This window comes from Squalius cephalus, assembly GCF_949319135.1.
Source record: "Squalius cephalus genome assembly, chromosome: 13".
Classification (NCBI taxonomy): Eukaryota; Metazoa; Chordata; class Actinopteri; order Cypriniformes; family Leuciscidae; genus Squalius; species Squalius cephalus.
This window is the reverse complement of record NC_137134.1, coordinates 32062947-32135035: the sequence shown is the minus strand read 5'-3', so window position 1 is coordinate 32135035 and position 72089 is coordinate 32062947. Positions and strand designations below refer to the sequence as shown.

The 72089-nt window shown below is 39.2% G+C and overlaps 2 protein-coding genes and 1 long non-coding RNA gene across 4 annotated transcripts in view; all 3 read left to right on the top strand.

Moving 5' to 3' along the window:
* LOC307169976 (galactose-specific lectin nattectin-like) overlaps positions 1 to 16157 on the top strand; it is a 20040-nt gene extending 3883 nt beyond the window's left edge. The window contains exons 6-7 of one of the 2 annotated variants that reach the window (XM_079890882.1): positions 994 to 1105; positions 1237 to 1465. In XM_079890882.1, the coding sequence (XP_079747008.1) occupies positions 994 to 1105; positions 1237 to 1304 (180 nt within the window). In that variant the 3' untranslated portion in view covers positions 1305 to 1465. Of the gene's footprint in view, positions 1 to 993; positions 1106 to 1236; positions 1466 to 16092 lie in introns of those variants that run through there. The other variant, XR_013823255.1, reaches the window with a different exon arrangement.
* Positions 16158 to 42895: 26738 nt separating this feature from the next.
* On the top strand, positions 42896 to 43554 carry LOC307169986. The gene is made up of 3 exons (XR_013823261.1): positions 42896 to 42961; positions 43139 to 43250; positions 43439 to 43554. It is a non-coding gene; the product is annotated as an uncharacterized lncRNA (long non-coding RNA).
* Positions 43555 to 61460: 17906 nt separating this feature from the next.
* LOC307169981 (ladderlectin-like) lies at positions 61461 to 64329 on the top strand (the record flags this gene model as incomplete). Its single annotated transcript, XM_079890889.1, has 4 exons — positions 61461 to 61469; positions 63657 to 63782; positions 63960 to 64074; positions 64262 to 64329. Coding segments are annotated over 4 exons (318 nt in total), but the record flags the coding sequence as incomplete, so codon positions are not given.
* Positions 64330 to 72089: the final 7760 nt, after the last annotated feature.

Below are 72089 nucleotides of genomic sequence, written 5' to 3'. Positions count from 1 at the left end.
TATACAGGGTATCTTGTACCATGTTTTTGTATCTTTTCTGTACGTCTTTAACACTCCGCTCAACGATCGGATTAATTCTGTTAACTGTCGTTGCAATCTTTTTCCAAATTAAACATTTCTTCTTGTTACTACATTCTCCACTAAATTTCCCAGTAAAATGTCCTTGTAACTGTTATACTCCTCCAACAAACACATATTTTCGCTGGGGTAAACTGCACCTAGCAGTTGAATGCGTTTACTCGATCCGCCATGTTTTTTGTTTTGAAAAGTGTCTTATTTTACCCAGAATGCATTGCAGTGTAGTCCTACTTAAGATAGTCAGAGTCTTAAGTGCTTTGTGCAACGGTCTGATTTAGATGTCTATCTGAAGTCTGACTATCTACTATATCTAAGCCATAGTCAAAGTCTATCTTTGTGAAACCGGCCCCAGACGTTTCCATCATGCAGGCAAAAAGACCGACGCGAGTCACGCGACACAAGTGTTTAAAGGTGACTCACATCGCACCCCTGTATGTTGCTTTGCATAAAATTTAAACAATATAAAGCACAATAATGAATTTAAAGATAAAATAAAATGTACACAAACCTGTATTTTACAGAAGACATAGGCCTACACCATTTTGACAGTGCTGTGCTCTCTCCTGAAGTGACCTGTGGCAAAAGCCTACGATAAATAACACACTCCCTGGTTTGTTACGTCTGAAGCTCTGGGTAACACAATGAAAGTACCAACATACTGAAAAAATGACCCCCCAAAAAATTACCCAAAAGGCTCATCCCAGGATTTGGGTAGAAAAAAGAAACCCAACATTTTTTTAATTTTTTTTTAGAGTGTAAAGAGACCTATTTGTCTAAACTAAAATTTCTGCTTTAAACAGTAAAGGCAAAGTTTCTAATGAAGATAGTTTGACTTCAAATCTGAACTTAACTGGCTTCTTCCTGAAGTCTGACAACAGTAGTGCACTCTTTGTATTCACTCTCTTCACTCTTTAGGAAGGACGTTGGTTGTGGAGTGATGGAACTCTTTTTGTGTATACCCACTGGTGTACTAAAGAACCTAACAATTTATATCGTGCCGAGAACTGTTTGGAGATCAACTTTTCCTGTAAGAATGCAGTCTGTTTAATGACTCAATTTGGATTTCACAAAGTGCCTTAAGTTAAATATTCCATTTTATTTTGATTCTAACACCACTATAATGATCAGAATAACTTATTATATTATTCCACCTTACAGCTAAACGTTGCTGGAACGACAGTCGCTGTTCAAGCTCATTCTCCTATATTTGTGTTAAGGGCCTGTGAGACCGTCATGCTGCTCCACAGTTACTTTGATTGAACAACATTTACAACATTTTTCCGATATTATCTTTTCAAAAATGTTATTCTGAAATCAAATCTCTTCTTAACTTTAATCTCTTTTCAATATATTCTCTGAAACACTCCTCAAATTAATAAAAACATTGAAAAAGCAAATTGTGCATTGTGGACAATCAAGTTCTTGTAAAAATAAAAGTATATTGTGTTGCAAGGTTTGAAGATATGGTTATTAGAATGGCATTAAATGATCTCATCATCAAGGGAGGGGTTTAAGCATGCTGGAGTTGCACACATGCTTCATCATTGGCAAAGAAGACATCTGCATGTTTGTTTCCTGGATTATAAGCAAATATAGAACTCATCCAGGGCACTATTTGTTTTCTGTCTTATAAAATATCGCATTATTTCGGTGTGACAAACCTCTGCAAACAAATCAGAGATTGAGTGAACTGTTTGAACGAATCAACTGATTCAAAAGAATATCAGACCATTTTCTAAACCTGTTTAATTAGATCAATAGTGATTCATTCACTATATTCTGGCATTGCTAGTTCTGATTCTAAACAGCTGATAAAAAAAACACAAAGGACATTATTCTCGTGTCAAAAGTAATCTCCAACATCAGAGAAGGATTTATCAGCAATATTTTACTGGGGCAGAGTGTGTATTTTCAAAAAGGGTCCAGCGACGCCCCCAGATCGATATGGTATCGCAAAATTTTTAAACGATGAAAATCATTTTAATTCAGTGATCTGCATCAAAATGGTATTTTCAAGGCAGCAAATTGGTTTTGGTTTAGGCCTATTTTTATTTGATTCAACTAGTTTTAATAACATACTTCATTTTATTTGTACATGGTCATCAATTAATCTTACACTTGCACAATTATTTCTCCAATTTATTATCTTCGAAATGTTGGTGATTTCAGTGAGGAAAACATATGAGTTAGTACATGCAAGTTAATCAGTGAATTGATTCTTGGATCCAAAAACATATTCGTTCATGAACCAAATAATTGGCGTCAGCATGCCAACATTAGGCTTGTTTGAGATCAAAATCTGTGCAGAACCGATCACCGGTGATCACCGTGAGATGTATGCCAGTTAGAAATGTGTCCGAGTGCGGTCCGCCTTGCTCTGATGTCATGCTGACGTGTGTCAAAAAACTCTTGCGAAGGCGAGGCGGACGTGTCGGATTCTGCAGTTGCTCTCCCCTCCACCGACTGCGCTGATCAAAAGCATGATGGGAAATGACTTGCTGGTGACACATCTTAATGCTCATTGGTTTAAACAACCTTGATGTATTGTTCTCTTTTAAAATGTTTGATTTTAAAACTCTGATCTCATGTTTTATATGTGGTATAAATGAGGTGTGAAAATTCCCAAACTCTATGACAGTGCGATCTCTGGGTTATTTAATTGTTGTAATATTTATAAAAACATATAAAAAAAACATGTCTGTAATTAAAGTAAAAATGATTGATAAACACGTCTTTCGAATGGAACTAAATAACACTAATTTGGGTGTCTTGTTCATCATATTTATTTCGTATAAAAACAACAGAACTTAAATTACATCCAGTTTATCATCAACACGGCACATCAGCGTGAATCCCGCGATATCCATCTTTGATCTCACAGGTGTCTGATCCATTACGAGAAGAGAAAACTGTTCCTGCATTTCCATGTCCACACTATCCATCCTAAACAGTATGTGAGATTAAAATAAGTGTGTCCCAAAGCATAGTATGTTGAAAAGAGTACGCCAGAAGTCCCCGGATGGTCTACTATTTCTGGTCGATTTTCGAAGTGTGGATCTGTGCTCACTATGGGTGCTTCTCATTTCTTATTTGTGCATCCTTGTTACCTTTCCTCGCGTCTCAGCTCCACCCCCTGTAGGGTGCGAGGAAAGGCTGCAAGGAAAGAAAATGAGGACAGAGGAATCGAATGAAAGTATACTTGATCACTCGAGCGTCATTTAATCGTCATCAGCTGCACTCAAAGGATCTGCCCTTATGTTGTTGAAGTTTGGTTATTTAGGAAATTCATAATAAATAATGAAAAAGCTTGTGAGTATTCACTCTAATTGCTAGTTCAGGTTTGGCTGAAGGCTACAGTTTGTCCGGTCAGAACAATGATGTCTCACTCAAGTTATATTCCAAATCGTTGTTTTATTAAAGGTACATAGATGTGTAACCCTTTTCACCATAGGCTCGTGATGAGGCAAGTACGTTATACAGCAACATATAAAGTATTAAACCCTCTTAATCCTAATGCTTGGTAAAATGATGAAAGAGACATCCCATTGTATGACAAACCTGTCTAGGAACACTGATTCTCACTATCTCTCTGCTTATCAATGAGTACCTGAAGGAATAATCTTGGGTTTAAAACATATAGGATATTACCACAGAAAACACTGAGCTACACAAATACATGGCATGTGATGGAACAAACAACAAGAACGCCATAGCTCAGTTTCCTCCTTTTGTATTATGCAAAAATCACATAACATTTGAACAACAAACATGAAAAATAAAAACCCAGGGTAATAAAGTCAATGGTCTGTGATAACCTGAGTGCACTCTTTTGTTTGTTTTGTTCTTTTAGCAGGCCTGCATTAGTTTGTTGGCGCGCTTAATGTTGGAGCTCATAGAGTGAAGAAAGCAACAATACCTCCTGGCGTGTAGTGAAAGGCTCAGATACCGCATCTGTAACTCTCTCTCTCTTGTCAGGCGAACTCCGTTTGCAAGCATGGCCATGGGAAGTAGCACATGCACATGCAGCACATGCAGCACCCCCATTGGAAAATGCAGACATTACAGCACTCTCTGACAGATGCAAAAAAAAAGAGAGAGAATACAGGAAAGCATCCCGACACCGACCAGCTCTTCGCCAGAGCCTAGTAGGCCTGCTAGTTTTGCCTCAGAGACCGCCAAGAACTGTGGTAACAACCCTCACGAGCCCGCCGCTCCTACATGCAATGCTGCTAGCACTGCTGGTGGATTTAGCATGCTAGCTGCATTTGAGGAGCCTTTCCAGCCATCTAACTTTGTTTTTCCTTGTAGACATTTTGGAACAGAAACTTTCAATCGTGCATTCACACCAGCTTGGTTTAACAAATGGAAGTGGCTGCATTACGTGACTGAGACCAATCGAGTTTTGTGTTTTGCTTGTCTGAAAGCAATAGAAAAAAAACGTATCAATGCAGACAGTTTTAGGGTAGACAACCCATTTGTGTCAGGCGGCTTTGGAAACTGGCGTAAAGCCACTGCAAAATTCAAGGAACATGAACGATCAAAGTTACACATGGATTCAGTTCAAAGAGACGCTGCTTTGGGTAATGTGCCTATCAATGCCCTCCTGTCTGATGCTCTTGCCGAACAGCAGGGGACCGCTCGACATGTTTTGGAAGTACTGTTTAGATCCATCTGATTCCTGGGCAGCAAGGGGATGCCATTCAGGGGTGACACCACACGAGATGGAATCCTTTACGAACTGATGTTGGAACGCACCTGTGATCTCCCTAAAGAGTGGGTGATGAGAAGAGACAACTTGATGTCCAACACCATACAAAGTGAAATTATCCAACAGTTTGCCAATGCTATTCAGAGGGATATTGTCGCCCGTTCATCGGAATCCAGATTTTATGGATTAACAGCTGATGGGACTACTGACGTGAGCACAACAGAGCAGTTCTCGTGTAATTTGCAATTTGTTGACGGCAGCCTGGAGTCTCACTGTTTATTTTGGGGATTTTATAATGCACAGGACAGCACTGGACAAACTCTTTTCTCCTGCATCAAGGATGTGTTTTTGAGACTGAACATTCCAATCGAACGCCTTGTAGCATACTGCTTTGATGGAGCCAGTAATATGTCCGGGTGCTTTTCAGGAGTGCAGGCTCGCCTCAAAGAATTGTGCCCTCAGTCAATGTATGTACACTGTAACAACCACACGCTGGACTTGGTGCTCCAAGAAGTTGCTTGTGAAGTGAGCCTTGTGGCCGACACTTTGAACTTTGTATGGGGTGTTGCTACTGTAATTGGAGAATCGCCAAAGCGCAAAAAGCTTTTTGAGTCGCTTTTCAGTTGCGATGAGGTTGCCGTTAACATCTTAGGCCTTTGCCCGACGAGATGGTGCGTCCGCGCCACAGCCATCAAACGCGGCTGTTTCTCTTACAGTACTCTTCTGGCTACACTCAATTTGCTGAAAGATGACAAGAAGATTCTCAGAGGGGACAGCAGATCAAAGATTGGGGGACTGTGGAACCAAGCCCGAAAAGGGAGAACATTTTTCGGTCTTCTCTGTTGCCAAGCACTGTTCGAACCCTGCGAGGCAGTGGCCCGGGGCCTGCAGAGCTCCAAAGCAAGTGCCCTTTGTGCACTTGAATGCGCAAATGTGCTCAAAGATCGCATAGCGGCACTTCGTGATGATGACATTGTGGAGGAGATGGTCCACAAGGTTGAAGCATGTGCCTCAGAGATGGACCTGAACATGCCAGACACCACCGCAAGAGTGAGCAGAACCCCGGGCCGCTTTCACCAAACCACGGAACCAGAGGCAGTGGCGCACAACGCAGCAACAGTGATTTGGCGACATCAAATCACTGTGCCACTCTACCAGTCATTTGAGTCTCTTGTCATTAAACTAAATGGCCCATCCCCTATCATTGTAGCCACCGTGTATCGTCCACCTAAGCCCAATTCAGAATTCATCAATGAATTTTCTGCTTTTCTTACACTTATTTTACCTCTCTCCCCTAATGTTATTCTCCTTGGTGATTTTAATATCCATATTCATAATGGCAATAAGTACCTCACAAAAGACTTTATATCATGCCTTGATAGTTTTGATTTGCAGCAGTTTATTAATTTCCCCACCCATTTAAAAGGCCATACCTTGGATCTACTTTGCTGCTCTGGTGTCACTCCTTTTAACTGTACTGCACCATCTCTGACCATAAACTTATCTCATTTAATGCTAAGGCGACACTGTTCAAAACGAAACTGTCACGTACAATCTCCTTCCGCAACATCAAGTCCATTGACCCAGCAGCTCTAGACTCTGGTATTGCCAATCTTCCCAATATCGACATCACATCCACCCCTGATGAACTGCTCAGTCACTACGATTGTGGCTTACACCATCTCCTTGATACCCTGGCCCCATTAAAAACACGGACTGTTTCCTTTTCCCAATCTGCACCCTGGTTTACTTCTGAACATCGTCAACTGAAAGCTAGAGGTCGCCAACTGGAACGCCTCTATAGAAAAACTGGTTTGACCATCCATAAACAAATGTTTTATACCCATTTACTTTCCTATAAAGATTCTCTTTCCACTGCAAAGTCCAACTATTATACAGATTTAATCAGATCAGGCTCTGGTAACTCTCAAGCACTTTTCTCACTGGTGTATAAAACACTACGTCCACCTGATTCTCTTCCACTTAATTTTTACTCCACTGACTCCTGTAATTCTATTATGACATTTTTTACTACTAAAATTGATCGTATACATCAACAGTTACCCCCTCAGATCTCAACCCTCAATTTATCCTCTGATTTTCGAATATCTTCTTGTCATCTTTTCTCTGACTTTACCCTCCCCTCTGCTGCTGAAATAACCAACCTTGTTCGTAAATCTAAACCATCAACCTGCCAACTTGATCCTCTCCCGATTACACTGGTTAAAGCTTGCATTCACTCCCTGACCCCTCTTATAACTGCAATTATCCATTCCACTCTTACCACTGGTATTGTTCCGTCACCCCTTAAATCATCTGCAATAACCCCCATTCTCAAGAAACCTGGAGCTGACCCCAGCAACTTCAACAATTTCCGCCCAATTTCCAACCTCCCTTTCCTTTCAAAAATCCTTGAAAAAACAGTTGCCTCTCAGATTCATGACCACCTCACCCACAATACTCTCTATGAACAGTTCCATGAAACAGCTCTTGTTAAAATAACCAATGACCTCCTCACGGCTGGGGACGCTGGATCTCTAACAATTCTCATCCTCCTGGACCTGAGTGCGGCTTTTGACATTTCCCACACCATCCTCATCGACCGACTAGCTTCCCTGGGATTATCTGATACACCCCTGTACTGGTTTAAATCATATCTTTCTGGCCGTACTCAGTTTGTACAACGTAAAACATTCAGATCCCACTCCACCCCCCTTTCCTCTGGTGTTCCCCAAGGATCTGTCCTTGGACCCCTTTTGTTCATTATCTACCTTCTCCCTCTTGGCCATATTTTTCGTAAACATAACATCCAGTTCCATTGCTATGCAGATGACACCCAGCTCTACCTATCCACTAAACCCACCACATCCCTCCCTCCCACCTCTCTATCCAACTGTCTTCAGGAAATCAGATCCTGGTTCTCCCTAAACTTTCTCAAGCTCAACAGTGACACAACTGAACTCCTCCTTATTGGCACTAAATCCATCCTCTCTAAAATAAATGACTTCTCCATCTCCATCGACAATTCATCTGTGTTCCCCTCCCCTCAGGTCAAGAGTCTGGGTGTCATCCTAGATAGCACTCTGTCATTCCAGTCCCACATTAATAACATCACTCGGTCAGCATATTTTCATTTACGTAACATCTCTCGCTTACCCCCATCTCTCTCCCCCAACAGTGCTGAAATTCTGGTTCATACCCTGGTCACCTCCCGCCTAGACTATTGCAACTCTCTTCTCTATGGTCTACCTGACAAATCCATCCATAAACTACAACTAGTCCAAAACTCTGCTGCCCGTATCATTACCAGAACCCCCTCCATCAGTCACATAACACCTGTCCTGCAGCAACTTCATTGGCTCCACTTCAAATACCGCATAATTTATAAGATCCTCCTCCTTACATTTAAAGCTATTAACAATCTTGCCCCCGAGTATCTCACTGAGCTCCTCCATATCAAGATACCCACCCGTTCTCTCAGGTCCTCTTCCTCCATTCAGCTCATCCTCCCACATGCTCGTCTGGTTACCATGGGGTTTAGAGCTTTCAGTTATTCAGCCCCACAACTCTGGAACTCTCTGCCCCACTACATTCAACACTCTACGTCCATAACCATTTTCAAAACTCACTTAAAAACTAATCTTTTCAGACAGACTTACTCTCTTTAATTTTTAATTTGCTTTGACTGTAATGACCCCACCCTTTCTCTTGTTCTTTTATTATTAATAGTATTATCATGTTATTTTATTGTCTGTTTTCTGTAAGGTGACCTTGAGTGTTGAGAAAGGCACCTATAAATAAAATGCATTATTATTATTATTATTATCAGTTTTACCAGGCTGTTGACTTGGTGTCAGCGGAGCTGAAGAGATGGTTTGATCAAGAGAGTATGACACTAGCAGTGAGCCGAGAGAGGGCAGTAATAGTGGCAGCAGGAGGAGGAACTGTTGATTTGGAGCCCCTTGAGCTTCCCTAGGAGCTGGACACAGACCGCCTTAATCTCCAGCTCAAAATGCTTTGCGATGTCACCAGAGAATCTCAATGTAGCACAGTGAGAGATGTAGCATCATGCCTATCTAAGCTCCATCCTCAAACGAGAGCTCTGTTTACTGAGGCTGAAAAACTCATAAAATTGTAAAAAATTTACCTATATCAGTGGCCTCATCTGAGCGATCATTCTCCAACTTGCGCCAATTAAAAACATGGTTACGGTCCACCATGACACAGAAGAGACTCACACACTTGTCCCTGATGAATGTCCACACATACATTTTGAATGCTTTGGACATCCATTCCCTCATGAGAGACTTTATCTACTCAGTTCCTGAGCACCAATCCACATTTGGAGTAATTTAACAGGAGCACCCTGCTCAAGGTAAAACATTTGGTTTATTATGAGCTGCCGCTGAGCAGGTTAACATAACATAACATAACATACGCATTAATTTCACACTGATAATTTTGCTGCAAAAAATGTTTTTGGATGTATTATTGTGTGCTGTGCAAATTGGGCTTTTGAAACAGTGAAAATGTGCCTATATTTGGATGTTCGTGTCTGCTGTGCGCTGTCAGCCTGTGGACCGTTTTGATTATTCGTCGGCTATTTTTATGTTCTTATCAGTAATATGTTCTTATTACTGTATTCTGTGAGTGTGTGTCTGTGCCATGACAGAGCCAGAAGTTTAAATAATGTAGGCTAATGTATATGTGCTGTTAAAAATATTTGCTTTTGTGGATATGTTCTTGTCCGCTATGCGTGACAACCTTTTGGACCTGTTTAACTATGTCTTGGCTATTTGTACGTGTCTGCTGTGTGCAACGGAGTCTGGTTACAAGATTGGTATAAATATGTTTGATTCTTATTAGTGTGTGTTTACTTTGTTATTAGACTTTGTTATTAGACATTATTAAGAGGTGTCCACCTGACACGCAAAAAATGCACCTCCCACTACAGCACCCCCAACTTAAAACCTCTTCCCACGGCCCTGTTTGCAAGCGGCACAACGAGGGTTAAACAGCTTCATCCATTCAGTCAAACAGTCCCCAATGAAGAAAACATCTGCGTCAGCCAGCGAATCTCTTCTCGATATCGTCTCCTCTCGTCCAGCAGGCAAAACGATGTGTCTACAGTCACTCCAGCGACCGTGTACCGCAAAACCACGAGCTAATTTAGCCGGAGAGGCTAACAGGTCTAAGCTCACGTCACAGTCCAAAAACACACACCTCCGGTGGTATTTCACTTTCCCTCAGTCACAAACTCCTACGCAGAGAGCACGGTTTATGATGAAACAAATTATAGTCCAACTTAAAGCGTTAAGGCCACAAACTCTGTGTTAATAGCAGACTAGCCCCCCATGCTCAGTCTCGTGCTCAGTTTTACTTTTCCTTCTCACTTCCCGTTTCCGTTCTCGTCCTCTTCTCTCGCGGGATTTCACATAGTTCAACAGGATACTTTATTAATCACTAAATCTCTAACATTAACAGATTGATTAGTGAGCTTTTCCTATGTGATGAACCATCCTTAAAACATTTTGAAGAAAACACAACTTAACTGTTAAATTACCAGGGCACATCTGAACAGCGCAGAGATAATTAAATGATAAATCTTATTGCATATGCATTGAACACTTTATCAACCCAACAAAATACAATAACCCACATATTTCAGAAATAAGACAAAATAAGTGACTGATAGTGACTCATATTGGCTGATATTGATCAGGTCATTACATATGGTTCTGTGAATACAAAATACAGATATGAATATGGATATAAACATATAAAACACAAACAATATGAATAAAGCTTATTTGGTAAATTACTGACAAATAAAGGTAAAATATAACACAATACAATCTCTATGATGAAATACTTGAATAAGTGGGGATGGGTGTGTGTGCTAACACTGTACACGAGCTGTGCACGTGAGCATGGCTGCCTGTGCGGTCAAACCGAGATGTAGGCCTAATGTAAACAACTATGAGCGCAAGCGCGACCTGAGATCCAACGTGCATTGGTGATTATAAGGAATAAATATAACTAATACTGACAACGAATGACATACCTGTAAATATACATGGAATGGCAGTAATGTCACAACAGCAGAATATAATTAAGTAAACAACATTAAATGTAAACATGGATACAGGCAGATTAGCGTTCGTTGAGACTATTCAGTAATTATGTAATTACGTGTGATGCACAATCGATAAAACTTATCCGATTTGGGCTAATACACTATATTCCACTCTACAAACTATATACAATATTCAGCCGATCCCGTTTCCCGTTACCATCCGTCAACTTTCTTCTCCGTCACTTCGCGAACTCCGGTGGAAAGTTTGGAATAGTCCATTTCTCACTGAATGACAGGGGTGACTGGGAAAGTCCATGTGCCAAAGGGGAACACTTTCTTCAAATAATAATAAGGTAAGATACCCTGTTGAAATATGTGAGATGTGTGGTTTATATAAACTGCAAAGTTAAAGTATAAATTAAAATTATTGTGACCGATGTGAAGGGGGAGGATAATTTATACAAGCGTCACATTTAGTCGATAAAACACATCCGCAAAGGATACTCTTGTGTATCCTCGCTCATAACTCCTCAGGAGGCCTCCTCACTCCTCAATCCTCACTCCTCAATCTTCACTCCTCGTTCCTCACTCCTTGATCCTCGTTCCTCACTCCTCACTCCTCATTCCTCATTCCTCGATCATCACTCCTCATTCCTAACTCCTCGTTCCTCACTCCTCAATCCTCACTCCTCGATCTTCACTCCTCGTTACTCACCCCTCGATCCTCCCTCCTCGATCCTCCCTCCTCGATCCTCACTCCTCGTTACTCACTCCTTGATCCTCACTCCTCGATTCTCACTCCTCGTTACTCACTCCTCGATCCTCACTCCTCGATCCTCACTCCTCGTTACTCACTCCTTGATCCTCACTCCTCGATCCTCACTCCTCGATCCTCACTCCTCGTTACTCACTCCTTGATCCTCACTCCTCGATTCTCACTCCTCGTTACTCACTCCTTGATCCTCACTCCTCGATCCTCAATCCTTGATCCTCACTCCTCACTCCTTGATCCTCGATCCTCACTCCTCACTCCTTGATCCTCGATCCTCGATCCTCGATCCTCACTCCTTGATCCTCACTCCTCACTCCTTAATCCTCGATCCTCACTCCTCGATCCACACACCTCGATCCTCACTCCTTGATTCTCACTCCTCGATCCTCACTCCTCACTCCTTAATCCTCGATCCTCACTCCTCGATCCACACACCTCGATCCTCACTCCTTGATCCTCACTCCTCGTTTTGGTTCAATTGATTCAAAGCTTTGAAAAGTTTAATTTATCCCATCACTAATGGCAGGAGGAACACAATGCAACCAGGTAGGGCCTAGTCATTGTATCTGTTAAGTGGCCTATCGAGGGGTTTTCATCCTTCTAATGCCTAATACAAGGAAGGTCTAATCCTACAAGCAAGTTATTTGTGACTTAAATACAAATAACTTAGAAAGGGAAATTAATTCATGCACTTTAACAAAACAGTATTACTGTCTCTTCATTGACAGCTACGCAACTACCACTTTGACACTTCAAAAAGTTCATAAAGAGATCGTAAAGCTAATCCATTAGTAAATATGCCTATATAATATACTGCAGTTTAAAGCAGTCACTGGCCAGTAAAAAAAAAAAAAGAAAAAAAAAATGTTAGCACTTTACTTAAAGTGAAAATAAGATTTTCATATCATGGTATGAATAAATATAGTTATTTAGAATAGTTATTAAAGGGGCATTCCACCCATTTGAACATTGTTTTTTATTTAAAGTGGGTCATATATGTAGTCCAAATGTAAAAAAAAAATTGAATTTGGTGCCTTCGTGACCGAGGAAAGACAAAAAATAACTCCAGGACGCATTTGTATGAAAGACAACAACTCCCACAATGCACCACATTGCACAGCTCCGCAAGCCACTCCCACTAATCCAGAAAGCGCATATCTGCCTATAAGAGAAATCACTCTTCCGTCTACAAGGCTAGCTACCACCAGAGCTTGAAATTCATTTCACATTCACACAAAATGTCTAGTTAGTTGACGAACTCATTAGTGCATTACTCCTCGTTTGTATTTCTTTCGAAAAGGTGAATTATTGCATGGTACCTGGATGTTCAGTCAGAACATATGCGGTGCGAAACTAGGATAGTTCTCAACACAAACGTCCGTGTCCTCGTCTGATTCAGAGATTTCATCGTTGAAATTCTTTGCCGCAGACGGACTCTATCTCTGTGTTCGTAGTTGCATCTTACAGTCTATGAGTTGCATAGTGAGATCACCGGCGCCACCAGTCCGCCCTAACTCGAGCCAGTCCGGGCTCCTCGTCCGCGGCAGGCAGGTCTTCTGCCTCGGCTGCTCTTCGCTATAATGCGGCTTGTAAAGGTAGCCACAAACACCTGATTCAAGCATCAGACTTCCGAAATCCTCTTCTTCTATATCATATTGAGCACTCTCCTCCGCTATTGTCATAACTTTACATCTGTCTCCACAGCGCCTGTTAGCTTAGCTTCAAACAAGATGGAGGATATTGCTTTCAGTTTCAGAGAGTTTCAGTTTCAGATCCCACCCCCTGATCTGTAATAGGTCTGTAGCGTGAGCGGGTCCCGCCCCCTGGGAAAGAAGAGGAACGAGTGTTTGTAGTCTCAACAGAAATCCCCCCCTCTTACACTTCCTCCTACAATGACGCAAAATGACGATTTTTGTGTCATTGTAGGAGGAAGTGTAAGAGGTAAATAACGGATTTCTCCCGTCTCAGGGGAAAATGAGAGAGTGTTGCACGACCATTCAATAGTATGACTGGGTTTCTAACAATGCAAAGCTTAATGCAAATGGGTGGAGTGTCCCTTTAAGATATCTATCTATCTAGGCCATTTATCTAGGCCATCTATCTATCGTTGTTATGTAACTTGTGGTTTTATGACATATAGAAAGGATTTCCTCAAAGTGACGCCCCTAAACATGATGTGAAACAAAAGGAACTGTGATTGGTGGCATTACATGTCGGTCAAACGTCCTCTTGGACAAATGACCCATTTACTCAAAAACTCCTGATAAATGGGTCATTTTCACTGTCACTGTCACTGTTGTGTGTGGTGTACGAAGTATTGGAGTCTATGTATTCAGTTACCTCATTATATTGTGTTAGATATGTAGTCTCACATACACAAAATCCTGTGTTTTTTTTACTTACATGTTTTAAAGTAAACCATGCGCTTTAAAAGCTTGGCTTATTTCAGTGCTATATTGTTTGAGTAAAATTTACAAACAAAGAGTGAGTGAAATGTACTTAAAACAGAGTATTGCAAAGTAAATGAGTAAGTAGAAATTACTCCACAAACTGTCCAAGTTAAATTTACTTATGCTCTTTGTTATTTTGACCTAACTTAGTTAATTCCATACATGTGACATTTACTTAAATTTTTTTTTTTTTTTTTCAGTGAAGAACTAGACCTTGAACACTGGTACACTCGCACACAAACAGGAACTCAAGACACGCACATTTGAACATTTGACATCTCTTAATTGTTACTATAAATCTATAACTAAAATGCCAGAAATGATAAAGTTTGATCTTTGCCCAGGACACCCGGATGTTATTGCCTGATATTATGTGTATAAATATGACCCATCTTCATTCAATAGATATGAGAATGTTCTGGTGTTACACAGGCTCTGGCTCTTCACAAAATCTTCCTCTGGGATTCTGACGGCAACAATTTAACAACCAAAGTGAGTTCTGAATAAATGTTCTTCCTGAAGTATTTTTGTGCTTTGTGTTTAAATGCGTTGAGAATTGCAGTGTGCAGCATATGAGTGCATGCAGACATTTAACTTTTCCTGCTTATTCATTTCAGGTTCATCATGGCAATGCTGAAAAGTTGTCTGCTTCTTTTCATCATCTTCTCCATGGGGAATACAGAAGGTAACCAAGACATTTATTTAGTAAAAACCCAAACATTTGGAAATGTACAATATTCCATTGACTAATATTTGCATGATTAATAAGGGGTTTACAGTGTATAAAGTACACATACTTTCAGCACATAATCACAAAAACATAAAATAAGCTACATAAATAAAAATGTAAACATTCTTTGCAGTGAATGTTACAAGAAATGTTAATGGACTGGATGCAGTTGATTTAGCCAGTAGATGCCCCGCTGGGTGGATAAAATTTGGACTCCGATGTTACAAGTACATTTCTCATCCGACTAACTGGATCACAGCAGAGGTAATGTGTTACAACAAGATGATTTGGTCGCATTTTATACTAGGTGTCTTTAACTACATCTAAAAGACAGGTGTAAAGACATGTATGTACACAATAAGTGCAATGTCAAATGATTCATTTGAACTGATAAAAATGATTCTGTGGTGAAGTAAATGCTACAGAAAAAAAAAAGAAAAAAAAAAAAAGTAATTTCTACATGAAAAAGTTAGTTCAGGCAAAAAAAATTTAAACAAAGTAAATTACACTGAACAAAAGTATAAATGCAACACTTTTGTTTTTGCCCCCCATTTTCCATGTGCTGAACTCAAAGATCTAAGATTTTGTATGTACACAAAAGGCCTATTTCTCTCAAATATTGTTCACAAATCTGTGTTAGTGAGCACTTCTCCTTTGCTGAGATAATCCATCCACCTCATAGGTGTGGCATATCAAGATGCTGATAAGACAGAACGATTATTGCACAGGTGTGCCTAATAAAAGGCCACTCTAAATTGTGCACCCTAACCCTAACCCTTCTACTGTACTGGGGGAAAAACTGGTACTGAGCAAATAATCAAGAGCAGACTTTGTTTGCAAATGTTGTCAGTTTTGCTTTATGCTAAATATATATATATATATATATATATATATATATATATATATATATATATATATATATATATATATATATATATATTGTTTTGACAATAAAAAAAATCTGTCTCTTTAGAGAAACTGTCAAAGTCTTGGTGCAAATCTCGCATCTTTGCATAATACACTGGAAAATGATTTCCTGCTGAGTCTGTTGCCTCTTTCCACATATTCTTGGGTTGGTGCTCATGATGCTGTACAAGTAAGTTCAATTGTGTGTCCTAAAGAGACCTATTCGTTTGTCTAAACTAAAAATTCTGCTTTAAACAGTAAAGTCAAAGTTTCTAATGAAGATGGTTTGACTTCAAATCTGAATTAATCCGCTTCTTCCTGAAGTCTGACAACAGTAGTGCACTCTTTGTATTCACTCTCTTCACTCTTTAGGATGGACACTGGTTGTGGAGTGATGGAACTGTGTTTTTGTATACCCACTGGTGCACTGGAGAACCTAACAATTACCTGCTTCCCGAGAACTGTTTGCAGATTACCTGTAAGATTACCTGTATTTTCAGTTATAATTTACAATCCCATTTCACATCATACAGTAACATAAAATGACTAATTTGCATTTCACAAAGTGCCTTCAGTTGAACGATCTATTTTATTTTGATTCTAACACCACTATGATGATCAGAATAACTGATTTCATTATTCCACCTTACAGCTAACCGTTGCTGGAACGATATGCCCTGCTCAAGCTCAGTGCCCTATATTTGTGTTAAGGGCCTGTGAGACCTTCATGCTTCTCCACAGTTACTTTGATTGAACTACATTTACTAAATGTTTCCGATATTATCTTTTCAAAAATGTTATTCTAAAATTAAATATCTTCTAAACTTTAATCTCTTTTCAATATCTTCTCTGAAACACTCCTCAAATTAATAAAAGCATTGAAAAAGCAAATTGTGCATTGTGGACATTCAAATTCATGTATGTAAAAATATAAGTATATTGTTTAGCAAGATATGGTTATTAGTATGGCATTATAATGTCATCATCAGGGGCGGGGTTTAAGGGCAGGGTAGGCAGGTTTTTTCGAAAAAAAAAAAACTTTTTCCCAAATTTGTTTAAACTGTCTTTATATACCAAAACATAATTAAAATGTAAGTACTCTGAAAAAGAGAGTATAAAAATCGAGTGTCTGTGTAGTCTTCGCAGGACTGCAATAAACACAGCTAGGGGAGACCGGGGATGGTTGTAACAATTTTGACCTTTCTGTCTATATCTTTTAGTACTTTGAAGTCAGTGTGTTCAAAATGGATCCAAACTAGTTACAAGTGTCTGCTATAAAATGACATAGCTATTATCTTTGCAACACAAACAGAAAATGCATGGTTTAGTTTCAAACACGAGGAGTGAAATGTTACAATTCACCCCATAGTCTGGGTTAGTTGTAACATACCCTGGGGTGAGATGTAACATTATGATATCCACCGGGGTGATATGTAACATAATGAAATAAGGATTTTGACAAAAAAAATATTTTGAAAGGTTTTATTCAACACTGTGTGTGTGTGTGTGTGTGTGTGTGTGTGTGTGTGTGTGTGTGTGTGTGTGTGTGTGTGTGTGTGTGAACATTCTTGAACATTGTATAATAAATTGAACTTGAACACTTGATCATTGTGTTTGTGTAAGCACGTTTGTTACTGTTTGAGTATTGGCCATAATAACATTTAAATTAAGTGTGTGTGTGTGTGTGTGTGTGTGTGTGTGTGTGTGTGTGTGTGTGTGTGTGTGTGTGTGTGTGTGTGTGTGTGTCTGTGTGTGTAATGTGTTAGTCACCATCAGAATCACAGTGGTGACAGATGTATGGCACTCCTGGAGTGCAGGCTTCGTGGGCCCACAGAGCACAGGTCAAACACTGAACCCAACCTTCTTTTTGCTTTGAGTTTTTGAAGTGTTCCATGCACACAATACAGAAATTTTCTTCAGCATCTGAGGAATCTGTGTCCTGTGGCTTAATGTTATGCAATTTCTGTTTTTTCTTTCCCTGTGTTATCTTAGACAGCCTAGGTTATTGAATTGACTTATCGTGTTTGTTGCCCTTGTTACCCTTTTTGGGCAAGCTTATTTTCCGTTTCACTTTTTCAGATCTTGCTCTCTGCTCTTCTTCCAAGGCCATCTTGACAGGTGTATCAGTGAGTATTGCTGTATGTCTCCTCTTTCTTCCTGTTGCTGGGATTTTTCTTGGTACAGCTTTTGGTAAGGGTCGCACGTCACCTGGGCTAAAGCTTGATGAGGCAATAGAGAAGTGGCCTAGAGGAGTGGCCAGAAGGGCAGGTGGAGGTGTGGACTGGTTGAAAATTTCAGGAGCTGAAGGAGCAGTCAGGTGGAAAACTGGAGGAGTTGCCTTGTGGGCAACTGGAGGAGTGGTCAGATGAGCAACTGGAAAAGTGGCCTGGTAGGCAGGTGAAGGAGCAGTCAGGTGGAAAATTTGAGGAGTGGTCAGGTGGGCAGCTGGAGGAGTGGTCAGGTGGGCAGCTGGAGGAGTGGTCAGATGGGCAGCTGGAGGAGTGGTCAGATGGGCAGCTGGAGGAGTGGTCAGATGGGCAGCTGGAGGAGTGGTCAGATGGGCAGCTGGAGGAGTGGTCAGATGGGCAGCTGGAGGAGTGGTCAGATGGGCAGCTGGAGGAGTGGTCAGGTGGGCAGCTGGAGGAGTGGTCAGATGGGCAGCTGGAGGAGTGGTCAGGTGGGCAGCTGGAGGAGTGGTCAGATGGGCAGCTGGAGGAGTGGTCAGGTGGGCAGCTGGAGGAGTGGTCAGATGAGCAACTGGAAAAGTGGCCTGGTAGGCAGGTGAAGGAGCAGTCAGGTGGAAAATGTGTTGGTTGGAGTTTATGACTACAGTGTGGGGGGAATGTTAGCATCACAATTCCATTGTTCTTGCAGAAGTCAATGGCTGTAATTGACAAGTGTGAGCAATGGTTATCCAGATATGGCAAATATGGAACTCATCCAGGGCCCTTTTGTCACAAACTGCTCTGAGACACAAAGGCTGAGGATCCAAAAGCAGTTTATTTAAGTAATCCAGAATCGTAATCAAACACAGGCAATGGGTCAAGCACAGGCAGGCAGTCTGTCTATACAAACAAACACAACAAGGCAGGGAACACGGGCAAAAGAGTAATCCACGGAACAGGCAAGAAATCCAAAACCAAGAGACATGAAACCAGGGAGAATGCTCGGAATTGCAGTATAACACTGACCCTTGTATGGTTTTTGACATAGTAGTAGGCATAGAAGTTTTCTGCCATTTAAAATAAAGAATGGCAGGAAACTCCATATAAATTTGGTACTGGACACTGCCGAATGAAACTTTCTGCGCATGCATCAGACAAGTCTGAACAAGTTCGACTCGCGCATGTGTGAGGCGGGGAATTTACATTCCTGTGTTTGCGCAGAGAGAACTTAATGGTTTTCTTTTAGAACGGTGTCGTGTCAGCGACCCCTAAGTTTATAACTAATGATCGTTGCGACGGAAGTGAATCAATCAAACTAACTTTACCTGGACAATAACTTTATTCTAGAGCTGCTATAAAGCCAAAACAATCTCTGTTACTTTAATTTCCTATTATCATTGTAAAGCTGCTTTGAAACAATCTATACTGTTAAAAGCGCTATATAAATGAAGGTGACTTGACTTGACTTTGATCAGTGAACAGAAGCTGAACTGATCCTGGGGCCCGGTCTTCATACGAAAATTACTCAGTTATCTGGTTTTCACTGTTGACATGATCCAGGATTGTTGGGTTCTTCAAAGCTCATCCTGGAGTTGCTGTCATATAGCAACATGTCCGTAAACTCAAACCTGCTCTGGAGCAGCTTAATTATTTCATGGAAACAGGATTAGATTTCATGAGGTGATACTTAAAGGTGAACTAAGTAACTTTTTTACCTTAAAGGTGCAGTGTGTATTTTTTAGCGGCATCTAGTGGTGAGGTTTGCGAATTGCAAAATGACAGTCACTAACCGCTTATCCCTGCCTTTGCAAACTCGAAGGAGAAGCTACGGTGGCCGACGTAGGATAAAAGATGTCGTCATCAATAAATGAAGTGCTACATGACACAGTCGCATACGACTGTAATACATTACTCTACTGTAATCCACAATGTGTTACATCTTGGTAGGGTTTGCTCATCTGGCTTAATAAACTGAACATCCCAAAAACTATCACATCTAGTGCAAGTATGATCACCAACAGACAACATGGAAAATGTAAGCCAAGAGTGTGTAACTTTGTCACTGTTTCTGTAACACAGTCCATTATAAACCACATCAGGTGAGGATCAAGGGTCTTAATATGCTTTAAAAGCCTTTTTCCCTCATAAGACACTTCCATCGGTGAAAAGCCACACCGATGTTGACCCGTGATTTTTGCCTAACGTTATGTTTCTCCCTTATTTTTCTGGCTTCATCATACTTTCTCTTCTTCGAAGCAGATTTACCCTCCGTCGGCTCTTGTCCTAAACAATAACTGTGGTCGTTCATTTTCCCGAAATTCTGCTGCGTCTTTCTCTGCTGCTTCTCATTCAAGTTAGTGACGAAACGCGCTCTGTAGGTAGAAACCTTCGGCTACAGTAGAAACATGACGTCACGATATGTCGACCTTCATAGAAGGGGGTGCCCGCGGTTATGTAGATATAAATGACTCATTCTAAGGTAATAAAAACATAACGGTTCATTAAGTAAGGTCTTTATACACCACTGAAAACATAGTTATGGATCTTATATTGCATTTCTGTCAATAGATCCTCAGAAATATCACACATTGCACCTTCAACCGAACAGCTTCGGAGTCATTGGAATAGTTATATGACTTTTTTCGGGTTGAATGGTGGTCGTCTCGCACACCCCAAGTGCCTGTGAGCCGAAAAACCACCCTTGCAACTTTGGGCCGGCGGGCCGACGGCCTCAGCGTCAGGAAGTATCGCGTGATATCAGGTCTCGCGATGTAACGAATTGCTTTACGGCACTGCACACATACACTATTGCTGCGTTCCAGTCCAAAATTGTCATGCCCTTCACTCGCCTAACTTCCCTCCGTCTCGTTCACTCGGATGTACGTGCTTACGATGCACGAGTGCCCACTACTGGCGGAAACTGCAATGGGCTGAATTGGAACGTCCTAAGCCCTTGATCACTTGGAATCAGCTGTGGAGTTGATTTATTATTTACATTTTTTTCCCTTTAAGAATTTGTTTAATGCAGCATCCAAATGTATATAGATGTGTGTGGGTTGTTTTAAATAAAAATAAAAATACAATTAATATATCATTGAGTTGTTTGTTGTGGTGGTGATTAGACGAGATTTGTGGTGAAGTCACAATCGTACTGCATTGTGGGACATATAGGTGCCTGAAGTGTACATATGAAGTAGACTCGGTCAAAATCGAGGGAACGAGGGTCTGTCGATATAAACTTCCCTCGTCCACTTCACGAAGTGGAACGCACTTCAAAATGGCGGCAGGGATTCCCCCGAGGGGAAGTGTTTAGGGAAGTTTGCAAGTGCGTGTCTAAAAGTGGACTGGAACGCAGCACCACTAAACATTTATATGCTAGCCTTCTGTGTATCATACATACCTCAGTGGACATGGCTCTGTGCGTTCGCCGGGTTCTTTGAAAACATATGCACACGACGAGTGGGTGAAGATGGGAGAGGGGAGAGTCGCCAACGAGCTGCTTTAAATTTGGAAGTAGGCCTATCTTGAGAACTTGATTCATGGATTTAGACTGACTTATTGGATCTAGATTTAGAGTATTACTGATGCCATCACCACCGCGAGTCAAAATAATCGGTAACACTTTACAAGTAGGTTCATTAGTTAAATTAGTGAATATATTAGCTATTAGCGTACCTGAACTAACCATAAGCAATACATTTCTTACAGTATTTATTAATCTTTGTTAATGTCAGTCTATAAAAATACAGCTGTTCATTATTTGTTCATGTTGCTTCACAGTGCATTGACTAATGTTAACAAATACAACTTTTGATTTTAATATTGTATTAGTAAATGTGGAAATTAACATGAAAAAAGATTAATAAATGCGGTAGAAGTGCAGTTCATTATTAGTTCATGTTAACTAATGAGTTCATTGGTTAACATGTAGTTAACTAATGAATCTTATTGTAAAGTGTTACCAAAATAATCAGGATGGTTATTTGTGCGATGTTACATGCTAAAACAAACCAGGTGAGACGGTCGTGATGACATGCAACTTTATTCTCTTAACTTCTCTTTCCCTCACTAGGGGGCAGTAAATTACCATAACACCACAAATATAAATCATCAAATCATCAAACAAAAAAATCGATTATTATTTGGAAGCATACAAATGTCTCTTATAATTACTCTGTTAGAGTCACATTATCTTTCCATAACTTTGAATTACATTTTTAATGTATGCCTTTGATTGCACATGATATTTGATATCACATGATAGCAAAAATATGTTATAGAAGCAGTAATTTTCACTTATAATACAACAATGATTTACAATTGTATGGTTTTCTCAGTAAAAGTGCACATTAACTAAAATCATCAATGTTTTGACTGATAAGGACAAATAGATTTGGTTGATCATAAAACATTCACCAGAGATTTATAAAAAGGCTGGATAGGTTGCTGTTTGTAGAAATGAGTAATAACTATTTATAAACATGCACAATTTTATTCAATAAAACATTGATTAATTTGTCAAGGGATTATGTTCATGTAACCCATTCATTCATTCATTCATTCATTCATTCATTCATTCATTCACAAAAAGGACAACTATAAAGAATAAACTTTACAAATACACAGTTTTTGTCTCACTGTAACATGTCCGTCAACAATATAATAATGACTAAAGCTGCAAGATATAAACCAAACAAAATAATACATTAATATTGTCATTTAAAAAATGTATTCATCATTGGCTCACTTATGTTAAAGAACTTTAAATACATTAATTATTATAAAAAAAATATTTTCGATAGGCTAACTATTTTCACCAAATGAATGTGTAAAATCGACAGCTATAATTTTAATCATCACATACAGCATCACACCACTTATTGCCATCAAGTTTCAAGTTTCAGTTTAAAGGAATGACGTATATGAATGTTTAAGACTGATTGGCCAATGTAGTTGTCAACAAGAAGCTCTTTTCACCAATGAAAAACCTTTCGGCATGCCCACCACTTCAAGTGGCTGATGAGTGTAGCTGCAGGTCAGAGAACTTCAACAGTTCTCCCAAATTTCAATGTCAATACTACTACCACTTAGCCTGACTTCATCATACTCATATTCTAGGCAGAATGTGAGTCTGATATTGCTCCATAGAGCTTTGATTATGAGGCGTGTCTTAACCGAACCAGGAAAAAAAAAAAAATACCTGCACTCATTTGGATAGACCTACAACCAATCAGAGCAACGCAGTAAGTGACGTATGTAGAGCGAAGCATAGTTGTCAACAGAGCTCAGCTGCACACAGACAGGAAGTAGTAGTAAAGAAATGAGTAAAGTAATAATAAAGCACTCCAATAAGTGCGACCAAAGGAGAAACACCAATGACCACAGGGTTTTCATTGCGTCCCATCTTCTTAGCGACCATCGGAGTCAGCTGATAAATTAAACTTTTGCCGAATCCCGTAGGAAGGACGGCAAACACATCTTTCCGATCGACAAATGCCTTGATTGCGGTTCTCTGTTCGTCTTTTAAAATTAATGCGCTGTCGATTTCTTTTATACAGACGTGATAGCGTAATCTAAACATCTCAATTCTTCTGCTGCAGTCGTCTTTGTTGAAAACCAATTCAACCCAAGCGCTCTTTGGTGAAGTGGGTGATTACGTAACCGCAGATCATCTGTCCATCATCGATTAAAGCCTGCCCTGCCCAATTTGATTGGCTCGGCCTTCTGGGAGCCGAGCATAATTACTCCTCAACGGATCGAGTCCAGAGCGAACTTCCCGACCAAAAAATGTTGTGGGCGGGGTTCGGGCTGGCACCCAGGCTAACTACCACTATAATCATTTTACAAAGGGTTGAAAATGTAGTGTAGTAAATGCTAATAAGGTTAAGTAAGAAAGAAGTCTTCAGATGAATGTTTGTCACAGTCTGCTATATATAGAAAGATCTACACTGCCCTAAAAATGGATGTCCTGCAAAGAGAAAAAAACATTTCTGAAAAACGGCACCTGGATGTTTCCATAAGCAAAATGTTCAGACCAGATGGAAATTATAAAAATATTGAGAGAGTGTGTTTTGTAACTATGTGTTGGTTATTGTTGTGACAGAAGAAGATTTATGCAGTAATCCAGGTAGAAGTATAAATAAAACTGGCATATATGGAACTTCCCTGTTTGGAGATAAACAAATAAGTTATAGCATTTCTTCCTAGACTAAATTACTAAATTAATCCAGTCTAAGAAAGAGTGTATAATGTGGTCTCATTTAAGCAATGGCACACAGCACTGTGAGGAAAAAAACTAAACAAGCGACTGTGGTTTACAGAACAAAAAACTCTCCGGAATTGGACAACAGCCCCAACACATACACACACACAAGTACCCTGTACAGATTTCAAAGAGTTTCTTTACATAGACTTTCCTTTCTTTGCAGTAAAGCAGACCACAGATGTTCTCAGGTTCATCACATGTCTTGAGTGATACTATTTCAGACCCCTGATCTGTGAAATAAAATGTCTCACTCATTTGTTTTTTGCACTTTGTGCTTTTGCCGTCTGGTTGGTAAGTTGAAAACATGATTTTAACTTCACTTATATCAGAGAGATCTAGTAGTTGTAACTAATTGTATTACATTATAATTCTACTACTGCTTTCCTAAAATCATCAGAAGATACTTTATTTCCTATTAAATTTACTTTAAACAGATCTGCAGCTATTGTGCTTTTTTTTTGTGCCATTTTATATAATTTGACTGCCTTTTCTATTTCAAAAGCTTAATTAACTTCAATGTTTAAACTTTTTACAAAGCCGCAAGTGCATTTCCAAAGTTCCAAAATTTTCAAAATATGTTTTAGTTTAAGCTTGGTTAAACCAACTTGTTTTGGCACACTGAATATCTTACGGTAATGTAAAATGTTTGTTTCCCAGTGCTTTGTGGTACCATGAAGACGGTATCCATAATAGAGGGAAATTCTGTCACTTTACACACTAATCTTACTGAAATACAGAAAGGTGATCTTATAAAATGGATGTTTGGAGATCAAAAGTCTCTGATAGCTGAAATCAACACAGAGGCTGGAATATTCAATACATCTGTTGTTCCTAATGGGAGATTCAGAAACAGACTGAAGCTGGATCATCAGACTGGATCTCTGACCATCACAAACACCAGAACTGAAGACTCTGGACTTTATCTGATAACCATCAGTGGCAAAATAGTGAAAGAATACAGATACAATGTTACTGTCTATGGTGAGTAGAGAAGCGTAATTCACTGTGTACTATAGGGGAGAGCGGGACACAAACTAATGCGGGACTAGTTGTAACACTCATGGTTTAAAACTTCCCACACATGCCAGCATGATGAAACTTGATGTATTTACTAGTTGCCATATCAACACTATATAGAGAAAATGTTGCACCAAAATTAAAAAATCTTTGGAAGATATCACTGAACATTTATTTAACCATAGCAAAAGTTAATTTCTTAAGTTTAATTTTCGCCAATGTTTTTTGTGTTAATTTCAAATTAGACAAATCTGAGACTATTTTAATCTTGCATCTTCGCTAACTAGCAGAAGAACCCGGTTTAAATCCCAGTTGTGCAGGTGGGGCATGTTGTCACACTAAACCTGCCCTGCTATTAACTATGCTATTCCATTCAGTTACCAATGCAATTAGCACAATTAACTTCTAAATTCTGATCACAGAGATCAATTTAAATTATAAGTCTCGTTTTGAGGCAAATTGGGTTGTAGCTCGTTTTCTAAGGATTGGAAAACTGTGTTATTTGTGTTTTAACAACATTTAGATGAACTTCGAGAACTTCGAATCTGTGAATATATTGACAACTTCACTGAACTCCTTAAGCACTGACCGCATTTCTTTATATTGAAACGCAATGAAACACTATTGTATTTATATTGTATCTATGAAATATTAACCTACGGAGCTCTGAAACACTGCCAGCGGGACATTAAACAGGAAGTGTTTGTCCGAACTAATAACAGGTTTTGCAAGAGAATGCAAAAGCTTTGAAAAATATTTTTTCCTCCCATCTCATTATTATTATTTTTTTCATCACCATATCCCTTTAGGGACTCCCTAAAAACTCAAACTAATGCAGTTCTCTTGTTAATATTTGAACCATAATGATGTTGATTTCATGATTCTGATTGGGCAATGGGCATTCTAAAGGCTGGAATACACTAAACAACCTTTGTCTAAATGTTTGCCCTCATTTGCAGTCTGCAGGAGTCAACATTAGTTGTAGAAAATATTTTGTAAAACCACCTGAGGCATGCATAAATTAACCTCCCACTGTCACGTTTTGTCACTCCCACTGTGCTTGACCTCAGTGAGATTACAATATCTGCCCTTATGTAATAAATTCCTATTCTGTAAATGTAAATATACTATTGAAGAAAGTGATATTTATTGTTTATTTCAGGTGCATATGTCAAACGTGAATTACAGCTGTTGTAATTCACACTAGCTCCCTAACCGCCATCACCACAGTTGAGTTAGTTGGTACATGCCTTTACATCCCCCGACCACTACTTTTTCGAACTTTGATATGGTTGGAGTTGATTTTATTACAAGTACAGTTAAGTCCATGAATTCAACCACCAGTATTTTAGATCCGGTTCCTTGCTCGGTTATTAAGAACTGCCTTGCATCAATTTGCCCTCATATGCTTTTTATTCTGAACTTATCACTGAGTTCTGGAATCGTTCCTCCACAATTGAAAATAGCTGCCATTACACCAGTCCCTAAGAAGCCTGGTTGTGATGTCTCTGATCTGTCTAACTATAGGCCTATATCAAATCTTCCATTCTTGGCCAAAGTTCTTGAGCGTGCTGTGGCTATTCAGCTAAATCATCACCTAGCACAAAATAGTCTTCTTGAACCTTTTCAATCTGGGTTCAGAAAGGGGCATAGCACTGAGACTGCCTTAGTGAGGGTCGTAAACGACCTTCTTACCGCAGCAGATTCTGGAGTATGCAGTATTTTGGTCTTACTAGACCTCAGTGCTGCTTTTGACACTCTATGTCATTCTCTTTTGCTGGATAGGATGGAAAATTGGCTTGGTATTTCTGGAGTCGTACTCAGTTGGTTTCAGTCTTATTTAGCGCATCGTGCACAGTTCATAAGCATGGGCATTTTTAAATCGGATACCGTGCCTGTACGACAGGGAGTTCCCCAAGGTTCAGTGCTAGGTCCAATTTTATTTAATATTTACATGCTTCCACTTGGGCAGATCATCAGTAAATATGACCTGGGGTATCACTGTTATGCGGACGATACGCAGATTTATAGCACTACAAATCCGGATGCACACTGCTTATTAAATACTTTGCATAGCTGTCTAGCAGAGATTAGTTCATGGATGCAGAACAACTTCCTGAAGCTAAACGGCTCTAAAACGGAACTGATGCTGATTGGTACAGTGGTGGCTATTCGTAAGGCTGATCAGGTTAGTCTGATTGTTGACTCTAGCAGGGTAACCCCCTCTCCACAGGTGCGGAATCTCGGTGTAATTTTTGACCCACAATTGAGTTTTGAAGCACATATAAAACAGGTCTCTAAAACTGCTTTTTACCATCTGAGAAATATTGCTCGACTTAGACCATTTCTCTCCTTTGTTGACACAGAAAGACTCATACATGCCTTCATCACAACTAGGCTAGACTATTGTAATGCCCTGTTCTCTGGCCTTCCAGCAAAATCATTAAACAGGCTACAGTATATACAGAACTCTGCTGCTCGTGTGCTCACTCGCACCTCTCCTCGTGAGCACATCACACCGGTCCTTTCACAGCTGCACTGGCTTCCCGTAAAGGCGAGAATTGATTTTAAAATTCTCATTCTAACATATAAGGCACTACATGGTATCGCTCCAGAGTACCTATGCGATCTTATTAGCCCTTATACTCCATCGCGTTCTCTCCGTTCTGCAAATTCCCTCTTATTACGTCAGCCTTTGTGTAAGCTCAAGACCATGGGGGAAAGAGCTTTTTCCTGTAAAGCCCCCAAGCTATGGAATCTACTTCCTTCCACAATCAAAAGTGCGCCAACGTTGGGACAATTCAAAGGGTTGATTAAGACACATTTGTTCAAGGCTGCTTTTTCTTAATTGTTTTTATTGCTCTTGCTGTATTTGTTTATTTTACTGTATGCGCTTTGGGTCTGAGAAAAGCGCACTATAAATAAAATGTATTATTATTATTATTATTTATTATTATTGTGTCAGAGAATGAATATGTGCATCAGAGGTTTAGAAGACAAGACTTCTGCATAGGAAACTCTCATGCTTCCTTGCTCAATCCTTGTTGAGATGGTTCCTCTGTCCTCATCTCTTCACAATGCAATTGTTACGTACTTTATCATGGTGGTGTTTGATTGTTTTCAGGGTCATGAGCTGAAGGATTGAGAAACAAGGAAGCATCAATTTGGGAATTGAAAAGAACTTCCTGTCTACACAGTGTGTCTCATCATGTCAAAAGCATTTTGGACCCATAATAACTGAATACTTAGCTTGAGCTTTGTTTGATTCATAGCTGTGTGCATGCTATTTCATGAGTTTTGTTACGGAGTGATGCTTGCTGTGCTGTCATAACTAAAACTAGCACTGATCTTTCCACCACTGTAAACTTGACAAGCAATTTATCCAAAGTTGAGGAGTTAATTTCATCTTAGGGCTTTGGCACAAAATAAACATGAATGAACATCAGAAGGTATGCTAAAGATACAGTACAACTTACAGCAATCTGTATTGTCAGTAATCAGTAATCTTTCCAACTGCAGAAAGAAGTCAATAAAACAGCTTGCAAACAATGCGTCATGTAATGTTACATCTACTATACCTCAGAAAATCCATTCAATGACCATTATATTTTATATTTTTTTATAAGTTAGCTAGAAAATAATGGACTCTAGTGAATAGAATTTTGCTAAATATTTGCACTTTATTACATATTCATCATATTTGAATTTAACCTGTTCTTTAATAGGCCTATTTAATGTAGGCATGTTTGAATAAACCAAGTTTGAAACAAAGAAATGAACCTTTAATATAATAATGTGTAAACTGAAACGATCCCTTGATAGTTTTTTTTTTTTTTTTCTTGACACGTATAGCCTACTATACATCGATCAGACTTGACTTACATTAATGTATCTCTGCAGGCATTACGCGAGTAAATCCAGTGTTGATCTCGACTGCTGCTTCTGGGTCTCTGCTGATTGTTGCTGTGCTTGGGATCTTCTGCATCTGCAAGAGACTGAGAAAAACAGCCGAAGGGGGCAAGTTACCTATTGCTGCAGTGAAAAAATAGACAAAACATCTACATTTTGTGAAAAATCATATATATTTCTAATAAAGACTGATCATTGATAACATGGTGCATACATTTCCCAATGATGCATATTTTTTATTATTGTTTTAATAGTTCAAACCCACAAAGAAGAGGTAATATATGCTGCTGATCCAACACACTGCATGCAAAATTCACATAAAAGGGTAAGATAACTAATGACTGTGTGTTGTGTCTCTGTATCATCACATTTAGATGTGTTTTTGGAACCTAAAGTGTCTAAATGTTGCAAATATCTCAGTGTATATGACATAGGAAACAGGCCAGTTGAACTTGAAACGTATGCAAATATCTTATATATTGTATATCAATCTATATATGATTCAATAAGACTACATTTTATTTCATTAGCCTTTTTTGTGCTGATGCAACAAATGCAACAATTGTTTGAGTAATACGAACAGTAAATATTATTTACAGATGTGCCTTTCCATTTTGTTGTCTCAAGTTCAGTGTCAAAATGCTGGATTGTTTCAACCCAATTTTGGGTCGGTCCATATTTGACCCAAAGTTGGATTGAAACAACCCAGCATTTTTAAATAGATGAGTGTAAATAGATGAGCCTTGGACAAAGCTGAACGTTATTCAACGACATCAAGTCGACAGATGAGGTTCATTAAAATGACACTGTTATAATAGTTTCTTCGGGTCCATTGTGAAAACTTCTGTTCTAGAGAATTAATAGATTATTTAATCAATTCTTAAATTTCTATCAGGCCCTATTTGTGTTATGTCATTTAGATGTTTGGTAACACTTTATTTCAATTGTCCACTTTAGACATTCTACTAACTTTAAGTAACTTTGCAACTACGTCGACTAAGGCCCTGTCCCAAATGGCACACTTCATATGCACTTTCGGTCTTGTGGACTGCTGTGTGCATGTGTCCGTTAAGTCAATGTAAAGACACGACGAAAGATGAGGTGGTTAGGGTGCCATTTGGGACAGGGCCTAACTCTCATTAGAGTATCAGTAGACTGTTAGGTTCGGGTTAGTAGAATAAGATGACATGTAGTTACTTATAATCAGCAGAATGTCTGTTGGAGGACCATCATTGTCTCAATAAAGTGTTTGCAGATATTAAGCAGACAGTCTACTATACTCTAATGACAATTAGTTGACATGTAGTTTTAAAGTTACTTGTAGTTATTAGAAAGTGGACTATCAAAATAAAGTGTTACCAGCTGTCAGTTTGCTGTGATCTTATATAGTCCAGTCATTTTAAGCCAAAATGGGGGTCAACCTTGAACAAATTGCAACAGAAGCAAACTCAACTGATTTTGTATCCTCAATATGTCCTGAGTGAGAAAAAAAAAAAAAAAAGCCCCAAAGAATCCCATTAGGGGAAAGTTTCGAAAAAGACCCAAATATAGCCTATTCATTCTTTTACTCACGTGAATAGGGTAAAAAATTTAACCTTTAGATATCACCATGAAAATTACTGAGTTGATTACTTACATCAAGACAAACAAAAAATGTATTTTCATATTCAAATTAATATTTTAAAATAAAAATGTTTCCATATTCAAATAAAGGTTTAATAATGTATAGGCTAAGTGCCTCTTAAATGTCTGCATCTTGTGAGATTGCAGAATTCAAGCAAAAAATTATAATTTATAAGCAAATTTCAGGAGGAGCATGTTCAAACGGTCTAATCAGCTCGAGAGGAGGCATATATACACAGCCGAGAGCCAACTCACCAAGTTACCTTCGACAGTTTAAAAACCAAAACATTTTACATTTTAAAAACTTTATTTGAATATGGTAATATTTTTATTTTAAAACCTTTATTTGAATTCTACAATAATTCTATGATTAAATCACTCACAGAAACTCCTCCCCATCAGCCAATCACTGTGGTCATAATTAGTAAGAGTGATGACATCATCCATAGTAACAGGGTCATCCATAGCAACAAGGTCAATCTCATAGTTTTAAGTTCCCATGACATGGATTATTTTATTATTTTATAATGTTTCCTGGGGTGCCCTTATAATGTTAGTATGTTTTTAAGATCAACATTTTTTTTTAAATAAAACATTCATTTAGAAATAAAAGGCATATTTCCTAGCCTGATTTTTGCCTCTGATTTGAACACTCTGTTTGAAGGGGCGTGTCTGCTGAGAGACTTCAGGGTAAACGCCCACTGCTGTGATTGGCTGACATGCTTGTGTAACTGTGGCGTGAGGTCACACTTGATCCCGACTACACCACCGGGGTTGAATACCCACGGAAATAACTTAACAGCAACACAAGTTCAAATAGACAGTACTAAATGAAAGAACAAAGACGTGACTTTCAAGCTCAAAAACTTTTATTGAACAGGAGTCATGAAACTCTGAATCAATAATCAACTTTTTAATCAATCATCAATAATCAACTGAATACTATAAAAGAGGGATCACAATTTAATAAATATAGACATTATGTACGGGACATGTGAATGTCTTTTATTTATTCCACAAGTTTTGACGCATATCTTCTTGCCTTGTATTCACACTCGAAATCCATATAGTTCGTTTATCACTGTTTATTCTTCCAAATCAACAAAGAATCACGTTTCTTACATACAGCATAATCCTCTTGTGCAGCGATGTCTTCTCAACAACTTGTTTGTAGAGATACTATACTTATAAGGCAATTTATGCTATAATAAACGGTCAAAAGCTTTGTGTTCTCCCAACGAGCATCTGCACTTATTGCATGAGCTTCAAACTTTTCTTTACATGTGCTACAAAATGGACGTTACTGAATATGCGCGGTAAGAACAAATATAAAGTAAAGAAGTATATTCAACAGGAAATGACTAATTAACATAAATAATAATTGTATCAAATCTACATAAAAAAATATGAAAATATACATTTTGAAATATGAAATATGGCTCTTACACATTAGGTCTTATTAAAATCACAATTATTAAAATCACAACCCACCAGTCAGGAGTAACCAAGCCTGTGGGAAGAAGAGAAAGTCACTGGGCCACGGACCCGCAGCCCTAAGAGCACACACCCACACGTGCACGGCTCTCAAGATCATTAACTAGACGTCAGAGGTCCACATAGAACTCCACAAAGAAAGATCTGCCAAATAAAAACAAAACATAAATAAACAAACCATATTCAAATCTGAAATACAAACCCAAATAAACTACTTGTTTATGATGCTGTATAGGATTTGCATCATAAACATTCAACAATTGTTAAATAACCAAATACATAAACATTTATCAATGAAACAATCCTAACAACCTGACACGCACACACACACACACACACACATACCTCTGCCATAATCCAAGAGTGGAATAACGTTAGACTGGGTGACACAGCTCGTTGCTATAGGCTACACACGGCATTCATCACGCGACACTAGCCACATTAATCACCCACGCGCTCACACACGTGTATCGAGGATTTCCTCCCTGCGTTCAACACAAAATCAACAATATAAATAAACTAAACGTCTCAATGTACACATTACAGCAGATGCCAAACTCACACCTAACTATGACGCTTCGGGGTCACAACACTGGAAGGAGACAGAAGAGAAACGTCAGGAAGTTACGCTGGTCTACAAACCTTTGCGCTATTTATAGAGCAAACTAAATACACGCCCCACCCCGTGCACCATCCTTATTCACTCGGTCACAATCCATCCCCACCTTCTGTGTCGACGCCCCGTCGGCAGATTAAAGGAGGGAAGAGAAGCAAAAAGCAAAAAACTAAAAATAAAAAACTAACAAAATAACTTAAATGATCTAAATCCAGGGTCTAAAAACAATTGTCACTCCCTAACTATGGCCAAGTAAAGAAGAAGTCGCAGCCCCATTGGCACTACTCCCCATGGCCCTAGGCAAGTGATGAAGATTGGAATGTGTCCCTGCGGTTTCTCTTGCAGACTTGCGTGGGAAATTTACTCCACTGCCCAATGCCTCTTGCCATCAGAACGTAATAGCCCCACCACCGACTCTGCACGGCCAGGGAGAGACACAGCTGAAACTGGCACGGAATTTACTCCACTGCCCGATGCCCCTTGCCCGTCATCAGATTGTAATGGACCAACCACCGACTCTGCATGGCCAAGGGGAGACACAGCTGGAACCTGCACGATAGCAGGTGGAGTCTCTTCTAGCAGTGGGACACAAATCCATTGTCCATCTTCCATTTCTTCTTCACTTTCAATATTCTCAGATCGCAACGACTCAGAGCCCATACATGGAGAAGGATACAAAGGCAAAACATCAGGCACAGGTTTCAACATAGTACGATGTACCCTTTTTACCAGTGTACATTTATCTGGAGGGGCTATAGAATAAACAACTCCTTCCGTAGGTGCTCGAATTACTGTGTACTTTGTCGGACTCCAGACATCTTGTATTTTATTTCTGCCTCGATTACTGAAGTCTCTTCGATAGACTAACTGTCCTTCTTTCAAGTGGCAGCTGTAACCCTTCCGATCATGCCTCTCCTTCCTCAACCGTGCTGCCACTTGAATTCTCTCCTGCGCACCATCAAAAACCACTTGCAACCGTTCCCGATGTTCCTCCATCCAGTCCATTACTGTGCCTGCTTTCGGCTGTGGAACTCTTCCAAAGAGAAAATCAACTGGCAAATTAGGTTCTTGGCCAAACATTACAAAATGTGGGCACTCGCCTGTTGTCTGATGTGTGGTGGTATTATAAGAAAACAACAATTGGGGCAAATATTTAGGCCAGTCAACTTTAGCAAACTAAATACACGCCCCACCCCGTGCACCATCCTTATTCACTCGGTCACACTTGCATATGAAATATCTGGCATTACATGTGGAACTCTCTCGAAAACTTTTACTATTACAGCTATTGTACGTTTTTACTATTACAGCTATCGAGATTAACAAATCGTGAAAAGTTTTTTAAGTATTTAGATCTATTCCCATCACATAAAAGTTTGCAGTGATGAGCATTGAGCAGATGATAGCCTGTTGATCGCGTGAATGAAGATCTTATCATTGCAACGCAGTTTCTGCACTCTCTCTCACTAATGCTTTCACCAATGCAAACATGAGGTAAGTACAGTAAGAGCTTTGTTGTGCAGCGTAACAGCGTCATTGATTTCATAACGAGTTTTGGCAAGTGTCCAGATAAACTCGCGCTGTGTGATTGACAGCTTGGGCGATTGGAAAGGGATTGTTCTTTGATCGCTTTCTGTATATAGATTAATCACAGTTTAAGTAAGATTATTTTCATCCTACTAAGAGAAACGATGTGAAGTTGATATTTAAGTCACTGGCTTGATTTACTGATGCATAAACAGTATTGAACGACTTTGAGAGAAAGATTACCTGTCTGAACTTGAACAATTACACATCAGAAATTCACATAACCCACTGGTTCTTCAGAGGCTCGGATGAAGGAACTAAAAACATACTTTTGTGTTCATTTGTACATCCAAACACTGAGCAACTGCTATGCTTTGCTCGTTTGCAAGCCGTGATGTCTCTCGAGGAAAAAACAATATCGCTCTCGCGTATATTCTCATATTCTAATGGGCGGCCAAATTCTTTTTGCGGGCAAAGAAGAGAAAGGGGAGGTAACCTTTCCCCTTATGACGACATAAAGGGAAGATTCTAGATTCGCCCGTCTGAGCTTTCATTTTTTCAAAAATACCCAGGGCTTGGTTTACACCTATCAAAATGTCCAGCCACTGGGGGACCATAGGCAGGCTAGGCGAACTCATATTAATGTAAATATAAAAATGGTCTCAGCAGCTTTGTGAATAGGTTTTAAGAGGAAACTCTTCAATAAGAACTTTTACTGCCATTTAGGAGAACTCTTAGTGGTAAGATAAAATGTTAGGTGAATACGACTACGCAAGAGTTAAACCGTAACACCAGGTTAAAGTTGTGTCCGTTACTATAGCAACAGTATACAGGCTGTATATAGATATAATCAAAAATGGTAGCACTTTGCTTAAAGTGAAAATAAGATTTTCATATTATGAAGAGGTGTGTTATTAAATGTTTGGTATAAATAAATAAATATAGTTATTTAGAATAGTTAATAATTATCTATCTATCTAGGCCATCTATCTAGGCTATCTCATATCATCATTATGTTCAGTAACTTGTGGTTTTATGACATATAGAATGGATTTCCTCAAACTGACGGATTTCCTCAGACTGGATTTCCCCTAAACATGATACGGAACAAAGGGAACTGTGATTGGTTGCGTTACATATCGGTCAAACGTCCTCTTGGGTGAACAAATGACTCATTTACTCAAAAACTACACTGATAAAAATTATTTTGTGGTGAAGTAAATACTACAGAAACAAACAATGTAATTTACATGAAAAAGTTAGTTCAGGCAAGAAAGAAAACAATGTAGCGAATACGACTCTGGGTGAATGTGAATTAGCTCAAGGATATAGGGAATTTTGGAAATATTAATAATCATAACTCATGGTCATAATAATTCAGAAATCGCATGTACATTTACTTTATCAATTATCGAGATTACCTGGTTCTGTAACTGGTCTGGTCATCCATCATTCGTCCCGCGAATAAATGTAAGATTATCACAGTTAAGAAGGGGTATCTATTTACAAACTCCAAGAAAGTTTATGTTCTGGCCACGAACATCAAACTTTCTGAGTTTATTAATTAAAACGACTGAAGGTAGTCTGTAATATCGAGCTTGTAGCTTAGATCTTTTAGATTCATTGACTTATAAGGTAGGCTTTCAAACACAGAGACAGTGAAAAGTATTTCATGGATTTTAATAAATGTAAGACTAGAGATTATATGAGCTACCACTATAAACGTACGTAAAAATGCAAACAATAAACAAACAAACATTTAACCGAACCAAAACATAAAACATAGCATGATCAGAATGAAATGAAAGAAAGAAAGAAATAGAGAGAAGGGAAAAGCTAGTAATTATTACATATAGAAACCTAAGTTCACGAGACACCTGGAACAGCTTTTATCAGATAATATACTTGCGAGTTTGTCATCTGTTCGGGTGATGCTGAGAGGCAGGAAAGCGCGGACGGTGTCCTGTTTCTGCTGCGTCTTCCGGTGTCGCGGGAAGTTTAAAAGGCTCACTGAATGTAATATTACCGAGAAAGTTCAGATTCGTCTCCCGGGAAGGGAGAGGCTGCAGAATCTTCGTTGCAAAGGACGCAGCTCCGTCTCGAACATGTGCTCGTTCGATAGAGAAGGCTAGGGCCTTCTTCAGATGTTCCTTGGAGAAGCGCTGCGCCGGGGAGAAGAGGAGGAAGGGTGAGAGGTCAGGGATGAGAGAGGCCGGAGAAGAGAGAGCGGGACCGGAGAAGAGAGAAAGAGAGGAAACTGAAGGTTTGGACTTTTATCAGTGTCCCATGTACCGTCCCCTTCTTCGGAGAGGACGAATCAGCTGTCGAGATTTTTCTAGCGGGAAGATCCCTTTGTTCGTTTGGAACGATCTCCTGGCTCGAGTTACAGTGACGATTGACTTAAACCTTTCGGTTCCAGAAATATGAATTGTGTAAACAATGTATATTGCTGCATTCTGCTATTGGAATTCGACTCTGTTAGATTGAGAGAATTACAGAGATATCAAACACATCACATGAAGGTTGTAGAAATGCGAAGTTACAGGAGATATGCAGAATTACCCACATATAAAGTTTGATTAAACACACAATAAGATTGTCAGTGTTTCCGTTATGGCAAGTGAAGGCACCTGGGAAACAAAGGAATATGTATCAAACATTTGAAGAGTTTTCTCTGAAGAGTTCCATGAAAAGTTCCATGTGTGTCAATGTGTTGGAATGTTGGCTTGCAGAGGACCTGGATGAGATGCAGCTTTGGAGCCATAAAAGTTTATGACCAGGTTACAAGATCCTATGGAGTGATTTTCTTTCAATGAATCTTCAGAATTAAAGATTTTACTCTAGCAAACCACACCTCTATTATAAAGCAAAGCTAATCACACATGCATATCGGAAGGTATACATTCAAGAGCTATATTTCTATATGAAGTTGCCCTCAAAGGCTTTTTTTTGTGTGTGTGTGTGTGTGTGTGTGTGTGTGTGTGTGTGTTTTTGGAATGTCACGAGGCTGTAAAGTCACTAGGGGTTCACGCTGAGCTGGGGGGTTTTAGAGGGGATTCTCAAAAACAGGGTTTCCTTTGTGACTCAAATGTCCCTCTGGGGAGCAACAAGGTTGACATGTCCGAGCAGACTTAAAGACGCCATGGACAGACCCGTTGTCTGAAAAGACAACGAAGGATGTGTTTGGAGACAAGGATTTACTAATTGGAACAGCATGTGACCATGTGACCGCATGTCAGTCATTGTCGCTACAACTAAGTAAATTATATATTGGTACTCAATTCAATTGTGTAGAAATGAAAGCGTAAATATCAATGTTATAAAATTAAGTAAAATTACTTGTTGTTCTGTAATTTGATGTAATTTGAACTGGTGTTCCCATCATGCATTGGGCCTTGAATAATTAGTGAGGTTGATTTTTTCACTGTTTTCCAGCTGTATTTACACTGTTTTTTCATTGCTTTTGTTGTTAGATATAGTAACTTGCCATTTTGTGACATTTGGAGTTCATTTTCTACTCAAAATGACACATTCAAACGATCCATCAAATGTTACCGTCATTGTGTATTATCTACCAAGTATTGAGGTCTCTGCATTCACACACTTGACTTCTGTTATGTAGATATGGAGTCTCACACAATATCTATTGTATTAATTACTTATATGTTTGTAAGTAAAGCATATATACTTTAAAAGTGTGATTTAATTCAATTTTATTGTTTGAGTGAATGAAATGTATTGCCAAGTTATTTTCACTTAACTTAGTTAAGTAAAGTTTACTTAATTCCACATGTGAAATTTACTTAAAAAAACATGCCAAAGAAAAATTAAGTAAATTTTTCTTATTGTTTTTTTCAGTGTATGTACTGATAAATGGGTAATTTTCACTGTCATTGTCACTGTTGTGTGTTGTGTAAGTATTGGAGTCTATGTGTTCAGTTTGGTACCTCATTATATTGTGTAGATATGTAGTCTTACATAGTGTAACACAAAATCTACTGTTTTTATATGTTTTAAAGTAAACCATGTGCTTTAAAAGCATGGCTTATTTCAGTGCTGAATTGACAATAAGTGTTCAAATAAGTAAGTAGAAATTACTCCACAAACTGGCCAAGTTAAATATGCTCTTTGTTAATTTGACCTAGTTAATTCCATACATGTGACATTTACTTAAAAAACATGAGTGCAAAAATTTGCAAAGGAAAAAATTAAGTAGATTTTACTTCATGTTTTTTTTTTTCAGTGAAGAACTTGACCTTGAACACTGGTACACTCGCACGCAAAAAGGAAATCAAGACACGCACATTTGACCTCTGTTAATTGTTACTATAAATCTAGAACTAATATGCCATAAATGATAAAGTTTGATCTTTGCCCAGGACACCCGGATGTTATTGCCTGATATTATGTGTATAAATATGACCCATCTTCATTCAACAGATATGAGAATGTTCTGGTGTTACACAGGCTCTGGCTCTTCACAAAATCTTCCTCTGAGATTCTCAACAATTTAACAACCAAAGTGAGTTCTGAATAAATGTTCTTCCTGAAGTATTTTTGTGCTTTGTGTTTAAATGCGTTGAGAATCGCAGTGTGCAGCATATGAGTGCATGCAGACATTTAACTTTTCCTGCTTATTCATTTCAGGTTCATCATGGCAATGCTGAAAAGTTGTCTGCTTCTTTTCATTATCTTCTCCATGGGGGATGCAGAAGGTAACCAAGACATTTATTTGTAAAAACCCTTGCTATTTAAAAACATTTTGGAAATGTACAATATTCCATTGACTAATATGCATGATTAATAAGGGGTTTACAGTGTATAAAGTACACATATTTTCAGCTCATAATCACAAAAACATAAGATACATAAATGAAAATTAAAACATTCTTTGCAGTGAATGTTACAAGAAATGTTAATGGGCTGGAGGCAGTTGGTTAGCCAGTAGATGCCCCGCAGGATGGATAAAATATGGACTCCGATGCTACAAGTACTTTTCTTATCCGACTAACTGGATCACAGCAGAGGTAATGTGTCACAACAAGATGATTTGGTCACACTTTATATTAGGTGTCTTTAAATTTTGTGAAGACAGATGTAAATATATGTATGTACACAGTAAGTGCATTGTCAAATTATTAATTCAAACTGGTAAAAATGATTCTGTGGTGAAGTAAATACTACAGGGAAAAAAAACAAATGTAACTTCTACATGAAAAATCTAGTTCAGGCAAGAATTATATATTAGTACTAAATTCAAGCTTGTGGAAATTATAATCATAAATATCAACGATATAAAATTATTATACTGGTATTCCCATCATGCACTGGGGCATTAATAATTAATAATGTTGATTTTCCACTGTTTTCCAGCTGTATTTACACTGTTTTATCATTGCTTTTGTTGGTAGGTTTAGTAACTTGCCCTTTTATGACATCTGGATTAATTTTCTACTCAAAATGACACAATTTCTCAAAAAGATTGTTACCGTCGATCCACATACTGTCGGAATGTTAAGGTCATTGTGTATTTTGTACCAAGTATTGAGGTGTTCAGGTGCCATGTTACTTATATATATATACACACACATATATATATATATATATATATATATATATATATATATCAGTGCAATGCATAAGTGAATACACCCATGCTAAAGTTGACTAAAAAGAGGAATAAAAAATCATATTTTGGAAATTGAACTTAATGCCTTAATTTAAAAAATTAGGAAAAATCCAACCTTTAAGGACACCAATTTTCTTTGTGAATGAATAATGTATCGTAAATAAATAAATGTTCTTCCTTAAAATACATGGTGCATAAGTGAGTACACCCCTATGTTAAATTCCCATAGAGGCAGGCAGATTTTTATTTTTAAGTATTTAAAAAAAAAAAAAATGTAGGATACTATGCATCCTGATAAAGTTCCCTTGGCCTTTGGAATTAAAATAGCCCCACATCATCACATAGCCTTCACCATACCTAGAGATTGGCATGGGGTACTTTCCATAAGATCATCTCTCAATGCAAATCAAACTAGCTTTTAGGCTAACTGAAATAAAACCATGCCAGTCTCTAGGTATGGTGAAGGCTATGTGATGATGTGGGGCTATTTTAATTCCAAAGGCCAAGGGAACTTTATCAGGATGCATAGTATCCTAAAAAAAAATAAAAAATACTTAAAAATAAAAATCTGCCTGCCTCTACGGGAATTTAACATAGGGGTGTACTCACTTATGCACCATGTATTTTAAGGAAGAACATTTATTTATTTACGATACATTATTCATTCACAAAGAAAATTGGTGTCCTTAAAGGTTGGATTTTTCCTAATTTTTTTAATTAAGGCATTAAGTTCAATTTCCAAAATATGATTTTTTATTCCTCTTTTTAGTCAACTTTAGCATGGGTGTATTCACTTATGCATAGCACTGTATATACACACACACACACACACATATATATATATATATATACATATATATATATATATATATATATATATATATATATATATATATATATATATATATACATATATATATACATATATATATATATATATATATATATATATATATATATATATATACACTCACCTAAAGGATTATTAGGAACACCTGTTCAATTTCTCATTAATGCAATTATCTAATCAACCAATCACATGGCAGTATCTTCAATGCATTTAGGGGTGTGGTCCTGGTCAAGACAATCTCCTGAACTCCAAACTGAATGTCAGAATGGGAAAGAAAGGTGATTTAAGCAATTTTGAGCGTGGCATGGTTGTTGGTGCCAGACGGGCCGGTCTGAGTATTTCACAATCTGCTCAGTTACTGGGATTTTCACGCACAACCATTTCTAGGGTTTACAAAGAATGGTGTGAAAAGGGAAAAACATCCAGTATGCGGCAGTCCTGTGGGCGAAAATGCCTTGTTGATGCTAGAGGTCAGAGGAGAATGGGCCGACTGATTCAAGCTGATAGAAGAGCAACTTTGACTGAAATAACCACTCGTTACAACCGAGGTATGCAGCAAAGCATTTGTGAAGCCACAACACGCACAACCTTGAGGCGGATGGGCTACAACAGCAGAAGACCCCACCGGGTACCACTCATCTCCACTACAAATAGGAAAAAGAGGCTACAATTTGCACGAGCTCACCAAAATTGGACAGTTGAAGACTGGAAAAATGTTGCCTGGTCTGATGAGTCTCGATTTCTGTTGAGACATTCAGATGGTAGAGTCAGAATTTGGCGTAAACAGAATGAGAACATGGATCCATCATGCCTTGTTACCACTGTGCAGGCTGGTGGTGGTGGTGTAATGGTGTGGGGGATGTTTTCTTGGCACACTTTAGGCCCCTTAGTGCCAATTGGGCATCGTTTAAATGCCACGGCCTACCTGAGCATTGTTTCTGACCATGTCCATCCCTTTATGACCACCATGTACCCATCCTCTGATGGCTAGTTCCAGCAGGATAATGCACCATGTCACAAAGCTCGAATCATTTCAAATTGGTTTCTTGAACATGACAATGAGTTCACTGTACTAAAATGGCCCCCACAGGCACCAGATCTCAACCCAATAGAGCATCTTTAGGATGTGGTGGAACGGGAGCTTCGTGCCCTGGATGTGCATCCCACAAATCTCCATCAACTGCAAGATGCTATCCTATCAATATGGGCCAACATTTCTAAAGAATGCTTTCAGCACCTTGTTGAATCAATGCCACGTAGAATTAAGGCAGTTCTGAAGGCGAAAGGGGGTCAAACACAGTATTAGTATGGTGTTCCTAATAATCCTTTAGGTGAGTGTATATAGCCTATATAATTATTAATTATTCATTAATCATTAATTTTGTTAAATTTCCTAAAGTTAGTTAAGTAGATGTTACTTAATTCTATATGTGGAATTAAATCAATTTAATATTATTAGGTAATATATCCTTAATACTTCAATTAAATGTTAAGTGTCAATTAAATGTAAACTAATTTTAAGTCCAATAGTAAGTAGATTTTACTTGATAATAACAAGTAAAATATTGTTTACTTCACCACAGTATCATTTCTAACAGTTTAAATGAATCATTTGACAATGCACTTATTGTGTACACACGTCTTTACATCTGTCTTTTGATAATAAAAATAAAAGTTATAATTTATTTTGATTCTAACAACACTATAAAAGGAAGTTGTACAGAGCAGAAGCAGTAAAATGTACTTAAAATGTGTAAATTGTCATGAGGATTTTATCAAGTAAATCCTACAAGTCATTTTATTTCAGTGATATTAGTTAAAGACATTTACTATAAAGTGGGAATGCTATTTTTTATAGTAAAAATTTCTTTTCTGCAAATAAATAGTACTGAAAACTGGTACTGAGCAAATAATCAATCAGAGCAGACTTTGTTTGCAAATGTCTAAAATGTTGTCACTTTTGCTTTATGCTAAAAAAAATGATTTTGTATTGACAATAAAAAAAAATCTGTCTCTTTAGAGAAACTGTCAAAGTCTTGGTGCGAATCTCGCATCTGTACGTAATAAACTGGAAAATGATTTCCTGCTGAGTCTATTGCCTTCTCCTTCCACACGTTCTTGGATTGGTGCTCATGATGCTGTACAAGTAAGTTCAATTGTGTGTCCTAAAGAGATGTATTCGTTAGTCTAAACTAAAATTTCTGCTTTAAACAGTAAAGGCAAAGTTTCTAATGAAGATGGTTTGACTTCAAATCTGAACTTAATTCAAATTTAGTCTGACAACAGTAGTGCACTCTTTGTACTCACTCTCTTCACTCTTTAGGAAGGACACTGGTTGTGGAGTGACGGAACTGTGTTTTTGTATACCCACTGGTGCACTGGAGAACCTAACAATTCAAATCGTGCCGAGAACTGTTTGGAGATCAACCTTTTCTGTAAGAATACAGTCTGATTTCTTTTTATACTTTCAGTTATAATTTACAATCCAATTTCACATCATACAGTAACATGAAATGACTCATTTAGATTTCACAAAGTGCCTTCAGTTGAACGATCTATTCTATTTTGATTCTAACAACACTATGATGATCAGAATAACTTATTTCATTATTCCACCTTACAGCTCAACGTTGCTGGAACGATGAGCCCTGTTCAAGCTCATTCTCCTATATCTGTGTTAAGGACCTGTGAGACCGTCATGCTGCTTCACTGTTACTTTGATTGAACTACATTTACTACATTTTTCCAAAAATGTTATTCTGAAATCAAATCTTTTTTAAACTTTAATCTCTTTTCCATATCTTCTCTGAAACACTCCTCAAATTACTCAAATTCATGTATGTAAAAATACTATAACGTTGTTATTACAATAAAAAACGCATTATATTTAATTGAGTTGTAATTTTTAATCTAAAAGCTAAACTCAAAAGTTGGCAGCCCTGTAGGCTGGAGGAGCGAGGAGACGAGGAGGGATATTGAGAAGCACCCTGGGTTCACTGAGACTGAACAAATGTCTATGGTTTTACATGATCTCTGATCAGTTTTATACATTTGTACAGGTTTAATGAGACATTAGTAATTATTAGTAATAATTAAAAGGAATAATAGTAGTTAAAAGTCTCTTATTGTCCTGTTTAGCTGAGCAATCCATGAAACAAACAAAACAAAAATTGATAAAAGAACACATTTAGACACTTAATATTTAACGGTAGATGATTAGTTAATTGCATTTGATAGGTTTTACTTTCAGTAAAGCATTTGCAATGGGTTGGAAAAGCTGTTTTTATCCGTGTTTAGCCTGATTATTTTGTTGCACCACTGTTCGGACCGGGTCCGCCAGCATGTGGTGTTTTGAACACTTCAAAACATTGAATCATTTTGCGAAACATTTGGTTCACTTGATTCAAAGCTTTGAAAAGTTTAATTTCTCCCATCACTAATGGCAGGAGGAACACAATGCAACAGTTAGGGCCTAGTCATTGTATCTGTTAAGTCGCCTATCGAGGGGTTTTCATCCTTCTAATGCCTAATTACAAGGAAGGCCGAATCCTACAAGCAAGTTATCTATGACTTAAAAACAAATAACTTAGAAAGGGAAATTAATTCATGCACTTTAACAAAACAGTATTACTGTCTCTCCATTGACAGCTACGCAACTACCACTTTGACACTTCAAAAAGTTCATAAAGAGATCGTAAAGCTAATCCATATGAATATATGGATTCATCATATGTTTTTTTTTTTTGTTTTTTTTTTTTTTTTTTGAAGAGACTCGATCGCTCGATTAAATTTAGGCTTTTATTCACATATAAACATTGATCAGTGAACAGAAGCTCAACTGAACCTGAGGCCCGTTCTTCATACAAGAATTACTCAGTTATCTGGTTTTCACTGTTGACATGGATCCAGGACTGTTGGGTCCTAGACACTGCTACTGTCTTACTAGAGTAGCCTCTATTGCACCGGTCCAGGGACAGTAATAAATTAATTAAAATTTAACAAAAAATTCTTTCAAACACATTTTGTTGTCATTTTTATTATTTTAAAATGATTTGGCCATGGCTCTAACTATAAACAGGAGAGTTTTCTCAAAACATAAAGATAATGCGAAGTTGGTAGTTGCTCTGAAGGAGAGCAACACTTTAGTCTAACTGGAAAGTAAGGCTTTAACAAAGAAATGGTCCCTTAAATCATTGGCTTCAATGACCCCTATATGTTTTAACATGTTGAAGACCTTTCTCAAACACAAAACAAGTCCATATTTCATTTCTTGAAGCCGGGCTGAATAAGCAAGCACTGTTACTGCATTCAGATATCAAATACAGACATTAAAGAATACATGAAAATAACATTTCAGTAATCACACTGGTAACTTCTATAACAAAGTAAAATCTCCAGAGAAGTCATCCAACTCATTTGATATTAAGAAGGAAAAATATTGATTAATACCTCGATTATAATCACTCATTACATATACATTGAAGCAACAGTGGATTCCAATCCACCCCCTTCACCTTCCTAAAAAGACCATAAGACAGTGTCAGCTCATACAGAACGCTGAGCAGAACCAGAAAATATGAACATATCACACCAGTCCTCAGGTCTTTACACTGGCTCCCAGTTACATTTAGGATTGATTTTATTACTGGTATATAAATCACTCAATGGCCTAGGACCTCAATACATTGCAGATATGCTCACTGAATATAAACCCAACTGATCACTCAGAACATTAGGTTTACATCAGCTAGAAATACCAAGGGTTCACTCTAAGCATGGCGAGTCTGCTTTTAGCTATTATGCCAGTCGCAGCTGGAACCAGCTTCCAGAGGAGATCAGATACACTCCTACAGTATCACATTCAAATCCAGACTCAAAACACGTTTATGTGCATTTACTGAATAAGCACTGTGCCACTGTTCGTCCGACTGTTTGCACTGTATTTTCTTTCATTTTTTATTCTAAACTGTTTTAATTATTCTTATTTCTTTTGATTATTTTAATTTCTTATATGTAAAGCACTTTGAATTACCATTGTGTATGAAATGTGCTATATAAATAAACTTGCCATGCCTTGCCTTGTCTTGTCTTGCCTTGCCTTGCCTAAATAAAAGATATAGATTTAACTGAATGTCAGCTTGCTTATTGGCTCAAGATAAGGATTTATTGAGTCCATATGTTATGCAAACTAAAGAAACTATGCTTCTAACCACAAGTCGACACACCTCGACAGTTTTAAAACCCAAACATTTTACATGTTAAAACCTTTATTTGAATATGGCAACAATTTTTTTTAAACCTTTATTTGAATTCTACAATATTTCTATGATTAAATCATTGACAGAGCCCACCCCAAACAGCCAATCACTCAATCATTGTGGTCAAAGTTAGATAAGATAAAATGTTTTGAGTAGTGGTAAATAGTCCTATAGCCTAAATTATACTATAGTATATAGTCACTGGCCAGTAGGAAAGTAAAAATACTAGCACTTTACTTAAAATGAATAATATCATGGAGAGGTGTGTTATTAAATGTTTGGTATAAATAAATATAGTTATTTAGAATAGTTATTAAGATGTCTATCTATATTTATCTAGGCCATATATAATATCGTCATTAGGTTTAGTAACTTGTGGTTTTATGACATATGGAATGAATTTCCTCAAAGTGACGGCCCTAAACAGAACAAAGGCGTCCCCTCGTTGTAAAGATGACCCATTTACTCAAAAAATACGATAAATGGGTAATTTTCACTGTTGTGTACCAAGTATTGAGGTCCCAGTGTTCAGTTGGTGTAGATGTGTAGTCTCACAAAGTGTAACACAAAATCTACTGTGTTGTTTACTTGCAAGTAAACCATATTTAAAAGCATGGATTATACTGTGTGTGTGTGTGTGTGTATATATATATCATTTTTTTTGTGTGTGGTGTAGTAAATGCTACAGGAAAAAAAAACATGTAAATTCTAAATCAAAAGGTAGTTCTCTTCTAAAAAGGTACTCAAAATGACACATTTATACTCAAAAACGATCTATCGAATGTTACTGTCATTGTGTATTGTGTATCAATTATTGAGGCGTTCAGGAGCCATGTTACTTCTATTATATAGATACAGTAATCTATACAATATCTATTGTTTTATTTACTTTGTTTTTAAGTAAAGTATACACTTTAAAAGTGTGGTTTAATTCAGTGTTATATTGTTTGAGTAAAAAGTTAGTTTTGTTAAATTTACTTAACTTAGTTAAGTAGATGTTACTTAATTATGTATGTGAAATTAAATGCATTTAAAATAATTAAGTAATATTTGCTTAATTACTACAATTACATGTTAAGTGCCAATTAAATGTCAAATGTTTTAAGTTCAATTTCTTAATTTTAAGTTCAATAGTAAGTAGATTGTACTAGATAATAACAGGTAAGTTGTACAGAGAAGTAGTAAAATTTACTTAAAATGTATACATTGTTACGAGGATTTTATCAAGTAAATCATATAAGTTATTTTTTCAGGGTACATTGAGTAAAATTTACAAACAAAGAATGAGTGAAATGTACATTACTGGAAACAGAGTATTGCAAAGTAAACTTCAAATGAGTAAGTAGAACTTACTCCACAAACTCTAACTGGTCAAGTTAAATTTACTTATGCTTTTTAATTTTGCCTAACTTAGTAAATTCCATACATGTGACATTTACTTAAAAAAATATGAATGCAAAAACTTGCAAAATAATTTTTTTTAAAAAAGAAGCCAATTTTACTTTTTCTTTTCTTCAGTGAAGAACCTTGAACCCTGGCACACTTGCACGCAAACAGGAACTCAAGACACATGTACATTTGAACATTTGACCTCTCTTAATAACTACTATAATTATTTATATGCCAGGAATGATAAAGTTTGATCTTTGCCCATAGGACACCTTGGATGTTACTTCCTGATATTATTTGTATAAATATGACCCATCTTCATTCAATAGATATGGAGAAACCCTCTGAATAAATGTTCTTCCTGAAGTATTTTTGCACTTTGTGTTTAAATTCATTGAGAACCGCCGTGTGCAGCATATGAGTGCATGCAGACATTTAACTTTTCCTGCTTATTACTTTCAGGTTCATCATGGCAATGCTGAAAAGTTGTCTGCTTCTTTTCATTATCTTCTCCATGGGGGATGCAGAAGGTAACCAAGACATTTATTTAGTTAAAACCCAAACATTTTGGAAATGTACAATATTCCATTGACTAGGATTTGCATGATTAATAAGGGGTTTACAGTGTATAAAGTACACATATTTTCAGCACATAATCACACAAACATAAAATAAGCTACATAAATAAAAAATAAAAACATTCTTTGCAGTGAATGTTACAAGAAATATTAATGGACTGGATGCAGTTGATTTAGCCCAAAAAAGCCCTGCCAGATGGATAATTTTTGAACGCCGAAGCTACAAGTACTTTTCTCAATCGACTGACTGGATCACAGCAGAGGTAATGTGTAACTAAATTAGGTGCCTTTAACTACATCTAAAAAGACAGATGTAAAGACATATGTCACAATAAGTGCATTATCAAATGATTAATTTAAAATGATAGAAATGATTCTGTGGTGAAGTAAGTGCAACAGAAAAAAACAAATGTAATTTCTACATGGAAAAGTTAGTTCAGGCAAGAATTTACAAAACAAAGCAAATTCTATATTAGTAGTCAATTCAAGCTTGTAGAAATTAAACCGTAAATATCAACGATATAAAATTAAGTAAAACCTACTCAACTTTTATAATTCTGTACTAAACTAAATTAAATGAATTAAATATAATTAAGTACTTGTCACGTTGTGGGCATAGACAGTATATAAACTGGACACAGCGACCCCATTGGTTTCAACGGAGAAAAGTGAAGCAAATTAGAAGCACTCATTTCCTGATTGCCGAGCGAACTGCGCTGACTCAAACTGAGCTTGATGACGTGGATGTGACGTGAGCAGCCTGTCTGACAGTTGTAAGTCTTCTAGGAGCTGTGCCAAGAAAAATCTGAATCATTCCCTTCCGAATCTCGCAGAGACGGAGAGCGTGAGTAGGATCTGTCCATAAGCTAGGAGCAGGAGCAACTTTATGATTCTCTATGGGCTTCTCCCTTGACTTTATCGGACTTTATGCCTCCACGTCCCTCCGATTGCCTGCGAGCTTCTCCTCCTGTCTCTACGGTAATTTCCAGAGAGTCGCGTGGTTATGATGCAATCGTTAGCCTGTTTTTACAAAAACCCACTGATTGTGGGTTGTGTTCCTTGTTCCTGTTTCATGTATGTCATGTGATCTCGTTCTAGTCATGTGATCCTACCATGTGTTCCCTTGTCTGATGTGTCATGTTGTCATTGGTTCATTGTTTCATTGTTCACAGGTGTCCCTTGTCCAGTCATTAGTCCTGTGTATTTAAGCCCTCATTTTTGCCCTGTGTCTAGTATTGAATGTTCTGAGTTTTGAATTGTTCTTGTTCTGAGTTTCCAGCCTTTGTTTTATGTTTGATAATTAAAGTTGCACTTGGGTTTGCTACATCTTGCCTCAGTGGATCATTATGTTACAGAACTATCTACTTAAAGAGATAGTTCGGCCAAAAATGATATTTAACCCATGATTTACTCACCCTCAAGCCGTTCGAGATGCATATGTCAATCTTTTTTTAGACGAACACATTTTCAGTTATTTTAGAAAATGTCTTAGATCTTTCAGTGGTTATAATGTGAAGTTATGGGGTCCACTCCTTCAAGTCCCAAAATGTGCATGCATCCTTCACAAAAGTAATCCATCCGGCTCCAGGGGGATAAACGAAGGCCTTCTGAGGGTAATCCGTGCGGTTTTGTCGTAAAAATGTACATATTTAAAACTTTATAAATGAAAATATCTTGCTTCCGGCAATGGTCGACGTGCGTTCACGGCAGATGGATGCCGGCGTATGACGTAGGACGTCAATGAAAAATGATTGACATATGCATCTCGAACGAGTAAATCATGGGTTAAATATCATTTTTGGCCGAATGTTTAGTTCAATAGTAAGTATATTTTACTTGATAATAGCAGGTATTGTAGGCTACAGGAGTGCGTTTCCCATACAACGACGTAACTCGCTGCTTCACTACAGTACGATGCATCTTTGAAGAAATCAACTAGCTAGTCACGACTGTTTCCCGAAACCGTATTGTTGCAAAGTGGTCGTTCAACCACGTTGGTTTATGACGTCACGCACGTGGATGAGTATTAACTTATTTTAATTAATATGTTTGAGATCTAATTATAGAAGTTTTGATATAAATCACAGACATGGCATCTGATGACTATTTCTCATTTTTCTCAGTTATTTTGCTTTATTTCCAGATTAGATCATAGGCTCGTTCTTATAGTAGAGCTTGTTCGCACATGCGCACTCTTCAAAAAATGACGCTTTAAATCTCTTGACAAACTAAAAGATGTAAGTGACATTTGTATGTATTCTAATTAAAGATAAAGATTGTAGACTACTGAATGTCAGCTTGCTTATTTTGCTTAAGATAAGGATTTATTGAGTCCACACGTCATGTAAACTAGAAACTATGCTTTAACCACAGGGGAGCGTTTCCCAAAACCATAGTTGCTAACTAAGTTAGCAACTTTGTTGGTTGCAATGCAATTTCCCATTGCCAACCAACTAAGTTGCTAACAGATTAGCAACTATGGTTTTGGGAAACGCACCCCAGGTCGAGAGCTGTCGTTCCAACAACTTTGCGATGCTGTTTGCGAATGTTCGTTAGAATGATGGTTTCGGAAAACACCGACTCAGAGCAGTAGCAGTAAACTTGACTTAAAATGTGTTTTAGTGCAAATTTAGGATTTTAAAAAGTAAATCCTACAAGTTATTTTTTCAGTGATATTAAAGACACCTACTATAAAGTGGGAATGTTATTTTTTATATTAAAACTTTCTTTATTGCAAATAAATAGTACAGAAAACTGGTACTGAGCAAATAATCAATTAGAGCAGACTTTATTTGCAAATGTCAAAAATGTTGCCACTTGCTTTATGCAAAAAAAAATAAAAAAAAATAATTTGTATTGACAATTAATTATTATTTTTTTGTCTCTTTAGATAAACTGTCAAAGTATTGGTGCGAATCTCGCATCTGTGCATAATCAACAGGAAAATGATTTCCTGCTGAATCTGTTGCCCTCTTCTTCCACACGTACTTGGATTGGTGCTCGTGATGCTGTAAAAGTAAGTTCAATTGTCTGTCCTACACTCTAAAAACAATGGGTTAAAAACAACCCACGAGCTGGGTAAATATAGGACAGAACTCATGCTGGGTTTATTTTACAGCAAATTGTTTTTTTTTATTTAACCCAGCATAATGGGTTGATTAATCCATAAGAGTTGATTCTTTTCTTTTACAGTACAGTATATTTTATATAATTTTTAATACATATTGCTAACATTTAAGCTTGTTTAAGAAATATTAGAAGTAAAAATTAAACATTTATTAGTAATTCAAGTGTAATCGACCAGTCCGTAGCGGTGATGGATCTTGTGCCGGCACTTGGGTCGTGTTCAGCAGGGGAACCTCTAACTTCAGACCGCCGCCCTGCATTTCTCTCGTAGCCGAAATATGAATGACTCAATAACCTGTCCATAAACAATCAGTGTACAGTTATGAGAACATATTTTAACACCACACGTATTTATGTTCTGCATATTTTTGAATAAAATTTTATGCAAGGCATCCGGCGTTTCCATCAGGCGAAAAGACTAACGTAACTCTCATCGCGCCCCTGTATTTGCCCCTGTGTTGCTTTGCATAAAATGTAAACAATATACAGCACAATAACGAATTTATAGATAAAATAAAATGTACACAAACCTGTATTTTACAGAAGACATGCACCATTTTGACAGTGCTGTGCTCTCTCCTGAAGTGACCTGTGGCAAAAGCCTACGATAAATAACACACCCAAGCTCTGGGTAACACAAGAAAACTACCCAAATACTGATAAAATAACCCCCCAAAAATACCTAAAAGGCTCAACCCAGGATTTGGGTAGAAAAAAAGAACCCAATTTTTGTTTAGAGTGTTAAGAGACCTATCGTTTGTCAAACTAAAAATTCTGCTTTAAACAGTAAAGGCAAAGTTTCTAATGAAGATGGTTTGACTTCAAATCTGAACTTCGCTTCTTCCTGAAGTCTGACAACAGTAGTGCACTCTTTGTATTCACTGTCTTCACTCTTTAGGATGGACGTTGGTTGTGGAGTGACGGAAGTGTGTTTTTGTATACCAACTGGTGCTCTGGAGAACCTAACAATTTAAATCGTCCCGAGAACTGTTTGGAGATCAACTATTCCTGTAAGAATGCAGTCTGTTTTTTTTAATACTTTCAGTTATAATTTACAATCCAACAATTTTACATCATACAGTAACATGAAATGACTCAATTTGGATTTCACAAAGTGCCTTAAGTTAAATATTCCATTTTATTTTGATTCTAACACCACTTTAATGATCAGAATAACTGATTTCATTATTCCATCTTACAGCTAACCGTTGCTGGAACGACAGGCACTGTCCAAGCGCAATGCCCTATATCTGTGTTAAGGACCTGTGAGACCGTCATGCTGCTCCACAGTTACTTTGATTTAACTACATTTACTACATCTTTCCAAAATTTCAAAAATGTTATTCTGAAATCAAATCTCTTCTCAACTTTAATGTCTTTTCCATATCTTCTCTCAAACACTCCTCACATTAATAAAAGCATTGAAAAAAAATAAATTGTGCATTGTGGACAATTAAAATCATGTATGTAAAAATATAAGTATATTGTGTAGCAAGGTTTGAGGATATGAATTAGAATGGCATTAAATTATATCATCATCAGGGGCGGGGTTTAAGCTGCACACATGCTTCATCACTGGCAAAGATTTTTTTTTTTTTCATCATTGGCAAAGAAGACATTTGCATGTTTGTTTCCTGGATTATAAGCAAATATGCAACTCATCCAGGGCCCTTTTTGTTTTCTGTCGTAGGCTATATAATATACCAATATTTCAGTGTGAGAAACCTCTGCAAACAAATCAGAGATTGAGTGAACTGTTCGAATGAATCAAACTGAATCACGAACAATTTCAGACCATTTTCTAAAACTGTTTAATTAGATCAATAGTGATTTATTCACTATTCTGGCATTGCTAGTTCTGATTCTAAACCGCTGATAGAAAACACAAAGGACATGATCATAAAAAAAATATTCTCGTTTCGAATGTAATCATCAATATTTTACTGGTGCACAGTGAGTATTTCAAAAAGGGTCTGGTATCGCAAAAAAATTTAAATGATTAAAATCATTTTAATTCAGCGATCTGCATCAAATTGTTTTGTTTTGTTTTTTTGTTATGGCAGCAAATTAGTTTTTGGTTTAGGCCTATTTTTATTTGTTTCAACTAGTTTTAATAACATCCTTTTATTTGTACATGGTCGTCAGTTAATTTTACACTTGCACAATTATTTCGCCAATTCATTATCTTCGAATTGCGGTGATTTCAGTGAGCAAATATATGAGTTAGTACATGCAAGTGAATCAGTGAATCGATTCTTCAGTTTGTTCATGAACCAAATAATTAGCGTCAGCATGCCAACATTAGGCTTGTTTGAGATGAGCAAAATCTGCGCAGAACCGATCACCGGTGATCCCCGCGAGATGCATGCCGGTTAGAAATGTGTCCTAGTGTGGTCCGCCTTGCTCTGATGTCATGCTGACGCATGTCAAAAAACTGGTCTACTATTTCCGGGCTATTTTCGAAGTGTGGATCCATGCTCACTATGGGTTCACTGAGATTCATGAAAATATTGAATTGAAAATACTGTAATAGCTCAAATCATTAAACGGGCCGACACAATCACTGTATATGATGATGTTCTTGATGGGGGATTCAGAGACAGACTGAATCTGGACAATCAAACTGGATCTATGACCATCACAAACACCACAACTGAACATGCTGGAGTTTATATATAGATCAACAGCTTCAATGGGGGAAAGATCTTCAGTGTCGCTGTTTATGGTGAGTGTGAGTCATTTAAAATATTTAAAAGCAAGTCATCATCACAAACACCATAACGTATTTGGTTACTATCGTAACCTCGGTTCCCTTTCGAGAACGGTCACTTCGTATTGCGTAGCTATACGCAGTGGGGGCGCCATGTAAAATGCCAAACTAAGTAACTGGTTGCCTACTGCGGCTCAAGATCCCTGAGCTCACAGAAACAAGCCAGAAACCAATTATACATATTGAAAAAGGCCGGACACCGTCGGGCCTGATAATATATATATATGTTCATACACCCATATCCAACCTAATATACCAATAAGACCGGACACCGTCAGGTCTTTTATGTATAAGAGATATCATAACCAGCCAGAGGCGGATTTTATAATAAAAAATGAATGGTGTGCTTATGAACATTGACATGACATGTGGATAAGACCAGACACCTGTCGAGTCTAAATCATACAGAAAGGACCTTCGCCTGCAGGGAAGGTACCTCCATGTTATAGAATTTCACAAATGTGGAAGGCGAGGACCAGCCAGCCGCCGCATAAATGTCCTGAATAGAAAACCCAGAGGACCAAGCCCAAGACGAGGCCATGCCTCTAGTCGAATGGGCTCTAGTACCAATAGGGAAAACCTGACCAACTGAGGGATATACCAGAGATATGGCATCCACTATCCACCTGGACAGCCTTTTCTTCGTGACTGGAGATCCCTTGGATCAGCCACCGAAGCAGACAAAGAGCTGTTCTGAATGTCTAAAAGACACAGAACGCTCAAGATATATTCTCAGTGCTCTGACAGGGCAGAGCAAATTAGCCTCCCCATCCTGTGTGGAAGGGGGAAGAGCTAACAATGTGATAACCTGTGCTCTAAACGGTGTTGAGAGCACCTTGGGTACATAGCCATGCCTGGGTTTGAAGGTTACTTTAGAGTCACCAATTCCAAACTCCAAACAGGAGGGGCTCACAGAGAGCGCCTGCAGATCTCTCACTCGCTTGACAGATGCCAGTGCCAGCAGGAGAGCAGGGGATCATTGAAACGGGGGGAAATGCATAAAGGGGGAGGCTGGGCCAGTGATGGGCCAACGCATCCCTGCTCTTCGAGAAGAACACTGCGCAGAGGTCGACTTCTGCCTCGCCAAACACACTCTATATCAGACGCACCTTCTGAGGGTTCAGGGACCACTCGCCTTGGGGAGTGTTGCCCCGTGACAGCATATCCGCACCCGTATTCCAAATACCAGGGTTATGTGCTGCTCTCAGAGAGCTCAGATTAGCTTGCGCCCAAATAAGGAGGTCTCTCACCAGGGCGAACAGGCTGCCCGACCTAACTCCGCCCTTGCGGTTTATATATGACACCACTGACGTGTTGTCCGTGCGGACTAAGACCTGGTGTCCCCTGAGGTTTGGCAGAAATGGTTTGAGGGCCAAACAAACTGCTTTCATTTCCAGTTGATAGACAGTTGATATGTAAGCTCATCTCCGTGCTCGACCAGAGGCTGGAGACAGGCTTGCCCTCGTGCAGCGCTCCCCAACCTCGGTTAGAGGTGTCTGTGAAAACCACTTTCCATGTGGAATTCACCCCCATGGTCACGCCCTCGTGGTACCAGTTCTGAGTCCGCCAGGGAATCAGGGTCTGTAGACAACTGTGACTCACCATGATGCGCAGGCTGCCTGACCGCCATGCACGGGCTGGCACACGGCGTTTGAGCCAGTGCTGCAGTGGGCGCAAGCGCAGTAGTTCCATACGGAGTACTGACGATGTGGCTGCCATGAGACCGAGAAGTTTCTGAAACTTTTTCAGGCGTGAGCACTCGCCTGCCTTGAAGGAGGCTGCCAGCTGTTGAATAGAGAGTGTGCGCTCTGGTGTGAGCCGCGCTTTCATAGTTGTAGAGTCGATAACTGTGCCCAGAAAGATCACACTCTGGCTGGGACCCAGTTTGCTCTTGGATAAATTGATTTTGAGACCCAGACATTCCAGATGGCTGAGAATCAAAACTCTGTGTAATAAAAGTTTGGTTCTCGACTGAGCTAGAACCAGCCAATCGTCGAGATAGTTTAGCACGCGCACTAATAGTTTAGAACGCGGACTAGTTCTATCGCCCCTTTTGCTAACAAATTTTGTATTTCGGAGCGAAGCACGTGACACACGCTGCTTCTCACCGAAGTCTCGACGACCGCCTGAAACTTTGGGGGTCTGCGAGCGAATTGGAATTTATTGTGTTAATAACCCAACTCGACACACCGGGGATGGCTTGCCAGGCCAGGGCTCGTGTGGCTAGGGTTTGACACATGTTTTGGGAAGGGCCGCCTAGCACAGGGGGACCTGATACCCTTATATTGTGATTTGTGCACATACTGAGTGTTGGGCTGACTGTAAAGGCTTTCGCCTGGGGGCGTAATAAACGTTTTGAGATCTTCGACGTCAACCATTTTTTTTTCTTACAATCAAATCAAATTTCTCATGTTTCTCAGCTCGTCTTCCTGTTCCTGTCATCATCAGTAACTCTTCACACTGTTCATCATCATCATTAAATTGTTCATTGTTGTGTTCATCAGTGTTGAATGTGTGTGATGCGACTCTCTCCTGGTACGCAGGAATCAGTGTATTGTCCAGCATCAGTGTGTGTGATCTCAGCATCAGTCTCTCTCTACCTCTGGAGGTGGAATATCAGGATAAAAACACCTACAGCTGTGTGCTGAACAATCCCATCAGCAACCAGACCACACATCTGGACATCAACACACTCTGTCACACATGTGCAGGTACCACAGCACTGATGATATTAGTTGATATCAACCCTGATATCATAGCATTTATTCACTGAATTAATTTAAAGAATGAAGGAGCTTCTGTCATCATTTACTTGTGTCATTAGCCGCTTTCCGACCGGAGGAACCTTTTCACAGTTCCTAGAACTATTGGCTATAGTACCCGGATGTCGGCGTGTTCGCACCGCAGGAACTAGTAACGATTTTAGTTCTAGGAACTCCATTTGTAGGAACTCATTTAGGTCCTACTTCAGAGTAGGGTCTAAACCAGCGCTATAGGAACTATCCGTGACGTTTAGTATACGCTGATTGACCGAACGCACGCGGAACACCAGCACCCGCCATATTTAAAACAGCTAGAATGTAAACACAGATTATAGCCTATATATTTACTCCATAAACTAACTATACAAACATGGAAAACAGTGATAGATGGGTCTCTAAACCTTAAATGCTGAAGAGAAAATCCAACGCAACTTTGAGGTGACCAAGCCAAACATGATTATGTAGGCTAATAACCTTTTTTCATATACTGTCTACTTTCTATAACAGTTCTATCTAATAAGATATTAAACAGTACTGTTAGACAGATCGCTAACTAATAAACACAGAGAATGCGAGCATTGTTTGCTCTGGCGTTCTCAGCGCCGCCAAAATAAAGGTCTGTCGCGCCGTCAAAATAAAAGTCACCGTGCTTGCGTCACTCCCTTACCCCTCCTACCAGTTCCTATGGCCACTTGGCCAGTGCGAACGCAAACAGCAAAACCGAGTTTGGGGGAGAGTAGTTCTTAGAACTGTTTGGAAGTGGACAGTTCCTAGAACTAGTTCCTAGAACTACTTGGTCGGAAAGCGGCTTTTCTGAACAGTTTTTACCTTCTTTTTCTTGTGTGGAGCACAAAACAAGATCGTATTAGGTCATGACAGAGACTAATGTCAGCTTGTTGAAAATCTAAATTTAATTTATCATTTGTTTCATTAGTTTCTCCAGAAGGCCACGCCCCCTGTTGTGATTCTGTTGAAGCTGTGCTCCGATTGGTTGTCACTGCGCTGATGGGCGTGGCTTCTGCAGCCGCTGCTGTTCTTCTGGTCAATGACGTCAGAGCTGCAAGAGGATGAAAAGAGAAAACAGAACAAACATTATAAATAGTGTGAAATATATTGCATATATTGTTTTAAAATGAGTGTGGTCTAATTGTTTAGTGTTTGAAATGCTTTACTCTGGAACTGGATTGTAAAGGGTTTATTACTCAAATCTGGTGTATTGGGCCATCTGATGGCCAAAACGATACGATAAGTATTCTTGAATATTTCATTTTATGTTTCATGTTAGTTATGTTGCTGTTTTCATTTTAGGCTATAATTGTATGCAGCGACCCCACAACTTAGTGTAAAACTATGTCACACCAATAAATCCCTGTAGAATTGAACAGAAAACTGAATATTGCTTATTGAACTGATAAACAGCTATGAATCATACATAGACCTAAATGATAATTTAAGGGTATAATAAAAGAGTCAAAGTTGTTCATTACAGATATTACATCTTTAAAGACGGGATCAAAGGCTGGAAGAGCATTTCAACTTCTGAGTGTCAGAGTTCTGTCACTTCTGTTTGGGTTACATCTTGGGTTGGTGACAGAGCTCTGGCATTCCCGGTTTGTCATGTGTTTGTGTATAGTCTGGTATGTTGTAGCACATGGCTTGTGGGGGATTACAAATTTAAGAATATGTTTAAGATACTTCCTTACATAACATCACATGAAAAAACTAAGGTGAACTACACTGTATTGGACATTCAAGATGAACATGATGGCATCAATTTACTGATTAGAAGTCAGCTGTAAGTCAGCTGTCTAAACATTGTAATAGTCAGGGGTTTTGTTAGTCTTTGATCTTCCAACTAAGAGTTGAACTGTGTGTGAATGTTTACCTAGTCTTAGTTCTCGTGACCATGTGTTGTTTATACAATTTGGGGGGGTACCATTATCTCAGTTAGGGGGTAATTGCCTCTATTGTCTTTAGACGATTAGATTCAGTAGTCATTCCTAAAGGCTGTGTATAAGGGACAGCCCACTGAAATGCCTATAAGACAACATGTAAAGTTACATTAGTTAGATTTTGGAAGAACTGCAGCCGCGTCAACGCGAAGTCCTCAATAAAGAATAACTTCATGAACGTGAACCCAATTTCTCCTGGTTCTTGCTTTGAAAGAAAGAAAAACTTTACAACACTTGTCATGTATTTCCTTGTGCCATGTGCTCTCCTGTCAATTGTCTAGCCCCTCCCATCTTGTTACCTGATTATTGATTAATTTGCCCCACCTGCTTTCCTCGTTACCCTTTTTTGTTTGCTTCCCTATTTAGTCTCCCTGTGTTTGCAGTCCTGTGCTGGTTTGTTGTCTATGTTCCCTCGTGTTCTTGCCATATGCCATATGCCTGTTTTATTTAATAAAGATCTTGAGTTTCCTGAACTTGAATCCTCGCTTCACTATTTGACCAATCTGTGACACTGAGACTTTGACCTTGTTTTGAGGATACAGAGTAACCATATTCATTAATCTGTATTGTGATGGCCATTTTCGAAACTTTTGTTTTGAATCAGTTGTTCGGACTGTTCGAACTGCTAGTAGTGAAAGCAGCGGCAATCCATACCCTATTTAAAGGTATAGAGGACGATTTCGGACACAGCTCATCGGGATTATTGGAAACTCCCACAAAAATGTAATATCCGTTTATGCCCTGGGGGACACCTAGCTATTCGAATCAATGCACATAGACCTTGTGCTTGACCTTTACTCTTTGTAATGATTATGGGTTTTGCTTGGCCTTCTGCACCTCTAATATCTTTAAAAAAAAAAAACGACCTGAAGTTTTATACTGCCAAATAAACAGATGGAGCTGTTTGTCGATTCAAAAGGCCTGTGCAATATGTCCATTATTTAAACATTTGCACTACATGATGCTGGTATTAATGTAAAGATGAAAACATTAGAGATTTCATTACTTGCAATAGCAAAAGTTTGTTAAACAAAAGCGGCAATAAAATACTTGTCGTGGGACTTTCACGTCAGAAAATCAGCCAATTTCTCATTAACGCAGTTTTTCACGTTGAGCTATCACATAGCGACTGAATGTGTGAAGTTATTGATGAACAAAACATTCAAAAGTCTTTATTTCATTATGGAAAGTGCTGGGCTCATGTTTGTGCCTCACGCTCACAAGGTGATATATAGTTGATGGACCCCACTGACTTCCATAGTATTTTTTTTTTCCTACTATGGAAGTCAATGGGGTTCATCAGCTGTCTGGTTACCAACATTCTTCAAAATATTTTAATTTGTTCAACAGAAGAAATAAATTCATATAGGTTTGAAACAACTTGTGGGTGAATAACTAACTATGACCACAGTGATTGGCTGATGAGGGAGGAGTCTCTCAGTGATAGAAATATTGTAGAATGAGGTATCATGTTGCCATATTCAAATTTATATTTAAAAATAAAATGTTTCCATATTCAAATAAAGGTTTAATAATGTAGGCTAAGTGCCTGTTAAATGTATGCATCTTGAGAGATTGCAGAATTCAAGCAAAAGAAATCTAAAAAAAAAACAACCTTTTATTGCCATTTAGGAGAACTCTTAAAGAATAGATAGTTAGAATAGTTTTCGAGAAATCTATCTATCTAGGCCATCTATCTAAGCCATCTAGTCTATCTTACCTTATTGTTGTTGTTATGTTATCGTTGTCATGCTCAGTAACTTGTGGTTTTATGACATATAGAATGGATTTTCTCGAAGTGAGGAAATCAGTGCTACATTGAGTAAAATTTACAAAGAAAGAGTGAGTGAAATGTACTTGAAACAGAGTATTGCAAAGTAAACTTCAAATGAGTAGAAATTACTCCACAAATTCTAACTGGCCAAGTTAAATTTACTTTGTTAATTTGACCTAACTTAGTTAATTCCATACATGTGACATTTCCTTATAAAAAATATGAGTGCAAAAACTTGCACAAATTTTTTTTTTCAGTGAAGAACTTGACCTTGAACACTCCTCGCACATAAACAGGAACTCAAGACACGCACATACATTTGAACATTTGACCTCTCTTAATTGTTACTATAAATCTATAACTAATATGCCAGAAATGGTAAAGTTTGATCTTTGCCCAGGACACCCGGATGTTATTGCCTGATATTATGTGTATAAATATGATCCATCTTCATTCAATAGATATGAGAATGTTATGGTGTTACACAGGCTCTGGCTCTTCACAAAATCTTCCTCTGAGATTCTGACGGCAACAATTTAACAACCAAAGTGAGTTCTGAATAAATGTTCTTCCAGAAGTATTTTTGTGCTTTGTGTTTAAATGTGTGTGCAGCATATGAGTGCATGCAGACATTTAACTGTACCTGCTTATTAATTTCAGGTTCATCATGGCAATGCTGAAAAGTTGTCTGCTTCTTTTCATCATCTTCTCCATGGGGAATACAGAAGGTAACCAAGACATTTATTTGTAAAAACCCTTGCTATTTTAAAACATTTTGGAAATGTACAATATTCCATTGACTAATATTTACATGATTTAATAAGGGGTTTACAGTGTATAAACACATTTTTCAGCACATAATCATAAAAACATAAAATAAGCTACATAAATACAAATTAAAACATTCTTTGCAGTGAATGTTACAAGAAATGTTAATGGACTGGACACAGTTGGTTTAGCCAGTAGATGCCCAGCAGGATGGATAAAATTTGGACTCCGATGCTACAAGTACTTTTCTCAATCGACTAACTGGATCACAGCAGAGGTAATGTGTTACAACAAGATGATTTGGTCACATTTTATATTAGATGTCTTTAACTTTTGTAAAGACAGATGTAAAGACATGTATGTACACAGTAAGTGCATATTGTTTACTTCACCACAGAATAATTTCTAACAGTTTAAATGAATCATTTGACAATGCACTTATTGTGTACATACATGTCTTAACATCTGTCTTTTGGTAATAAAAATAAAAGTTAGAATTTATTTTGATTCTAACAACACTATAAAAGGAAGTTGTACAGAGCAGAAGCAGTAAAATGTACTTAAAATGTGTAAATTGTCATGAGGATTTTATTATGGAAGCAAATACGAGACATAAGTATTTGAAATTTAACAGCCACTGAATTGAAATATTTTATTTTGAAAAACATTTATCTAAATTTATTTGCTCTGAATTCACCCCTTTGAAATTATTTTACTTTGGAAACCATGTATCTGAATTTATTTGTTTCGAATTTACCTCTCAAAACCTGATGAATATTTTTCAATGCTCACAAATTCAGATAGAAAAAAAAAATCAACTTACAGAATTTCAGATAAAATAGATTCAAGTTGATCAAATTTGATTGCTCAAATTCAGATCTCAAATTTCAAGTTAATATTTTTCAAAGAAAACATCAGTCTAGTTCGACTGCTCAAATTCAGATAAAAAAATTCAAGTTAAATAATCACATGGTAACATCCGGGCTACCCAGGATAGGAAAAACAGTTGAGCGCCTATCAGAGCACGATGATCATGTGCACAAGGTATACAGTAGGTGGCGGTATGAAACAGAAATAATAATAAGAAGAGCATGACCATGAACACGACGACCTGTCTGTCGTGATCCAAGAAGTCGATCGGCACAGAGGATGTTAAACCTGTAAAGATGACTTTAATTTAATTTATTTTATTTATTTGACAGGGACAATGCAAACAAACATAGTGTCAAAGCAAAGTTCGTCACTGAAGTGCTGCATAGAAAGTTTATAGCAGAAGCTAATTTTCAACTCCTGTCTCTGGTTGGGCTTTTAGACGCAATAAAATGTACTCGTAAAATTGACATACACTACCTCAAAAAAAAAAAAAAAAAAAAAAAAAAAATACCGTGTATTCTCCATGTAAATTCATGCACCGAACCGTGACGCCCGTACCGTTTCGGTTCAATACAAATACATGTAGCGTTGCCTAGCTGACTTACCTACATAGAGAGACGAGTCACACAAACCATACCATGTGTTCCAAACATAATTAGCAACAACATACTTCTGTTCTGTCGAGCCCTGAGTCCGATTGTACATAAACGGAAAACTTACCAGGGCGCCTTCGTTTTCCCTGGAAGTCATCTTTACAGGTTTAACATCCTCCGTGCCGATCGACTTCTTGGATCACGACAGACAGGTCGTCGTGTTCATCATAGATATCATATGATATCTATGGTGTTCATGGTCGTGCTCTTCTTCTTTTTTCCATTCCATGGCCGTTCACTCCTTAGGAGTATTACCGCCACCTGTATACCTTGCGCACATGATCGTCGTGCTCTGATAGGCGCTCAACTGTTTGTCCTATCCTGGGTAGCCCGGATGTTACCATGTGAATATTTAACTTTAATTTTTTTATCTGAATTTGAGCAGTCGAACTAGACTGATGTTTTCTTTGAAAAATATTAACTTGAAATTTGAGATCTGAATTTGAGCAATCAAATTTGATCAACTTGAATCTATTTTATCTGAAATTCTGTAAGTTGATTTTTTTTTTAAATCTGAATTTGTGAGCATTGAAAAATATTCATCGAAATTCAGGTTTTGAGAGGTAAATTCGAAAAAAATAAATTCAGATACATGGTTTCCAAAGTAAAATAATTTCAAAGGGGTGAATTCAGAGCAAATAAATTCAGATAAATGTTTTTCAAAATAAAATATTTCAAAACTAAGTATTCAGTCAGTGGCTGTTAAATTTCATTTTATTTCAGTGATACTTGTTAGAGACACTTACTATAAAGTGGGAATGCTATTTTTTATATTAAAAATTTATTTTCTGCAAATAAATAGTACAGAAAACTGGCACTTAGCAAATAATCAATTAGAGTATACTTTGTTTGCAAATGTCTAAAATGTTGTCTTGTCACTTTTGCTTTATGCTAAAAAAAAATTGTATTGACAATAAAAAAAGATTCTGTCTCTTTAGAGAAACTGTCAAAGTCTTGGTGCGAATCTCGCATCTGTGCGTAATAAACTGGAAAATGATTTCCTGCTGAGTCTGTTGCCTTCTCCTTCCACACGTTCTTGGATTGGTGCTCATGATGCTGTACAAGTAAGTTCAATTGTGTATCCTAAAGAGACCTATTCGTTTGTCTAAACGAAAAATTCTGCTTTAAACAGTAAAGGCAAAGTTTCTAATGAAGATGGTTTGACTTCAAATCTGAACTTAATTCAAATTTAGTCTGACAACAGTAGTGCACTCTTTGTATTCACTCTCTTCACTCTTTAGGAAGGACACTGGTTGTGGAGTGATGGAACAGTGTTTTTGTATACCAACTGGTGCGCTGGAGAACCTAACAATTCCAACAATCTTCCCGAGAACTGTTTGGAGATCAACCTTTTCTGTAAGAATACAGTCTGATTTTTTTAATACTTTAAGTTATAATTTACAATCCAATATCACATCATACAGTAACATGAAATGACTCGTTTAGATTTCACAAAGTGCCTTCAGTTGAACGATCTATTTTATTTTGATTCTAACACCACTTTAATGATCAGAATAACTTATTTCATTATTTCACCTTACAGCTAACCGTTGCTGGAACGATGAGCACTGTTCAAGCTCAATGTTCCATATCTGTGTTAAGGACTTGTGAGACCGTCATGCTGCTCCACAGTTACTTTGATTGAACTACATTTACTAAATTTTTCCAATATTACAAAAAATGTTATTCTGAAATCAAATCTTTTTTAAACTTTAATCTCTTTTCCATATCTTCTCTGAAACACTCCTCAAATTACTCAAATTCATGTATGTAAAAATACTATAACGTTATTATAATAAAAAATGCATAATTTTTAACTTAAAAGCTAAACTCAAGTTGGCAGCCCTGTAGGATGGAGGAGCGAAGAGACAAGGAGGGATATTGAGAAGCACCCTGGGTTCACTGAGATTGAACAAATGTCTATGGTTCTCTTACGAGAGGTTCTCTCGTATTGCGTAGAAACTACGCTACGGGTAAAGTCTACTTTTCTCGAGATACTGAAGCCAAAAAATTATCCTTAATTTTCCATATCTTGTCAACGCAGTGCGGCAGCAAGCAGACCTAGGCAGGCTGACTAGCGTGCTCATTGGCTGCCTGCGGCAACTGCAGCAGCCTATGGCTGAGCCCAGGGCGTGACGTCACGCCCAATGAGCGCGCACAGCGCGCTTCATGCGTCACAGCCCGCGCAAAGGGGTGTGGCTTATAGCGTTTATAAGCAGGGATCAGAGGCTGCTTCACTGATTTCTGTCTCTTCAGCGAAGCTCTCCGCATCGCTGTCGAATCAAGCGACCAGCACGCCGAGAATCTCAGCCTGAAGAAGCCGGCCGCCTTCGCCGCCTTCAGCCTTCCCTGCCTGCTTTGCTATCCGGCGATAATATCCTTTCTCTGCTCTGTGTTGTGTGTGTGTGTGTGTGTGTGTGTGCCTTCTCACACATTTCTCAGTCCCCTCTAAGTTCAGGTGGCTGGAAATACTAATACTGCAGTAACGAGCCTGTTTTAATACACGCTCCTGCAAACAAACGCCGAAATGAAACACGACGCTCTGTCATATGCTCGCGCTGACTGAAAGCTTTTGTGTGCCCCTGTGGCTCAGTGGCAGAACATTAGGCTTCCGCGCCAGAGACCTGTGTTCGAATCTGGCTCTGGCGGCAGATATATAATTTTTTCTGCTGGCTTCTCCGAGCTCGCGGCCAGCTTTCTTACACACAGAAAGCGAACCCGCAACTCGCACCCTCCCGCTCACAGGATGGTGCTTGAGTATTTATGAGCGTCTAAACATATGAGCCATCAAAGCAATTCGCTCTATCAGTTTCCTATAACGCCGATGGTGTTATAAGTGTAGAAATGTGCCCACTCCCACCTGCTCACTGCTACACACAAACACGGTCTCCCCGGTAATGCTCACAGAGCGCACTCTCATAAAGCGGGCACGCCCCGCTCGAGTGCTAAGTGTAGAGAATGTGCCCACAATTCTGTGCCCACACCTACCCACTGCCCGCTCTGTCACACAGTTACCCCGGGTTGCAGATCCTCTATAGCTCACAAAATCCGGCTCCGGCCAATGGTGTCTTAAGTGTAGGAAATGTGCCCACTCCCACGTGCTCACTACTACACACAAACACGGTCCCCATGGTAACGCGCTCAAAGCGCACTCTCATAAAGCGGTCACACACCGCTCGAGTATTAAGTGTAGTAAATGTGCCCACAACTCTGTGCTCACACCTACCCATTGCTCGCTCTACCACTCAGTTACCTCGGGTTACAGACCTTCTAAAGCTCCCAAACACTGGCCGTGTCATAAGTGTAAATCCTGCGCCCGCCCACGAGCACGCGCACCCACTGTCAGACACAATAAACCCCACGCCGCTCTCACGCCAAGGGTGTCCAGCAGCAAAACACGCTCCATCCATGGGGATCGAGCCAATATACGCTGCACAGCCAGTCAGCACTGTCTATCAGCCCCCGTGTTTGAGCACCAGCGGCGCGCGCGCCGCTCCATCCTCTCTGATACAGGTTCCCCATCCCGCGCAGCGCGGCGATCTGAACCCAGAGACCATTCGACCCCTAGCTATGCGTGCAAAGCATGGGAAGCTATTCAGGGCGCGTCAGAATGGGTGCTGAATACTATAGAACACGGCTATTCGCTTCAATTCGCTCGTCGCCCCCCGCGCTTTCTAGCGCAGACGGAGACGAAAGTGAGTTTGGAAGCAGCGCACCTGCTTCGAGCAGAAATAGCGAAGCTACTGCGCAAAGGGGCTATAGAACAGGTTCATCCTTCTCTGAGCGAGTCAGGCTTTTACAGCCACTACTTCCTCGTACCCAAGAAGGACGGAGCGCTAAGACCTATTTTAGATCTGAGACATTTGAACAAAGCCCTCATGAGATGGCCGTTCAAAATGATCACAACCAGACAAATCCTCGCGCAGATTCGCCCAGGAGACTGGTTTATCTCTCTCGATCTGAAAGACACGTATTTTCAGATACAGATAACTCCCCGTCACAGGCCATTCTTGAGATTCGCCTTCGACGGTCGAGCTTATCAATACACAGTCCTGCCGTTCGGCCTGTCTTTGGCACCCCGTACATTTACGAAATGCATGGACACGGCTCTCGCTCCCCTGAGAAGTCAGGGTATGCGAATTCTGAACTATCTGGACGATTGGCTTGTTCTAGCGCAGTCAGAGACAGAGCTTGTGTCTCACAGAACAGCGCTTCTCAGCCATCTGGAAGGGCTGGGTCTCTCGGTCAACTGGACCTAGAGCTCGCTTTCGTCCCGCCAGTCAATTTCCTTCTTGGAATAGAACTGGACTCGGTGGCTATGACGGCCAGGTTATCGGAGCAGCGCGCGCACCGCATCCGTCACTCGCCGCATCCTTCCAAATAGGCAGCCAGGTTCCGCTGAGAACATTCCAGCGTATTCTGGGGCATATGGCCTCAGCTGCAGCAGTGCTCCAGCTAGGCATATTGCGCATGCGCCCGCTTCAACGCTGGCTAAGAGCGCGCGTGCCCCACCGAGCCTGGACGGCCGGCGGCTTGCGAGTCAGAGTGAATCAGGACTGCATTTCAGCCCTGCAGCCGTGGCTGGCAGCCGAATGATATCACACAGGAGTGACTATGGAAGTTAGCTCACACCGGAAAGTTGTCTCGACAGATGCTTCCAACCTAGGTTGGGGAGCGCTCTTCGAAGGCAGACCGGTCTTTGGCCGCTGGTCAGACCAGGAGAATCTCCTACACATAAACAGTCTAGAGATGAACGCGGTCGAGAAAGCGCTCAAGCACTTCCTCCCATTCCTCCTAGGTCACCATGTTCTAGTCCGTACGGACAATACATCGGTAGTGGCCTACGTGAATCGCCAGAGCGGTGTCAGATCACAGACGCTCTGCACCCTGGCGGAACGCCTCCTCGTGTGGGCTCAGCACTCTCTGCGCTCGCTGAGAGCCGCGCATGTGCCTGGCCACCTGAACGAGGGCCCCGACAGACTGTCCAGGGACAACGTTCCCCCTGGGGAGTGGTCTCTACATCCCCAGACAGTCCAGTCACTGTGGCGCCGTTTCGGCAAAGCGAAAGTCGACCTCTTTGCATCAAAAGACAACGCTCACTGCCCAGAGTTCTTTACGAAGAACGAGGACGCGCTGGCCCAGAACTGGCCCAGCAGTCCGCTATATGCTTTTCCCCCGATCTCTCTGCTGCCCCAGTTTCATCAAGAGAGTCAGGGAAGTGCGCCACACAGTGCTCCTCATAGCCCCGTACTGGGAAAACCAAGCTGGGTTCCCGGAACTGATACAGCTGGCAGACTCAGCCCCCTGGCCGATACCAGCGAGGAGAGACCTTCTCTCCCAAGCCCGCGGCTTGATTTGGCATCCTCATCCAGAGCGTTGGTCTCTGCATGCATGGAGCCTCAATGGCTACTCGATGACCTGCCAGAAGGGGTTATGAACACGATCACACAGTCTAGAGCTCCCTCCACGAGGCGGCTCTACACGTCTAAATGGTCGGTGTTCACCAAATGGTGCACTGCTAAGGGGATCAATCCACAGGCATGTGGGGTTTCGCATGTATTATGCTTCCTTCAAGAGCTGCTGGACGCGGGCAGGTCCCCCTCCACGCTCAAAGTGTACGTTGCGGCCATCTCAGCTTTCGTTGACTCAGAGCTGGGCCGCACACTAGGAAGAAACGCGTTCATCTCCCGCTTCCTTAGAGGAGCCAGGAGGATGAACCCCTCGCGACCCCCCTCGGTTCCCATGTGGGATCTTTCACTGGTCTTGGAGGCCCTGAAAACGTATCCCTTCGAACCCCTGGAAACTGTGGACATGAAATACCTCACGCTCAAAACCGTTTTACTGATAGCTCTGTCTTCAGTTAAACGTGTGGGAGACCTTCACGCGTTATCTGTTAACGCCACGTGCCTCGAGTTCGGACCTAATGACTCCAAAGTCATTCTCAGACCGAGGCATGGTTATGTTCCCAAAATTTTGGGCACTCCCTTCAGAGCGCAGGTCATTTCCCTCTCAGCCCTGCCGACTTCAGGCAGCGAGGCCGATGGTATTCTCCTCTGCCCGGTTAGGGCGCTGAGGAACTACATCACACGCTCCGCCGCTTTCAGGCGCTCGGAGCAGCTTTTTGTTTCGTTCGAAGGGCGCACCAAGGGTCTCGCCGCCTCGAAACACAGCCTATCCAGATGGATAGTGGACGCTATCGCAGCTGCTTATGCGTCTAAAGACCTGCAGTGCCCACTGGGCATTCAAGCCCACTCCACCAGAGGCATGGCCTCATCGTGGGCGTGGTCAAGCGGGATTTCCATTCACGACATTTGTGCAGCGGCAGGCTGGGCCTCCCCCTCTACATTTGTTAGATTCTACAATCTGGAAGTCCTGGCCTTGCAGGCTAGTTTTATCAGCTTAAGTCTCGCAGCTGGCCCACTATTGTGCGCGAGCTACGTTGTGGATTTAGCCCTACTGGTTGAGCTGCACTATGCAGGGCAGTTCGGACCGGCTGTGCCGCTCCATGCTCCCTAGTATGTGTGCTTGTGTACTGCGCTGGCCTTATACTGGCCTCCCGGCTCCCTGTTGTCACGTTCCCCGGGCTCTCCCTGGGACTCATTCAGTGGATGCTGGGCGCGCACGGCGTTGACAAGGGTGTTCCCGTAGCATAGTTTCTACGCAATACGAGAGAACCTCTCGTAAGAGAACGTACTCTGTTACTAAACGTAACCTCTGTTCTCTCTAGAAGAGGGAACGAGTATTGCGTAAACCGCCGTTCTCACGCCACGAGCTCACTCGCTTCAGCGACAGAAACCAGTGAAGCAGCCTCTGATCCCCGCTTATAAACGCTATAAGCCACACCCCTTTGCGCGGGCTGTGGCTCAGCCATAGGCTGCTGCAGTTGCCGCAGGGCAGCCAATGAGCACGCTAGTCAGCCTGCCTAGGTCTGCTTTCTGCCGCACTGCGTTGACAAGATATGGAAAATTAAGGATAATTTTTTGGCTTCAGTATCTCGAGAAAAGTAGACTTTACCCGTAGCGTAGTTTCTACGCAATACTCGTTCCCTCTTCTAGAGAGAACAGAGGTTACGTTTAGTAACCGAGTACGTTTTACATGATCTCTGATCAGTTTTATACAGGTTTAATGAGACATTATTATAACTAGATGTACCGCATGGCAGTACAAAATATGACCGCCGCTCAGTAGAACACTTAAGTAAATGTCCCATTGAAATTAATGGGATTTTATGGATTTAGGTGAAGAAAGTGTACACATAATACACTTTGGTCTGTACCATGAAGAGAAAATATATGGTTGATACCTAAAAAAAGTAGTAGTATGTGCATGTCTGTCTGTATGCGTGCGTACATGTGTGTGCGCGTGTGTGTTTGTGTGTGTGTGTCTGTGCATGTGGATTTGTATGTGTGTGTATGGGTGTGTGTCTGTGCGTGTGGATGTCAGTGTGTGTGCATGCTTGCGTTTGTTTGTATTCCTGCATGTGTGTGTGTGACAGTATCATCCTAAACCAGCAACCCTTCGCTCAACACCACCATCTACAGGCCAATGAGTGTACAGTCACTAAATGTGCACATAAATGAATTTATTTTATACCCCCCCATGGATGAAATTCTACGAAACTTAGCATACCCCCAGAGGATGTCAAGTTAATCATACACATGAAATATGGTGCAGTTCTGAACATCTCAACTGAAGATAGGGGCGATTAAAGCAGAATAATATTGCATTTTCATTTTTTATGGGAGGGGCGCAAATCACAAATGAGTGATTATGGGCTAGGTTGATGTGGGCCCTTAAGAGCAACATACCATAAAAATTTCTTCATCCTCTGTGCCACGGTCCAGGTAGTTATTTAGGAAAAACTGCATTTTTTGGGTTTGGGGGGGCCCCGTGCGGGGGGGGAGTGGCCCCCGGGGACCAAACAAAATTTTTCCGTAAAAGTCTAGTGGGGCTACATGCCCACCAAATTTCATGTTCCCCGGTGTTTCGGTGTCCCTGGTATCGTTGACGAAAAATTCAGTAGATGACGAAAAAAAAAAAAAAAAAAAACTTTGACAATCCCTTTATGACCGCTTTCGCTAGCTACGCTAGCAGCTGTCATAATTAAAAGGAATAATAGTAGTTAAAAGTCTCTTAATGTCCTGGTTTTACTTTCAATAAAGCATTTGCAATGGGTTGGAAAAGCTGTTTTTTAGGGCTGTACTCAACCAAAGAAAATCTTGGTCGACTGAAGTCCTGAAGTTTTCGACTAAAAATCGACTAAAAATCGACTAAAAATGACGTTAGAAAAAAAAAACGTTAAATTAATTGGCTGCGCACTGTGCGCAGTACTTGGTAGCCTTGTTGTCCACCTAAATTAATTATAAATAAACATTAAAAAACTAGTAGGCTATTTGCAGTATTAAATCGTTTTTGACGTAATTAATTTGCACTGAAATGAGTCTGACACACGAGGCTGTCGGCTGTCGGCTCTGCAGCGTTGCATCACGTGCACCTGCGCAATATTATAGCCTATGATTTCCGAAAATAGTACTATGTTGTCAACTAGTGATATCATGACAAGAACTTTTGAGGAATATGTAACAATTTAGACAATTGTTTCTGTCATATGCATTATAATAACTGACAGACACTATCATTTCAGCCGCTCTGTGCAGCTCGCAGAGTGAGGCTGAACCTATTTTTTACAGTCTATGGGCTGAACATAGGAGCTCAGCTTCGCGGCTGAGACACGAATAGACTATTAACTTAAAGCTTTTACTCTTAAACACAAAAGGCACGTCCACTTTAATAAAAAAACAATATTTATTAAACAAACCAGATCAAGTAATATTCAGCAAACCTTCTAGTAGCCTACTTTCTTCAATCTGTCCGTCTTCTCCGGTGAGTTGGGCTAACCCAAAAGAAGTGAAAACAAGGGGGGTGTTCTGAAGACAGACTGTTACCTGTGAAACAAGGGTGCTCTGAAACAGTGCCGCTGCTAGCCATTTTGGTGCCCTAAGCATAATTCCTTTATGATGCCCCCCACCCCGAGAAAAAAAATGTTTGTTTTTGCCAGTTTAACTTTTTATTACCAAACATATAACTCAATACCAATAATAACACAATAGCAGCATCACAGTATAAAGCTTAAGAGGACTAAAAACAGAAAGTAAAATCTTCACAGCTTTGCTGACTTTGTAAACATATGTAGAATATCCAACACACTACACATTTGAAAGTGCAAACTTTTCTTCAGTAAACAGAATAGCAAAATAAAAAAAAATATCAAAATAATCCAGACATGTTTTTCCCAAATTCAATGTCACTTTGAATAAATTACATTTATTAGACAAAATATTCAAACAAATAATCTCATACCGGAAAAAATT